This window comes from Mandrillus leucophaeus, unplaced genomic scaffold, assembly GCF_000951045.1.
Source record: "Mandrillus leucophaeus isolate KB7577 unplaced genomic scaffold, Mleu.le_1.0 Scaffold1025, whole genome shotgun sequence".
Lineage (NCBI taxonomy): Eukaryota > Metazoa > Chordata > Mammalia > Primates > Cercopithecidae > Mandrillus > Mandrillus leucophaeus.
In genome coordinates, this window is record NW_012098377.1 from 39224 (window position 1) to 105911 (window position 66688).

General features: G+C 38.4%; 1 protein-coding gene across 1 annotated transcript; it reads right to left on the reverse strand.

Annotated features, from left to right (window-relative positions):
- Positions 1–1247: 1247 nt before the first annotated feature.
- ZDHHC13 (zinc finger, DHHC-type containing 13) lies at positions 1248–54391 on the reverse strand. Its single transcript, XM_011977281.1, has 17 exons — positions 54241–54391; positions 35290–35435; positions 31801–31923; positions 30430–30507; positions 28771–28915; positions 27309–27373; positions 25807–25969; positions 25443–25568; positions 22219–22352; positions 19103–19203; positions 14172–14296; positions 13243–13305; positions 12460–12553; positions 11258–11341; positions 7047–7192; positions 4468–4565; positions 1248–1844 (listed from the first exon to the last, which is right to left on the reverse strand). The coding sequence occupies exons 1-17, from the start codon at positions 54265–54267 to the stop codon at positions 1706–1708; spliced, it is 1857 nt and encodes a 618-aa protein (XP_011832671.1). The 5' UTR covers positions 54268–54391; the 3' UTR covers positions 1248–1705.
- Between the last annotated feature and the right edge of the window lie 12297 nt (positions 54392–66688).

A 66688-nucleotide genomic window follows, 5' to 3' on the forward strand; every position in this document is an offset into this window, starting at 1 on the left:
ACATTTAATTCACATAATGACATTTCAAATTATGTATTATTATCTACATAATCCAAATGAGGAAACTGAAGCTCTAGAGATTTATGTCATTTGCCCAAAGGGATTAAAAGTAACTTATGCAGTAATTAGCAGGTCAAAGATTCAAACCCAGGGTCCCTAGAATCTGGTCTCTTTACCACTACAACTGCATACCGATTAAACAGTGATTCTCAAACTTAAAAAAATAACTTTTCACAATGTAGAGAATGGAGAATGTAAGGTTCCTTAAGTAAATGATTCTCAAACAGTATTGTGCACATGTAAGAATCATTAGGATTCCAGCACTCTCTCCCCAGAGACTGATGTGAAAAGTCTGAGATGGAGAAACTGAATTTTAAACTGTGAGCCCCAGACACCCACCCTGGCCCTGTGACTCTGATCTAAAGTCTCTGGACCATTTGGATCACAATACTAACTTGGTAGGAGCTGGTGAGAGAAGGGAGAAAGAATATACCTTGAAAAAGCTCTTCTGTACCCCAACTGAGCAGCACATTCTTCAAACACAATTCTGATAGCTTCCTCTCTTGCTTAAAACCCTGAAATTAGTTCAACAAATTCTAATATTTTTTGAACAAATACTATGTGTCACGCAATATTCTAGGTGATTGGGACTGTAGAGTGGCAGCCCCATTTAGTATCTCTGTGACCCTGGAGAAGATAAAAACTTCTTTGGCTTTAGTTTCCTTATCTGCATCTCTTATCTCTGGTAGAAGAAAGAATGGATCTTTGAAATGAAAGGCCAACATGATTAGAGTACAACGTGATCCACTGACAATGCTAAACAAAACAGGATCATATGCTTCAAGGCTTTGTCGGGCACAATGAGAATTTCTGCTTTTACCCCAAGAGCAACAGGAACTCAAGGGAGGTTGTTCAGCAGGAAGGTGGCATGCCCAGGGATGTATAAATACTATACTAGAGTTACTATACTAGAGTTAAAGTTGAATTAGCATTTCCTGTAGAACAAGGGAAATTAGTAATTATAGTCATACCAGTCTAATATTTTGAGGTTACTAAGTTGTAATTAAAATTTAAGACTTTCTATGTTCTATTTTCTAAGTAAGATGAAAAATCAAATTAAATCTTGCTTACTGGTATTAATCATAATCTCAACTTATTCCTGGAATTGTGAACTAATTTCTTTGTGTCCTATGTACATCTTAATTTAAGACTCTAGAAGTGTTAAGTGTCAGAAACCAAGTCTCAACTACAAAAAAAATTTTTTTTTATTAAGTGTGAAAGCAAAACAGGTACATCTATTTAAATATTTTTTACATATTTATAGATACAACAAAGACAAATAACTTAGCAAAAATTACAAGTTTAAAGAATAGTACTATTTTGAAACAGCCAATATAGCATCTGAAAATACTCCATTTTATCCATAATCAGTGAGTATTATTTCCAAAAAAAGTAACTTGCGTTTTCTTGTGAAAAATGTTTTTTTTTTTAGATGTCTGCCAAGATTTATCAGAAAAGTCCATCTTTCTAAATCTAAAAAATTGTAGTGCCTTTATTGAGAACTTTTTTTACCCAATGGCTTTAAAAAACCACCAGTGTTTTCCTTTGGATTTAGGTGAACTCTAAATCTTTACATTACTTTCAAACTATAGGGCATCAACATAAACAAAAACAAATCAGATTGAGAGTTTTGGGTTGCTTTTCTTCATACTGAGCGAAGAACCTTCTCCCTGGATGGGTGAAAGACCATGGTGTACTGCGATGTCCAATCTACCACACAGGGCTTCACCAAGCCAAAGCAGCCACACTGAAAGAAATCTGCCAGGTTCTGCATGAATCCAAGGCTGCCAAGAAAAAAAAAAGAGAATATGTCTTACTATATTTCCTGTGTAGCTTGACAAACATTCATGGAGAATCTATAAGGTACAATGTCCTTTGAACATGTTGCAGAAATCCAGGGGTAAATCAGATAGTTCCTGGGCTTCTGGGACCTTAAAACTGAAACCTATTTCTGGACCTGAATCTGTATTTTGAGATTCCTGGCTTCTGCTCAGTAACTTAATTGGGCTTTTCGTCATCACTTCATTTTGGATTCCCCACTTAATGGACTGGCCACTGACATCAATAAGTTTCTTTCTTTCTATTCCTACTTCCCTAATTCAGACCCTGATTACCTCAAAGGCCACATAGGCCAGAACAACTTAATCAACAAGATGGGATTTTCCCTAAACTTTGTAAGTAACTCTCTAAATGAATTCTCTGTCTCAATTCCTTTTAATTCATCTTGCATATTGCAGACTGTTGTCCTCCAAAAACCCTGATATAGTCATAGCACCTCACTTCCCAATCAAAACCCTTTAAAGACACTCCTCTGCCTAGAGGCTCAAAAAACATTCCTCCTCTTTGTATTCAAGGCTCTATACAGTGTATCCCTCAAGTTCTAGCTCCCTGTGCACTCTGGTTCTGTTTTTCCCACGATCATAGCTGTGTGGGCCTGGAACGCACACTGCTCTACACTTAGCTCAGGAACCCCCTTATCCTTTCAAGTCCTACCAGCTCTCAAGGCCCAGGCCAACGTCCACATTTCCACTGGAGCTTTCCTGACTACACTGTCTTAGGCATCATTTTTTCTCCTTTAAATTTCGGAAGTACTACTATCTATTCCAGTTATGAGAAATGCTCATTTTTACGCATATGTTCTATCTTTTAAGTGCCCAACCCAATCCCTTACACACATCATAACACACCTGTCCATGGGGATGACTGCGTTTAGAAGATTGTGTTCTGCATGGGGATGATGGTATTGCTGCCACTAAAGGACCAACACTACTCAGAGGGCAACTTCCTGGGAAAAGGGCTATGTGGAGTTGATGGGGTGGCAGTGAGGACACATGCTAGAAATGTATAGGGCCTGCCTCAAAAGCTAGTTAGTGTCCCCTTCCCCTTGGTTTCAGTTTCAGTTACCTGTGGTCAACAGCAGCCCAAAAATATTAAAATGAAAAATTCCAGAAATAAACAATTAATAAGCTTTAAATTGCCTCCCGTTCTGAGGAGCATGATGAAATCTCACGCCATCCAGCTCTGTCCGCCTGGAACATAAATCATCCCTTTGTCTGGTGTTTCCACTCTGTCTACACTACCTGCCTGTTGGGTTATCAGACTTAAATAACATGGTATATACAGAGTTCAGTACTATCTGCAGTTTCAGGCATCCATTGGGGTTCTTGGAACATATCCCTCGTGGAGAAAGGGTGACTACTGTATGGAGTAAAAGTAACTTAGGGGAGGAAAACAAGTAAAATCTTTGGTTTGGGCAGGACTCAGTTTTCCGTTGAGTTCCTCTAGTTGATGCTGCCATCACTCAGCAAACGTGCTCTAGAGCTCTCATGTGTCCCTCTATTCAGACTCTTCTCTAGGGCTTGGAATGCCCTTCCTGCCTCCCAACTCCATTGTGCCCTGCCCCACATCTCTCAAGGCTCAGCTTCAAATTCCAACTCTACCACGGCTTCCATAGTTTAGTGGAGTAAATGTTTATTCCTCTGGTTAAGCTACAAAGAAAGGGACTTTATTATCACTGTCAATGTGAAACTATCGTCACAAGTTTACACTCCTCTCCACTCCCCACTGCTTGAGCCATCTCTTCCCAATTAAGTCAATTTCTCTCCTCTCCTAAATACACATTGTAGTCATATTCCAGTCTCTGATCCCCTTGTCTAACAGCCTAACAGTTTCATCTTGTACCAAGAGCATGCTTTAAAATAGACTGCTCATGAGATATGCAGCGAACGTTCAAATCCCCAGAGGGCTCTGGGTCACCTCTGCAGCACTCCCAGTTTCCAAGACCCTGCCATAAGTGGCAGGGAGATAAGCTTCAAAGTCTGATCTTTCATATCATAAGACGAAGGTCTTTCTACACATACTCTCATTTTCAACTGAAAACGTGTTTCATACAACCAAATGCTCCAGGGGGAACAAATCCAAACCTGAAAAATTGGCTTCTCCCTGGTACAAGTCGGCACATTCAACATAGGGCTAGAAGAATTACTGGTGATAGAAAGCCAGGCTGAAAATCCTGGCAAAGCACACAAGCAAACACTTTCTACAGAGCACCTTGTGGCTGGCTCCCTCAGCCATACACTTAATTATCTCACATCGACTCCACGCCAGCAACAAACAACCTCGTGACCATGTGGCTTGACTGGAGAGATTCCCCACTTTGGCAAAACTTCAAAGTCACTTACTATTTGTGCTGTGTCCAGTAAACTAACTCTCAAATTCTTACCACCTTGGGGCTCACGACTTTACCACTCACCCCATCACTAAATCTTCTCTAAGAAAAGGGGGATCAACTGTACTAGAAGGCAAGTTAGAGAACAGCAACAAGGCCATGGGCAGTGGCACCAGCTTAGGAAACCAGTGACTAGGGATCTTCCACAGGACTCAGTGTCCAAAACAGGTCTCATTTACTTGTATGGTGTCTTCCTGAGGGACAACGTCTGTTTCATATGCTTGCTCTGCTTCAGCAGGCTGATTCTCTCATGGGAGGTCAGGCCCAGAAAGGCAATCTGAAAAAGAAGGGTGGAAGGTACATGAAAAATCCCACATCGTAGCTCCATCACTCTTAGCAGTACATCACAGGACACTGGCAAACATTCAGTAGTCCCCTAAAGACAATATCCCCCAGCTTTCTAATCAACGATCATGGTGATGCAGAGATGCAGCAGCCTTAAACTATACTCTCCCACATAAATCTAGTAGCTGGGCATTTTGTAATTGTTTAATTGTCTAATTTTTATTAACCTTCAAGAAAGAACTATACATTGACTTAGAGTTGTGAAATAATTGCTATATTAATTCAAGCTATGGCATATGGTAATGTTTAATTTTCAGCACATTCAGTGTGCAACTTTTAGATAAAACAATATAAGATCGGTATTAGTGCAATTATCTCAACTTGTGTGTTCTCTTTAGTATCTCCTTGAAAAGGGTCAAAGAAAAAGTTAATTAGAAGTAAAGAACATTTAATTCCAAAAACGTGGGGAAGACTGAGAATTAAGGAAACTTAAAAATTCTTAAATCATGAAAAACCGTAACTATTCAGAGTCATCTCATTTAAACCTCAAGTTCCTTATCTGTAAAACAGCTCATCATACCACCCTCATCATATTTTTTAAGGATTTGAGATAATCTATTTAAAATACCTAACGCGGCAGGGTGTGGTGGCTCATGCCTGTAATCCCAGTGCTTTGGGAGGCCGAGGCGGGTGGATCATGAGGTCAGGAGTTCGAGAGCAGCCTGGCCAATGTGGTGAAACCCCATCTCTACTAAAAACACAAAAATTAGCCGGGCGTAGTGGCGGGCACCTGTAATCCCAGCAACTTGGGAGGCTGAGGCAGGAGAATCACTTGAAATGGGAAGGCGGAGGTTGCAGTGAGCGGAGATCCTGCCACTGCACTCCAGCATGGGCAAAAGAGTAAAACTCTGTCTCAATAAATAAATAAATAAATAAATAAATAAATAAATAAGTAAATAAAATCAAATACCTAATGCAGAGGATTAGAGAGATGAAGTAACTGATTCAAGGCCACACAGCTTAGAGTGGGAGAGCTGGTACTGACTCCTTGGTCAGTGTGAGAATAAAGCCCATGCTCCTAACCAACACCTAAACACTTAGCTTGACTTGCTACAGTCAAAGCCACGACTACCCGGAGCACTCAGGAAACAAACGTTTTCAAAGAACTGGATTGTTTTGTTCATTAAGAAAACAGCTTTGTTCTGAATTCTTCCTTTTGAAATTATCTGAAACTTTGAATCCATTTTTTGCCTTATTGACCTTTTTCTAAAAAATTAAGGATATTATCACCTCATATACTTGTACTTATTCTAAGATTCCAGAAAAAAAGAAAGATAATTAGAAATGATGTCTCAAAGCATTATAAATACTAGGTATTACAAATGATAATATTATCACAGATGCTAGTATCTATTCTTGCTGCCGGAGTCTATTGATGTCAGAGTGATAGGAGATTGAGAGGAATGTTCAGAAACCTCAGTTTAGTCAATACTATTAATTCAATTTCATCCCTAAACATTTTTTTTTCTTTTTTCTCTTTTCTTTCTTCTCTTTTATTTCTTTCTTTTTCCCTCCCTCCCTTCCTTCTCTTCTTGTTATTATTATCATCATTATTATTTTGAAATTGATTACTTTCCCATAAAAGTGGAATACACTTTGCTTTGGTTGAGTAATGCTCTAATTTTTTGAGGTCTTACAGTAATTGATTCAGACTGATGACCACCTGCTTCCCATTCCACGTGGGCAGGACACAGCAATCATGAGAAATAGGTTAGGCTCATAGGGGTTGGAAGGCAGCAGGGAAGGGACTAAAGCTTTGGAGAAAGCTGAAAGTGACTACTGCCCTGGAGCTTGAACTTTCTAATGGCCATGGCCTTCTCTGAAAATGTAATTACTATGACCATCGGTTAGTGATGTATTTTTCATTTCTTTCCACTCTCATCCATTTAAACACTGCATAGTAATAAAGGTAACAAACAGGGTTGGAAAAACTGAGGGAAAACAATCTTCTCACGTTTGCATGACGGTTTACAGCTTATACTATGCTTACACACAACATATAATTTAACTGTACAATGGAAAAAGCCCTCGAATGGGACTGTCAGAAGACCCAAGTTTCCAGTTCTGATTTTGCCACACACTGGGTGACCTTGAGCAATTCAATTTACCTTTCTATACTTCTATCTATAAAATAAAGAGGTCAGATTAGGTAACTCCTAGGTTAAACTCCAATAATTTATTATGCTAACCTTTAAACCATTTTGTGGTTTAATGTAGTAGATAGGCATTATTGTCCTCATTTTACAGACAAAATACCTGAAATTCAAGTGTGGTTAAATGACATGGCTAGACCCACAGAGTCAGTGACAGAGGTAAAAACAGAATGTACATCTTCTGATTTTAAATTCAAGTCTATCTCACTACAAGTTTTGGAAATTTTACTCAAAGCCATTATAAGAAGAGAAATAAATACCTGAAAGAGTTGATTTAATAATAAAAATGTTGACCATGAGAAATGGAAAGTTGCTAGCATCAAGATATATAAAACCCAAGGGGAACAGGCCACAATCTGATTGAGGTAAGTCCCAGTGAGCTGAGATCTGGCCACTGCACTCCAGCCTGGGTGACAGAGCAAGAATTCACCAAAAAAAAAAAAAAAAAAAAAAACAGGCAATAAACTAGTTATCAGTCTCCAAGAAGATAAAATCACTGCAGTTCTGTGTAGGGAGAAGAGAAAGTATGGCACAGATCATGATTCAATTTTAAGGTTTCATTTTCCACATGACAGCTCAAAAACTAAAGATGACAAAACGGTGGCTTAATGTTAATTGAGGCTACGATAACACTGTATAAGTAGTTGACAGTGAAGGAATAACAAAAAGGGTACAAAAAATCTTTACTAAAATCTGCATTCAGCATAAGATACACTATCTTGAAGTTAACAATTTGTTCAGAACATTCCCTACCGTATTCATGTTTATAGCAACTATGGGTCTATTACAGGACTGAATATAAACTCTTATTAAGGGTTCAGATGAACCGGCCATTGCTGCGGGCACAAGATATCCCGTAAGCACCTAGATGTCATCAGAATACAATCTAATAGCATGCAGGGAGCTAGGCATGGGTATACTTCTGCACTGACACCATAACTAAATCTGCAGAGGAAGAAAGGCCAGATGAAGAGACTCACAAGACAGACACTCCTGGGAAAAGAATATAGAGCAAAACTCAGATTGTCACAGCTCAGTTTCTCCCCAGGTGTGCCAGTTAAAGAACTTTACTATGACCTTTCACATTAACCTCCTAACCCATGTAGCTAGGAGCAGCAGTAAGGAGAAATACACACAGGAAGCAGCAGAAACAAGGGAACAGATCTTCAAGGTTATGTAAATTCAATGACTTTTACAGGCACCCTGGCCATGCATAAAGGGTGAATTATTTTTTAAAGAGAATTCTGTCGATTTGCACCTCGAGGTTTCATAAATGCCTCTGACAATTTGATAAATAGTTTTGGACATTTTTCCAATGCTGCTCTGAAGACCTCCAGGGACAGGAAGAAAATGAGTCCATGACTTTCCTGTCAACTGTACATTTAAATCCTAAAAATCTACTTCTTTTTTGGTCTACTTTTTTTTTTTCTCTTTAAGTCTCTGATTCCCAACCATCTTTCATGAATATATGCCAGAAGCATTCTAAGAGCAATCATCACAGAGTAGCAATCAAGGTACAAGTTAAGGCAAATTACACTCTCTCTAGAGCGTCTCATTAGGATAGCAAAGAAAGATGCATCTCATGCACCTGATATCACAAAAAAGAATATAATTTCCAACAGTAGGTGGAGAAAACAGCTGTTGAGTGGGAAAGAATGTCTATTTTCTTTCAGTTTATGGGTTTCTACTGCTCCCTTCTGGGAATTCTTTTGATAACACAGCATGATCTCACACTGAAGTTTTCAGAATACTGGTTTTCAGATTTAATATCAAAGATATGACAGCAAGTTGTCATATACATTATCTTATGCAATGTAACACTTTAATTTGTGCTAATACATTCTTATCAGCTGGCCAATGGCTAATGGTAGGGAACTCATATCATTCCAAGTCAATCATTTTCATCTTTAGATGGCTCTGATAGTTACAGAGTTCTTCCTGATGGTAATCTACAATATTTCTTTCTGTAACTTGTAGAAGAGGACACTTTTGGAGTCACTTACTGTCCACCTTGTAAACAGACCTTACAAAAGATGAAATGGATGGAGGCTGTACAGAAGTAGCAGCTATTGGATCACATGAGAAGGAGAGTATAGAGCAGGGCTCTAGCAATACAGCATTAATGGTAAACAAGGGAGGTGGGATAACAGTGAGGCCTCATTAGAGAAATGGAGCACAAGTTCATGTTTTGTCTGTGAAATAATAATAAATGACACAATACCCTCATTCAGTGTAAAGAAATATTGCTGGAATATAAATGGAATAAAGGTAACAAAATACACTCAGTTAGTTTATACAGTTGTAAGTGAATATAAGGTGGGACTGTTCTTATGAAACAAAATGTAGTATGAAAATTGGTTCACAGCCAGAGAAAAAAGACAAAGAGGAGGGAAGAATCAATATGTGTAATAAAAAACTAACTTGGAAAGATTGAATGTGATGAAAAATCGCTTCTGTCCTTATCAATACAGTCTTATGCTGGTCATAGATGCCAAACAAAGGTGACTATTTTTAGTGAAGAGAGAGAAGAGAGGAGAGGCAGGAGAGGTGTAAACTCTGGCTCCTCTCCCATAGGATTCAGTCCAAGAGACAAGTTGGTCCATGTGCCAACTTACAAAGGTTTTCCAGGAATATGCTTTACTGTCAGGCTTTGAAAGGAAGCTTTCTCAATAGAAACAAGCACTGTCAAAAACTCTTTTATTTTTTACACCATAAGACATAATCTAAGAAGTTTTAAAAATCGAATGCTGGCCAGGTGCAGTACTTCATGTTTGTAATCCCGGCACTTTGGGAAGCTGAGGCAGGAGAAGCACTTGAGGCGTGGAGCTTGAGACCAGCCTGGACAACATGGTGAAGATGCCATCTCCACAAAAAATTTAAAAATTAACTGGACATGGTGACAGGCACCTGTAGTCCTAGCTATTTGGGAGGCCAGGGTAGGAGGATCATCACTTGAGCACAAAAAGTTAAGGCTGCAGTGAGCCATGATTGTGCCGCTGCATTCCAGTCTGGGCAACAGAGTGAGACCCTGTCTCAAAAAATATGTAAATAAATAAGCAAAAAACAAACAAATAAAATTAAAATTAATTAAAATAAAAACAGAATGCTCAGGGTTACTGGTGGCCTTTGGCAAGAACTGAGCTCAGAGATCACAGCCTTCTACTAGACCTATTTAACATGGTGACAGTTATATTTAGCTACAAAAGCATTGCCTACTGATCAAAGACACCCAAGGCGTCAGGTAGGAAAGGGTCTGACAAGGTAACTGAAGCCCTCCATGCCTATGGCAAGGCAAAAATTAACTCATTACACATAGATACTAGTTAATAATCTCTAAAAATGAAACCCCAAACAAAACAAAATTTGTAATACTTGATATTTCCAGGGAGGGAAACTGGGAGGCTGGGGGGGCAAGTGTACAAAGAATTGCCTTTCGAAAACTAACAAAAATTTTAAACTAAAGAGAGACAGAGACACAGAAGAGAGAAAGAGAGGAAAAAAGTGTATGTGTACTGGGCTTAGGATGCTTAGGGGAAAAAAACATTCTTAATGTCTTTCGGAATTACCCCAGACTTCAGCTCAAGCAACAAACCAGTACTCTACTGGTAGAGTCTAAGATTTGACCAAGAACATAACAGGAGGGTGGATGGAAACAGATTAGAAGTGAAGCCTCTGTGTTTAGAGCCCAATTCTCCCAAAGCCTTCAAAACAAATAAATAATAAACAGTTAAAGTCCAAATAAATAAACTACAAACACCATAGGTTTTTCCAGTTAGGTAACCTATTTCCAAGGTCTGAAAAATGTAATCATGCAATTCTTAAGAGATAGCCAAAATTCTTCTTGCTTCAATTTAAACCCTGTCCTTCTTAGTCAACCACCTCAGAACAGCTGGCTGTCATTCTCTATGTGAGACCCTATATACTCTTTTAAACTGCTACTGAAAGCTTTTTTCATTCCTCAGGGCCACAGAATAAGTGATCTAATGTTTTCTTTCAAGTTACTATTTCCAACCTTTTAACTGTTAGTATTCCCATCAGTTCTCAGTTTCAACTTGATACTTACCAAATGGCATGTGCTTTCAGAGGTTTCTTCCTTAACGACTGGACAACTATCCCCCAACCTCTCTACCACTGACTTTTTTAAAACATTTTTTAATTTACTTATCACCTCCTACTTTCTACTTCAGCAACTGACTTTCCCTCTTCACTGGGGAGCAAATCTGTATTTGCCTTAAATGAATTTCTATTTTTGACCACTTCTCAAATTTATCACATTTTTTTCCTAAAGTACTGAGAACTAACCTCATCTTGTATTTCTTGCAGCTGAGGGAGTCTTAGAGGCATTTGCTTTGTTCTTATTCGGGGTATGGTTTATAGTCACCCAGCCAGAATGTGATATACAACGGTTTACAAGGAAAAGTAGAAATGGGTGTAGGTGTATGTGCTTGTTGTAAGAAAAATTTACACTTACAGATGAAAGATCCATATATAATCCAGCCACATACCATGGAAAGGAAAAACAAGAAGAATATGTAATAGTGATGATTGCCAAAACCTAAAGAAAAAAGAAAAAAAAATACTTAATATTTTCGTTTCTTCTGATTTTCAACATAAGACCTCCTTAACCACTTTCCTGTCAAAAGTCTTCACCAAAGTAAAACAGAAATAAAGCTGTTGCTTTGCTTTTAAGTACCATTAAATCAAACCACACATTTCTGATATGTCACAGTCAACTGTCTATGTTAACTGAACTATTATTTATTAATTACTTACTTAAAAGAAGATACTTTTTTGGAATAGAATAAAGTTAACTAAGCAAACACTGCTCTAGGCTGGCCTATCCTATGATGGAAGGAAGAGAAGCAGGCAGGAATTTAAACAAATCATACAGTCTCTTTCTTCCTTCCATGTAACATGTTTGTAAAAGTAAAACTTCTGGAATAGAATACAGTTAACTAAGCAAACACTGCTCTAGGCTGTCCTATCCTGTGATGGAAGGAAGGGAACCAGGCAGGATTTTGGACTAATCATACCCTGCATCTTTCCTCCTCCCATGTAACACGTTGAATATCAAGGATTGACTTAATCGGGGGAACACAGAAAACGAATATGAGGAGCAGCAATAAATTTACACGTTGCTACTGGACATGCGAAGACTGGCAACCCACAATCTGAGAAACTTCTACAGAAGGGAAGCGGGAAGGGCCAGGCAACTAAGTCTTCTCTTGCACAAGCTGCCTTCTCAATGCTGGAGATGGGAGCGTTTCAGTGCTAATGACACAAATGCTCCTCAGCTACTACATCATGGTCTGACCTTCTCCTGAAGCAGCAAAACCCGGCAGAAGGAATAACACCCACTGGAATCAGGAGACCTAGGTTTACATATTACTAGTTGTGTCACTGTAAGTTAAGTGTTTTAACTTCTATGATCTAGCATTTTTACAGGTAATATGGAGATAATACCTTTTCCGTCTACTTCACAGGCCTGTGGCTACCAAACAGAATGATGCATGTGCAAATACTATATTACCTGTAGCATAATAATGATGTATGGGCTCATTGCTATTGGAATATTGAAAATGGAGCCCTAGGATGCCCTTCCACTTTTTCTGCGAGTCATAACTAAACATATGCTTAACTTCAAAGTAGTAATTGAAAAATTAAATCTCTCACCTATGCACCGTCCAGTCCACAGGCAGTGCTGATCATATCGAGCCACACAGGAGTTGCATACATGGCAATGGAGTGACCTTAATGGCTTCCTTATCTAAGTGGGCAATCAAGATAGGCCTAAGCAAAAACCAGTGTCTCAAAGTGGTAACAAATCACAAGCAAAATTTTAACTTGAGGTCACAAAGGCATTGGCACAAATCCTAAACAGACCATCAATTCACACAGAGGCTGTGGAATGCCTTATTAGTATTTACTTCCATATGTCTACTTTGATTAGGACATCACTCAGTGGGATCTGAATTCCAGAGCCTGTTCACACTGGCTAAGTGGAAATGAGGCAGTACCACAGAGCAAAATAAGCACAGAACTAAGAGAAGGAAACCCAAGTTCCATTTTTAGCAGCACCAATAATTTGGAAGAATTTACTTCCTCCCTTGATTCCTCAATTGCAAAATGAGAGGTTTCACTAAGTGGTTGCTAAGGTCATTATGAGCCTCTGATTTGAAGTTAGTTCTAATATATGCTTCATGACAGAGAAAAGCAAATAAAACACACAATGGATAATCCACAGAGAGATGTAACCAGAGACAACTTCAAGAGATTATAAACATCATTCTTCCATATGTTCAAGACAGAAAGCTGTTCAGACAGGAATGTAAAATTAGAAATGGGTAAAAACAAAGGTGTATAAATATACCATGAAGATCTGACAAATGCTTACATGAGCAACATTACCAAGAATTTGCTCTCACTATGGAAAAAAATTATAAAGAAAAAACTCACAAGACATGATGTACAAAATGTTCTGAAGTCCAGACAGCCAGTTTCTGCAAGGGTGATGATATTCTGAAAGACATGAAGTTTGACCTATTATCACTTTTTATTGGAAAATGTATTATGCACAGTTATATACCATTCTCACAGCTCTTGCTCCAAGCTGAAGTAGTTAGAAAAGCAATTTGGAATACTTGCCACCAAATCATTCTGTGCTTGAAATGAGGTGACTCTTCAAGGTTGCATTTTCAACCAACAGCTAATAAATTAGGATGCGTAAAAATTATACCACCCCATCACTCCCGCCTATCACCTCATCTCTGTGAATGGCAATCATCTCACAGTTATGATCTGCTAGAGAAAAATAAATATGCACATATACACACACATTAAAAAAGAAAAACCCACCAGTATACATCAAAAGTGAAAGTTACAAGCACCAAGGGCTGGGTCTTTCAGGAACACGGGCTTTAGGTAACAGACAACATTCTCCAACTTCTAAACATTCATGAGCAACGGAAAACATGCCATGTGATCTGAGAACTTCACATTTGAGGAAGAGAAGGGGCGTTTCCTCAGCCAATAAGCAGAAGGACTCTCCCTAGTCACTGACTAGTTACTCTTCATTTATTAAGTGGGGAAATGTAAGCTAAATGACCATTATGAAAATGTTATTACAAGGAAGCAGGAGATCATATTCCTAAAAGGAATCACATCTGAAAAAGTCTTGGTGGGGTATTACTTTAACAGAAAATAAAAATACGTGTTAAAACTTTCATATACATAAACGAAAAAACTGTTTAAGAGTGGAAATCTAATTTTTGCTATATCACCCCACATGTCATGCAGCCATAACAAAAAGCAACACATCTGCATACATGACTTTCTAAAGTTTACAAACCCTCCTATTAAAAATATCAGTAACAAAGAAATCTCACCACTTTCTTTTCTTCTTCAGAAGCCTTAGTGAAGCCTGGATCAGTTGCCCAAGTCTTATAGAAAAAGTACAGAAAGGCTACTATGCTGAAAATGAAGCTGAAATAGAAAGGGGCTCCTGCTAAATGTTAAAGCCAAGTTAAGGAATATACCAAACTTCCTTTAAAAATAATATAATTATCATGTAAGCAAATTTCATCATTGGCGCCTAAGAACTTCACCTTCCTTATGTACACATGCCCCCGCCCCTAAACCTCTTCCCATCCTATGTTCTAATCCTACTGGAATTTGTTCCTACTTGGCTAATAATTAATGCTTCCTTATTAGTTGAAGCTCACATTAAATACTGATAGGAATAGTTGCAACTTATGAGGAACATTCTGAAAAGTGACAAACACTTAAGACCAAATAAATTTATCTCTAATGGTGTAATTGTGGCTCTCCTGTGAGCATCTGGAAAAATATTCTTTGATCATTTTAGCAAAATCATTCAAAGAAACAACCCTCTTGATTCAGAGATTCCAAATAAAAGTATTTCCCTATATATTAGATACATGTTTGCAGAAGTTTCCCACTGAAAGTTTAGTAACAAATCCTTTTATTAGGCTGAGTTAATTTAGAGACAAACTGTTCTCCTTGTGAAATGACTGAAAGTCACATATTATGGATAAATTATGATAAAAGCGTTTCATGGATAAATGTTATCTGCATTGAAATGTTTTTAAGGTGATACAAATTATCTGTATAATAAGTAAAATTTTGCTCCAAGGAATGACAAATGAACATGCAGCAATAAATCAGTAAGACCAGAAATAAACCAACCGTCCTTGCCCAATTGAAATAATTATTGACAAAGTAACTGTCTCCACCTTCCAAGGTTCTGCCGTGCTATCCTGTGCCAAACTTCAATGTGGAAAAAGTGACCACAAAATACTCTAAACCCTTTCTATTCAAAGTGTTGTCCAAAGACCTGCAGACACAACTTCACCCGGGAGCCTGTTAGAAAAGTAGAACTTCAGGACCCACCCTAGACCTACAGAACCAGACTCTGGGTTTTAATCCCCAGGGGCTTCAACATGCACATTAAACTTTAAGAAGCCCTGCTCTAACCCACAAAGACAGCACAACCACATCCGGTTAAAACAGGCAGGAATAAATCTTGTTGGCTTAATTTATCACAGTTCATCTGCAGGTGGGCCTAGCTTTAAGAAAGAGTTGAGTCCAGGGAAGTTGTGTAAAATTCAATTTTAACATTTACTTAGAATGAATTAATAAAATCATTCAAAGAAACAACCCTGTTGATTCAGAGATTCCAAATAAAAGTATTTCCCTATACATTAGGTACATGTTTGCAGAAAGACACTATTAAAGGTACATAGGGTAAGATCCTTTGTTAAAGAATCACATCACAATTTTTTAATGAAATCCTGATTGACACATATGACTCAAAAATATATACATTCAGTTCTCAAAAATACCTTCAGTTTCATAATGCAATGATTCTGCATGCTGAGCTGACTGACTTTTTGGCTCCTATTTTGGTTAACTTACAAAACAAATGGCAGGGGAATCACCGTATCCCCACTCTCCAAGTGAAGTGAATTGCACCCTATCACCTCACATAAAAGCCGAAGACATTCCTTGCTTCGATGCCCTTGTCAGTGTGGTTCACTGACCTAAAATGTCCCCTACTTCCTCTCATTTTCTTCTAAAACCACACTTTTAGGGTGTCCAAGTCCTAACTGCCATTAAAACCTAACTTATATTTTCCCTCCTTCCTTGGAATCTTTTCTGATTCCCTAGAGAGAATGATTCTCTCCCTTCCCTGAATTTAAGAATGCTTTTGTGGCACTCAGACCTTGGACTATAGTTTACGGACACATCAGCCTTCCTAGTAAGCTGATAACACTTTTACAGTTAAGCCTCTCAAAACGGAGCTAAAATTTGCCTTTCTCTAACTTCAACCAACTGATTTTCATTCATTAGATCCTTTAGATCTGTACTCTAGCTGTCTTTTAGATCTAATCTACATAAGCTTATCCTCTCATTTGTTCAATACATTTTTGTTGAGTGCCCATTCCTCATAGTGCATTGGCTTCCAAATGATAGACTTCCAAACACTTGAAACTGGAAGACAGTGATCATACTTCCAAGATAAATAGCAACACTGTCCTTATTTAACAGTTTCCTGGTCATGTTCCTCTCTGTTCATGCTCCCGTTTATCATTCTCTCTTTTAAAAGGATATAATTCAAAACAGAGCAAACACCAGTGCAGAGAACAGAGAAGCTGCTGTTGTCTTTTGCTTGGACACTCAAATCCTTGTAATACTATGTGAGAATATACTCGCTTTCTTGACAGCGGCATCACTAGCCACACTGAGCATTTAGTCAAAGCTCCTGGTTCCTTTGCACTTGACCAGAAGCTATGTCATAGCTCACCATAACATGCACTTGTACAGCTGATTTTCTGAAACTCAGTATGGGACTTTACATGTATTTATCCCTCTTAAACTTAACACAGTTACAGCCAATATCACAAACGTAATATTCAGAGATCCACCATTTATCTCCTGATTTGAATTTTACCTTCAAATTCATCAATCAGGTCCTATTTTATTGTACTCAATCCCCCCTCATAAAAGCCAAAGACATTACTTGCTGAACTTATAAAAGGTACCAAAAGAAACTGATCATCTTAGAAGCCAACCTAGAATTGCCCTTGAAATTAGTTTCAACATGCAGCCTTCCATCTAGATTTTATTCATAAGAATAACTAATAACAAAATATTAGGTATATTTATAGAACACCAATTTTGCCATGGGGACTCTGGTGAGCACTTTATAGTAATCCTTGCAGCCACACCATGAGTTTGTTTCTGTTATCTCCAATTTACAGAAAAATTAAGGCTTGGTGAAATTATGTACCTTGCCCCAACGGTACATAACTAGTCTGAAAAATAGCTAAAACTCAAAATCCTTTTGTCTTATTCCATAGTGCCCCAGAACATCTTCCCCTAATAGGCCAGTATCTGTGGAAGCAGATGCCCTTATTCAATCCAGATGGCAGCCTGAGACAAAGCTAGTTTAAACCCAGGGCAGCATCTCAGTTCATCCACAAGGCAGTTCCAAGATTTAAAATTTAGTGTGAACAACATTGTTCTGATGGTGAAGTATGCCACCTACTGACTTACATGCCCTCACAAGTAGCAGGTTCATATGGTTGCCTAGAACAAATGGCTTTAGGTTGTACAAGCAAATAAAATAGTCCAACTTGTTGATTCCAACATCTTAAGATTCTGTCTAGCTATGGAAATCAGTTCTCTTTTGTTAATTTTGATTCTACAAATTTGAAATAATTCAATAGAAAAAGCTTTGTGCAAAATCTGACATGTTTCTCAAATTTCAAAAATTTATCACAAAACACATTTTTAAAACTGTTTTATTCCACTGCCATATGGATTGGTAAATAAAAATATCAGCTGTCTTTCCTTCCTCTGTATCATGTCAATTACCCTAGAATTTATGAGCCTTGGGTCTTCTGCAAGTGATTTTGTTGTATTCTGTGCTGTTATCTGATGCACTCATGACTACTTATAATATCATGTATTTTTCTATCGTAATAATAATATCATCCAAGCCTTCAGTAAGTGGTGGTAATAAGGCTAGTGCTTAAAAAACTGCCACCAAATCAGTAATTATGAGACAAACAAGAGATAATAAAATCTGAAAAAAGCCAAATGACCATGCCATTCATTTAAAGAAATCTGAAAAATACTAGAGATAATGCTCAAAAATCAAAAGGAGAATTAAAGCAAAAATATGCTATAATGGATGTAGACATATGTACTTTGAGAACTCACATGGCCAACTCATTTCACATTTATTCCTATGGAAAAAATATTCTTGAATTCAGTTTATGCATGCCTCCCATAAACACTCTGTTCTTTCTTTTTGGAAATGCTAGAGAAGTAACGTGGAAGTTTGAAGGAATATACTAAAAGGTATATTTCCATCTACAACATTCCTTCTTCTCCTACTCCATAAGCAAAGCAAGGCTATCAGAGCTTCCTTGGAAGGGAAGAAGGGAGTCCGGCAAGAGGTGGGAAGATTGAAAATGCCTTCCACCTACCTGAAGTCATAAATGGTTAGAGCCCAAGTAACCCCTCTCCCCATTTCTAGGTGACAGGACTTGGCCAACACTAAGAGAACAATAAACCCCTAAGTTGGACTTGGTCCTAGGCCCTGATCCTCAAGTAATAAACCTATTTCCTGAATGAGTTTTTTTTGTTTGTTTTTGTTTTAATCTCAGGCTGCTATTCATTAGTGGGTCATGAAAGAATTAAATGGGCCGTGATTAAAATTTTTTACAAAGGAAATGGGATGAAATAACACCATAGGGTAAAAAGTACATCAGGAGTACAGTCTTTGTTTTACATATATGTTGAGTGGCAAAGTAAATTTATTTTCACTGTGGATTGAGAATCATTGCCTTAGATAATACCACTAACCCTTACCATTACTGAGGAAGCCATATTCTCCCCAATATCCCTTTCATGCAGTCCATCTTGGTACTCAGAAAATGTATTAAAATTAACTGTAACTGCTGACCAAGTTATGAGAAACATCTGACCTTGAAGGAATCTCAAGACAATCCAACAAATTATGGTACAAGTAAAACAATAATACATTCTACTGTTCCCCTCCTATGAGTAATAAATACTAGATACTTACCATTTCCATAATGTACTCTGAGACTACTTTTCAAATTAAGTAGATTTTCAACATTAAACATCTTCATCTAGAACCATTAAATGAATGCAAATATAAGTTGCATTCCCTGGGCCTTTTCTAGTACCTAAATTCCTAACAGTGACATTACTCTTTTTTAAAGGCAAAATGAGATATGCATCAAAATTGATGCTTAAAGGATATCAGGAAAAAATAAGATGAACCAAGTCATAAATATCCAAAAAATGGAACTTAGCAGAAAGGCTGTTGGTAAGTATATAAGGTTCTTATACCCAACCAAGAACCTAAAAGAAAAAAGATAAATATAAGGTATTAGTATGACTTGTATTAATTTTAGTTCTAAATTTCCCTACATAATAATGGTAGTGATAATAATATCAGCAGCAAAAGTAATAGCTTTCACGTACTGAGTGCTTACTATGTGTCACTTTCCATGTGGTAACAGAGTTATGCAACATTATCCCCCCATTTTACACATGAGAAAACTAAAGCACGATGACTCTCAAGAAGTGTATGTTCTAGTTCTTCTAACCAACTCATACAATATTTAATCTACAGCAATTTAAAATATATTTTCAATGAATCTTTTGTATTTCTATTGAGACATATACTTTTATTTCTTTTTTGGCATATATTTTTAAATACACTATAATGCAAAAATTTATATAGAGATTCACCTTTACATTTAACAAGCTTTCTTCCAGAGACTAGAATGATATTTGTGAAGCATACAGATGCACACAATCTTAAGCACATTCATCCTATAATCAGCTTAAGAAGTAGACACTTCATATAAAAAGATACACAAAGGCTAAAAATGATACTGGCATTCAGAATATTAACAATCTCACTTGGGTCACAGGCAACTTGAGGTCCACATATAATTTACCCAAAATACTGCAGTTTCAAAAGAAAATGTCTTTTACACTAAGTACTCACTACAGACATCTTATGCATGAATATAGTTTACCTGAATATATTTTAAAATTTATTCCAGGAAAAAACAATGGTTAACAATAGGTATGAAGGGTTAAAAAAAATTAGCTACCAGGATCATAACCAGAATTATGATAAGTTCATATTTGAGAAGAACTAAAGAGTCCAAACTTTAGATGCTCAACATGCTGCCAAAATAGGCCAAATTAAGCCCTTGCAACCTCCAGGGTGTGGTCTGTTGGAGATCTTACAGCAAAAAATGTATTTGACCAATTACATAATACAATGAACTATTAATTTACAAGAGTCTCTACCACTGTGTGTCCATTCCTGACAGGTGTCAGGTTAACAGCCTGGATCAATAAGCAACTGCCCTATAATAATAATAGTTTACAGTTGCTTTCCTCTATGAAATTGGGACCCTATGGAGGAATATGAGAGATAAAGGATGTATGAATAAAGTTGTCATATACATTTGACTCACATTTGAATTGTGCCCATTTTTATAATGTAGGCTTCAACTACAATAAACGAATAACCAAACACAATCTCAAATGTTCCTATTCTAGGCGAGTAGATATTACCAGCCCTTGCTTCCTCTCTGAAAAAGGAGTGATGACTCTGATCGTTGGTGATTTGGCTTAAAATTTATTTAGAGCATGAGTTAATCCAATTAGTGGAAAGTGAATAAATATCTCTAAGTTACAAGTTGTCTGAATAGCAGACAATTTTAGGCATTTTGCTATGTTTCAGAAATTTGAGTTTTCACATTACATTTATATTCTAATTCATTTCCAGACTATTGTCCCGCTCTTGGGTGATACAGTAGTAAGATTCCTCTAATACTTCATTTGCTCTTATGACAAAAGCAGGACACGCTTATGCCAGAGAATGTTGGCAATCAACAGAAAGACAGAGGAATACTCATAATCATAACATGCAAAGAGCAACCCTATATTTCCTTTCAGATCCTTTTCTATGGATCAACATCATTACATTTTTCTTTCATTCAGTGAATGAAAATGCTTAACAGCAGAGACAAGTTTCCTGCTTTTATGGGCTTTACATTGCAGGGAAGTGATTAAGTGCTAGAAGAAAATAAAACAGGGATGCAGCAGCGTCAGTCGGGAACGGCCTCACTAAGCAGGTGACAGCTGAACTGAGAGGCCTGAATGACATATCCAGCTATGAAAAGATAAGGTGTCAGAATACTTCAGACAAAGACCCAAGCAAGGGCCAAGGCCCCAGGTGGGAATGAGCCTGATGTGTGAGAAAGAATGTACAGTGCAGTGAGGAGAAGGGGAAGAGAGGAAGTTGCTGGGGAGGGAATAAATCACATAATATCCCATAGGCAAGGAGTGTGGATTTTGTTCTGAGTACAAGAAAAAGTTACTAGAGGGCTTTAAGCAGGGAGAAAAGAAAGAACTTACCTGCTTTTTAAAAGACTCCCTTGATTGCTAAGTGGGGGTAAACTCTAGGGGGATAAGAAGTCAGGAGACCTGTGAGGAGACTTGGTCTAGGATGCGAGTTGTGGAGATGGAGAGAGGCAGGCAGGGAACACGTGATAATGGGTTGGACATGGGAGGTGAGGAGAGGATGACAGTAATCCAAGCATGACACCCATATTCATTTGAGGAACTGGATGTCATTTTATTGAGAAAGGAAAGAGAGAAGAAGAGATGGCGGGGGGGTGATATGATTATTGAGTACTATGTGTCAGCTATAGCTCTATGCATTTATATGTGTTAACCATGAGGCAGGCATTATCACGACAGTTAACCCTCATTTTATAGCAACTTGTTCAACGTCAGACTGTCATGTGGTAAAGCTTGACTTGAATTCAAGCAGTCTGACTCTTAACCATTAACTATATATAATCATGTATAAATATTGTCCTAAAAATAAAACCATACCGTATTTACTATTTTATAACCTCCCAAAATTTAATTCAACTAAAAATGACTGACAGCAAAAATAACTAGCTTAAAATAAATTTAGAAAAAGGAAACAAAATTTCTGAAAAATGAGCAAAAATGCTTCAAGACGATTACAAAATCTTGAATAATTATGAAATGATTACAAACATCTCCCATCATTCACCAAAAATAACAATTAAAATGTGACCCAGGATATTTATTTTCCACCAACTGTCAAGTCAACCAAGTTACTGGGTTGAGCAATTTGCTTTCAGCCAAATCATATGCTACCAAAGCTCTTTCCTCCCGTCCACCCTCAGGATGCTGTTATATGGTGAATAATAATTATAGCATGATAAAAATCTGTGACTCCAGCTAACCAACAACAGAAATAAGAAATAAAATCAGAAACACAATAACTAGCCTTGCAAAAATTAACATACACACCTTGGAAACAAAGATGTCAGAAAAAACAATGTTACTAGAAGACATCCTTTTAAAAGCCAAGAATCTGAATTGAAGTCCAATATGTATCCAACAGCCCACATGGTAATCACAGAAAGCATCAGCAGCAGGAAGAGCTATTAAAAGATTCAGAATTTTAGAACTTTATGGATTTCACCTCTTAAGTATCTAATAATAGTGTAATATGAGAACTACTTCCAAAGTATAGAATAACAATTAATACAACAACAGAACTAACACAAAATTCTCCTCCAAAATTGCTGATTGATAAATCTGAGGTTTGAGAGATAGTACATCTTAGAAACAATCTTTTTTTTTTCTTTTCCTAAGATGAAGTTTTACTCTTGTTGCCCGGGCTGGAGCGCAATGGTGTGATCATGGCTCACTGCAACTCCCCGGTTCAAGCAATTCTCCTGCCTCAGCCTCCCGAGTATCTGGGATTACAGGAACCCATCACCATGCCTGGCTAATTTTTGTATATTTATTAGAGATGGGGTTTCACCATGTTGACCAGGCTGGTCTTGAACTTCTGACCTCAGGAGATCCACCACCTCAGCCTCCCAAAGTGGGAAACAGTCTTTTAAAAGCCCTACATTTTATAAAATGTTGCTTAAACATATTTTGTTTTGCTTTTCTTCTCTAGAAGAAATGGTGGTCTTTTAGAAAACTGTTAATGAAAGCTAAGATTTTTCAAAATAACTTCTTGCAAACAGTATTCTATATTGGAAAGCATAAAGCAAGTTCAAGGGACTACAAAGAAATTAATACACAAGATTCAATGAGGGAACTATAAGAACTCCAACCTGGGTACTGCATCATGCCCTAATGGAGAAGGTCAGATGCAATAGGTCTGCAGAAAAGATGAGCTATGTTTGGAGAATGTAGAATTTTAAATGCCTATGGACATCTAGGAGACATCCAGCAGGCAGTCAAAAGTAGGTTTAGCATTCTGGAAGACTTGAAATTTATCAGTACATAGGTGGTAAAGCCATGAGTGAATAACATCCCAAAGACTGTGTGCAGGTAGAAAGGGGGCAGAATCTTAGCCAAAACAAACACTTAAAGGGAAAAAAGCAAAGTCGCCAAAAATAACCAAGAACAACCGACCAGAAAGGCAGGATCAGAATCGGCAGAAAGAAAGGTTTCAGGGAATCCAGGGAAGGGAGTTTCGAGAAGGGGGATGTTCTCAGTGTCAAATGTCACATGGAGATCAAAGATTAAAATATGTCCTCGTGATGCTACTAATTCAGGTTTATTTTGGCAAAGTTAAAAGAATGAACCTTCTATGAAACAACAGTCTGACTGAATTGAAGCTGGGCCTCGTGTTTGTGCAATGCAGTCTTTAATGACAAGATATGAGAACCTTGAAAGCAAGCAGGGCTTCCTTCTTTCTTCTTCCATTTTCACTTCTCTAAGTCATATCTAGGAGTGGATAATTTCAAATGACATTAAATCTTTAAAATGTTTCCAATTCCAATTGGCATGATGACACAAAATGGGCTAGTTTAGATTTTTTTAAATGTAAATTTAGAATCTCCTAGCAACATAATCTCAGAACAGAGATAAGAATTAAATATGGATCTCAAAATTCTAAATCCTAGATATAACACTCTTACAGACAAGTTGCACTATTCATTCAACAAATACTTGAGGGCATATTATATACAAGGTACTATTCTAGGCACTTGGGACACATCAATGAATTTAAGATCTTTTTCTCACTTAAATTCTAGCTGGGGAAGACAGACAGATAAATATGCTAAGTCAATTTTATAGTATATAAAAACCTGGATGACAAAGGGCCTTAGAGGCCATCATAAAGACTTTGCTTTTACTCTGGGAGAAATGAGGAGACATCATAGGAATGTGAGCTGATAAGTGACATGACTTGACTTACATTTTAGATTCATCTGCTGAACCAACATGGCACTGGTAGAGTGGTAAGAAGGGGTCAGATTCTGGATATAAACTGAAGGCTGAACTGGTCAACACATCTTTCTAATGGACTGCATATGTGGTATGACAAAAAAAAAAAAAGGTGAAGACAGAGGAATGCCGGAGTTACCAGCTACTGAGATGGGGAAGGCTTGGTTTAGTCAGGGGAAGGGTGGGGAGGGTATCAGAAGATGCCTACTGGACATCAAAGTGGATGAATCAAGTAGGTAATTTGATATATGAGTATGGAAAGGTCTAGACTAGAGAGACAAATATGGGAGTTATCAACATATAGATGACATTTAGGGAATGAATAAATAGCAAAGAAGTTCAATAACAAAATCCTGGGGCACCCTACCAACAAGAGATGGGGAAGAAGTGGAGGAGCTGGCAAAGGATACTGAGGAGTAACCAATATTTCTTCCTCTCCCCACTCTACATGCCTAATGCAAAAGCAGTATAGCATTCATGATGATCCTCTACATAAGAATATGGTATCTCCTAATTTAGAATCACTATGAAAGTATAATTACTAATTATTATTAATAAGATGATGGTATCATATTTGAAAACACTAGAGACAGTGGAATCAATCCAATATCCCATTTTAACAATTTAAATAGTATTCACTTCTATGACTTAGATTTTGTTATTCATGAGAATAAGCTGAAGTTTCTAACATTTTCCATTATTCAGTTCATTTTAAAGTTTAGAGGAACACCACTCAGAACTGCTAAGCTAAAAAAATGAATAAAATTTGGGTTTAATCTCTCAAAATTCCAGCGTTTTCTTTTATGAAGTGACATCATATGCCTAAAGTTTGCAACACTATCATTTTTAAAGTCCTCATGATTCTAAGGCAACATTGTAACTGTTATTATTTTCTTTTTGAGAAATAAAAATTTAGTAAGGAATAAGCTGTTCCTACAAGCTTCTATAAAACTCTTTGCAACATGGTGTTTTTCCCATTGTGTCTCTAAAAATCAAAACCTTTTGCATTTCAATACACTCATTAAATAAATGTGGAAGTACGTAATACTATTCATAAGGTAACACGCAGTTTTAGAGCATCTAGTTTAGGACCAACAATAAACAGCCAATGAAAGTGCCAAATTTCCAACTTTGGGCAACAGGATGCAGGGGAAAGATATAGTCAGCAGATACAATGCAGCAAAAAGCCAACTCTCTGGTTTCTTCTGATGCCTAAATAAACAAAAGCAAATGAACAAAAAAGTCATCTATCCCACAGAAAAGACCCCAAATGAAAATACCTCGCATTTCTGCAGCCACCTCCAAAGTCTGAACTTTTGGTTGGTTCTCATTTTGGCTTCCGTTTTTAGCATATGAATAATGAGCTGATTTTTGTTTTGTAGAGCCATATCAAGAGGTGTTTCTCCCTTAAAAAAGAGTGGGGTAAAAAGTTTAAAAATATTTTTAATATATTATGAGTGCTAAACTTTTTTTAAACTTACCAGAATCATAGACTCAACACACTATTCCAAGGATAGCCAGCTATTATCATTTATATCTATCTTGGGGTAACTGAAAACAAATATATAGCTCATCTTTATGTGAATTTATCAGTCTTCTAACTCAAGATATAATAAACTAAGGGAGATAAATACCTGGCCATACCTTAACATTCTGGATATCCAGGCTAGAACCAGCTTCCAAAAGCTTATCAACTGCATTAACATTTCCTGCTGCAACTGCCCAGTGAAGTGGAGTGTTTTGGTGTATTTTATCAACCACATTGAGAGAAGGATTAAACTTTAAAAGAAATCCAGTTGGTTCTGGCCTGTCTCAAAATAATAAAATACCAAGAGGCATTAACAGACATGATGACTTAAGGAGTAAATGCAAATTATGAATCCTTTAAGATAATGCCATCAATTAACTATTCAGTTAAGTATTCAGAACTGAGAAACTTCTTTGTACTGACTTATATTCTAGGTACTAATAGGAGATTCCAAAAAAAAAAGACATCTATTAAATGACATGCTATATAGACAATTTTAACAATGCAGTGAAATAACTGCTTCTGTTTTTCAAACTTTTCCTTTCATATTGTTCTATTTGCTAACACTTGTCTCTGAATTATAGATTTAACTTTAGCCAATATTAAATGCTATGCTATTTATTCAATTAAAGACTAAATGTATGTTTTAGTTGAGGAGCTAACTTCACACTATCAAATCAACTGTTAAATAAAGCAGGTAAAAATTATGTCCTATAATATTTGTGAATCTTAGAAAGTTATGGACTAAAAGACAGAATTCAGTAAAATATTTTTACTTTACCAATACCTTTCCTTCCTTCATGACCACTGAAGAGATTATTTTAATAAAACAATATTCTACTTTATTTATTCCATCAACATCTTTATAGAGATTATACCTGACTTCAGATTTACCAGCAAAGGCAAAATGCTTTTTAATAAAATTCTACCTCCAATCCTACCATGAACAAAAAGGAAATAGCATTAGAACTAACATGGTTCCTAGAAGAGAAGTCCTAAGTACAAGCAAAATCAGAGATTCAATACAACATAGAAACAAACTGCTAAAGTGAGAACTGTCACAAGTATTTGCTTAAATACCAGAAGTTGAATTATACAGTGTCATTAATCATGTGTTTATAGAAATAAATACACAGAAAAACTTAAATATGTAAGTGCTTAATCTGAACACACAAAAAGACTCTTTTCAGTTATATTTTCAAAGCAGACAAGACTGATGTCAGAGAATCTCAAAATTTAATATTTTCCAGAAAGCAGACTTATCAGATTTTAAATTACGAGAACATTTAAAATTATAGCCATTTTTCTTAAAGGCAGAGGAAGAAATACAAGTCATGTTAACAAGTATATGTCAAGGTATATCTACTTGTTAGGTAAGGAAATTTTTTTCTTATTAGTAGCTTTCAAACTTTTTGCCAAAGCTATCAGAAAAGAGAAAATGTATTTCAATGCTGCTTTTCTAACTATCTTAAAAGTCGATTATCACAGTCTCAGTGTGGAAAATACTATTTTCTTCAATGTACTATCATCTCACATAGACAGAGATACTCAAAATTACACATACAGAAAAGAAATAGTTGGAACCAGAATCAGATTGAGGTGATTAAATTAAACTCACCCAATTACTTTGTGAGCTGATAACATGAGAGGTGTCTGGCCATTTACAGCTGTCATATTCACACTCTATTCAAAAAGAAGACAATTAGCATAACTGTAAATACATTCAAAAGTCTATTTGTTCTCGTAATAGAAATATCTCTTTAATACATTCAGTACCACCATTATTTCTACATGAAGGGTTCAAATATCATTTGATAAAAAGAATGCTCTGCTCTACTTCCATAGGGTAAAAATCCATGGATTTCTACAAAATATTTTTAAAAAGAAAATCTGAATATATAATGTAAAGTGTTACATGATGTGAACACAGACAGCTAAGGGAAAGAGTAAAATGTTCATAGCTACCATTAAATACAAGAGATGGTAGAGGCCTTCAAAGTCACCTAGTTGAGACCTTAGTTGACACATTAATTCACATTATCAATTCTTATACAAAGTCATTCAGTATCTACTCAAACAATTCCAGTAAATAGTGAACTCCCTATCTTCTGAGGCAAACTTTTCTTTCTGGACTTAACATACTAAGTTTTAAACAGTGAAAATTTCCTTTCTGTTTTCTGGAATACAGAAAAAAAAAAAAGGAAATCGTATTTCCATGAGGATATAATCCTTTTAATAAGACAAGTCTCGGTTTAAGGTATACAACAATGGTTTCAGCTAAGTCAAAGAAAAAGAGTTTCAGCTTCTGAAGATTCTTATGGGCCTTGGAGGACTAGGACTTGGGAAGGGGCCCAAAGAGAAGCAGACAGGACTCTTCTTCATATATTTATATTTTTCCAACAATGAAACCTAGGAGGTTATAATTCTACTTCAATCAGCTAAGTCTGAGAGAAAGTGCTTATTTAAAGGGAGTACAGCCATTCTAACAGCATTTGTGCAAACACGTTTTCATGCCTTTTACAGGAAAGTCTGCTAATACATAAACTACTTTGCTACCGGAAAACATATTCCAGGCAAGTATAATTGACATTTAAACTGACAATAACCTATAATTTAACCTGTGCCTCTCAAGGCAAGTCAATTTTCATGGAATTACTTTAGAAAACAATAAGAAACATGCATTCAAATTGGCCTCCCATTTGGGCTCAAATAATGAAAGCAAATGATGGGTTAATTTAGTGATTTGACTACCATTTTTATATTCAACTAGAAGAAAAATACAGGCTTTGAAGTCATGTTTTTGAAAAACTCTGCAAATTACTGGGTTCATAAGAAAAACTATTACCAGCTTACAAGTTTCAGAAACATCTATTATGCGTTACTGAGCTAAATGACCTGTCCTTTTCCCTCCCACGAAGCTGGAAAGCAGTATGCAATAGCTAAATGTACCCAGGCTAATATCTGAATATCTGGATATCCATTAACCTCCACCTTAAAAATGAGAAGAGACTACTACTAATAATTTCCCCAACCTTTTCAGATGATAAAAGCTGGAGTGTAAGACACATTTGAGAATATACCTGTCCCTTTGAGATGAGATATGCTATAATAGGCATGTGTTGAAACAATACTGCCAGGTGGATGCTGCTGAATCCCTCTCCATCAATGAGAGTGGGGTCTGCACCATGCTGGAGTAATAATATGACCATAGGTAAATGTCCTTGTCTGCAAATAGAAGACAAAAAGCCATTCTGTAGCATGCAGAAAAAGCAAAAAGTCAGGGAGAAGCTGATATTCCTAAGACATGAGGGATTTTGGTTACATATAAAAAATACTTTCTAACAGTAAGACAGTAAGATTTTTGAAACAATGGTGATTGTCCAAACATTTTTTACTTAGATTAGATGCTGCAAACTTAGAACTATATGAATAATCATTCTTGGGTTTTGTTTTTTTTTGAGACGGAGTCTCACTCTGTCACCCAGGCTGGAGTGCAGTGGCAAGATCTCGGCTCACTGCAACATCTGCCGCCCAGGTCCAAACGGTTCTCCTGCCTCAACTTCCCAAGTAGCTGGGACTACAGGCGCATGCCACCACGCTGGCTAATTTTTTGTATTTTTAGTAGAGATGGGGTTTCACCGTGTGAGCCAGGATTGTCTTGATCTCCTGACCTCATGATCTGCCTGCCTCAGCCTCCCGAACTGCTGGGATTACAGGCGTGAGCCACTGTGCCCAGCCTGGATAATCATTCTTGAGTGCAAGTGATAAACTTGATAACTTCCCAATCTACCTTAAACCTTATATTACCAAATGTAAATAATAATTTTTTATGACATGCTAACGATGAAGATTCTAAGACCACTTAGACATCCCTGTCATTTTAAAAATCAAAAAATCATAAGCCAGATATACAGAAATATAATATTCATAAACTGTGGGTTTACTGTGATAATATTAAGAACTATATATTCATATGCTTTTCTTAAGCTTGACTCTGGTTCATTTTTCATGTAAAGTACTGTACCTCAGTAGCTTAAGGGGCATGAATTAACCCTAGAGCTTCAAAACTCTTGGCTATGGAGAAAAGATTCAACTCCTTGACTTACATGAACAATTTTTCACTTCAGTTTCAGATTCCTGTCAACCCCACCAACCACCGAGAGTGGAGTTTAAATTAAAAAAAGAAACTGGTAAGTATTCAAGACTTATTAACTTCAGTTTCAGATGACCAATATACAACAGAGAAAAGAGGAGAGTGACCACACAACATAAATGTTCTAAGTTGATCTACTCGAAATTTCTTGTTAATCCTGCAACAACTTTTAAAAGAGGTGACTCATTTGGCCCTGAGACATACAGAAATACTTTACATTTCAGAGGAAACTGACTGTGAAATAAAATCGTAGGTTTCTGAATAGACATCTATCATAAGCCTGAACTGATTGAGTCTGCAGTTCACTGAACTACTACTTTTATTTATGTTATCAAGTATGAAAATTATTTATTCTAATTACAAAAAATAAACTATAATATACATATTTGAGTTGGATAATTATAATGGAGCTCTAAATTAAATATCAAAAACATTCTTTCTGCAAAACCTTTAAAACTGTAATTTATTTTTAAATAAAGGGAGCAAAAAAAAGAGACAGTCTTTCAAATTGTCTATAACTGATTTTCGATATGGTGACCACTAGTTACATGTGGCTATTTAATTTCAGCATTCAAAGAAACCTTACCGGATGGCCCAGTGAAGAGGAGTTGAATTTAAATCTCCACCCAACTGATCTACAACAGCACCTTTTGAAATATAAAACCTGTTAAAAGCAGACACAAATGAAAATAAGATTTGAAACTTAAGCTTCATATTGAAAAAGAAAATACTAATTTTTTCATAGTAAAAATATGTTGGAGAACAAATTATGATAGTAATATCCCTAAAACACCCAGATCTATAGAAATACGAAAGGTTCACATGGCAGAATCAGACAAATCCCTGATGAAACATTCTTAGGATGTAAGTAATTAGTCCTGCTGTAATTGGCATTCCATTATAACTTACATACCAAACACATCATAACTACTCTCTGCATAGTCTAACTACTGCAGCACTCTTGAAATTGTTTATATTCAAAAGGTTTAGGATCAGGCAGATATTCTTACTTGACTGGAAGGAGAAAGGTAAAATTATGTCACCTTCAACAGGTTAAAAGTAGAATTACTATGTGGGACTGAATTTTAAAAGTAAGTAGTAAAGAATTAATTTAAAATCCTTTTGGAAAAGTTAGACATTTTGAGTGTTTTGCCCTGCATTTGGGAGACAGAGATGAGAGGCACTGTATAAGGTGGACATATAAAGTAATGAGACTGATTTTCTTCTACGGTTTATAGCAATTAGTCTCATTACTTCAAAGTTGAGCTTCATACATCGTATTATCTAAATACCATGCCAGTTTATTTCCACAGAAGAGGAGTTTGCCTGTGAGTATTCATGTGTGTTAGAACATTTTAAACCTTAATAAATTTCTTAAACTTTAAAGATTTTAAATATCTAATCCTAAAACACAAAATATACACACATTCACATACAAATGTACATTTTACATGTTAAGCTGTTTGAAAGAAACAATGGGTAGGCATTACTGCTTTATGAAGGGGAAATATTTTATACAATCCAATACATGCCCACTTAAAAGTATATTCCATATTTAGTTTTTTAAAAAAGGTTATATTTCCTACCTATCTATTCTTCGTGGTGTTAACATGTAAAATATTTCAATGTTTCTTCTAAACTAGATGAGACTTCCCATTCTATTCTGAAAAAGTTTATTATGCTTTTCCTTTTTAAAAAAGTATTCACTTTTACTTCCTAAACTTTATGATTGGTCCCCTTGGCTTTATCTCTAATTTTCCTTTTTGGATCAACCAGGCATGGTCTCTAAGGTCCTTTTCAACTTTATAATAACCAACATGTGTGGCAGGAAAAGTTTCAGGTGTTCTCTCACACGAGGATTACACATGATTCAATACTCGTACTTAAAGAAAAAGATAAATGAAGGAGAGGTCTAAAATTATAAATTCACAATTAACACACATATATCCCATCTTACTTTACAAGATCCAGTCTGTTGTTAATAGCAGCCCAATGAAGAAGTGACACATTTTCTTTATCTGGTTGCCTGACATCATATCCTGCTTCTACCAACTCTTTACATCGTTCAAAAATCCCGTATCTCAAATAAGAAAAAAAAGCATAATTGATACCATTAAAATCATTTCAAATATCAAAATTTCTTCATTTTACTGTATCTTTTCATTATCCAAACTGCCTTTCAGTCAATAGAGAAATATAATAATTAACAAAGACATGCACAGAGAGGACACAGTATAAAGCCAAACAGCAAAAGAAAACCTGGTTTACTTACTGATCAGATTAATCTTTTTGGAGTTGAACTTGATTTCCATAAGTAAACTTTAAACTTACATTGCCTCCCTTCAATAAGTTTCATCTGATCTCCACTGTGTGCCAGAAACACCTCCTGCCGATTCCTGACAATAATCTTACCGCTGAATCAAACCAAGCCTATGCAATAATCTCACAACAAAGGATACAGACTAAAAGTAAACTTGGAATGGGATAAATTCAACAACAAAATATGGAAAGAATATAGGTATAGCAGAGGAACAAATGATTAGCCCTTCCTGAAGGAGATGAAACTAAGCTATATTTTATAGGCTGACAAAAGGCATTTCAGGCAGAGGAAGAAGCATGTACAAAAATCAGAAATGTGAAACTACATGGATGTTCAGAGAAATAAAAGCAGTGTAACATTGCTAAAGTATAAAGCATGAGAGGGAATGGTGAGACATGAGGTTAGAAGCAATAGGCAAAGACCACATGGGCCTTCTGTGCTACACTATGAAGTTTAGACTTTATCTACAGTTCAATGGGAAACCAATAAAGGGTTTTAAAGAAGAAAGCACTCAGACTTTGAGTTTTAAGAAAGATCGCATTGGAGGCAATATGGAAGCTGCTTAGAGCAGGGTAAGGACAGAGAGTGAAATACCAGTTTAGAGGTTATTGCAATAAATACGGGTGACAGACAATGAGAGCCTAAAGTAAGAGAGAAGCAATAGGAATAGAAAAGGAATGACGGGCTTGGAAGATATTTAACTATTAGTTAATCAGTTAAATAGTATAGCATTGAAAAGAGGTATTTCGTAGACAAATTATTATAGCATTAAAAAGAGGTATTTCATAGAGAATAAAGAGATAAATCATTTATTAGCAATATTTCTTTTTTTTTTTTCTTTTTGAAATGGAGTCTTGCTTTTGCCCAGGCTGGAGTGCAGTGGCACTATCTCAGCTCACTGCAACCTCTGTCTCCTGGGTTGAAGCGATTCGCTTGCCTCATCCTCCCAGGTAGCTGGGATTATAGGCGTGTGCCATGACACGAGGCTAATTTTTGTATTTTTACTAGAAATGAGGTTTCACCATATTAGCGAGGCTGGTCTCGAACTCCTGACCTCAGGTAATCTGCCCACCTCGGCTTCCCAAAGTGCTGGGATTACAGGCGTGAGCTACCACACCTGGCTTATTAGCAATATTTCTATGAAGTCCCAACTGATCCTTTAGCACTTTCTTTAAAACTTATTTCTATTTAAAAGTACCTGAAAGTTTCAATAAGCTCGCAAGGATAAAAAATCAAACCAAATAGCAGAATTGTCTGTTTCTCACACTGTAAATCAGAACAATTTCTGCCTTACCAAACTATGCATGTGTGTGTGTGCGTGTGTGTGTCTTTTTGGCATTTTTAAAAGAGTAAATTTTAGAATGACACACATACATTTACAATCTCCATCTTTTTTTTTTTTTTGAGATGGAGTCTCGCTCTGTCGCCCAGGCTGGAGTGCAGTGGCTTGATCTCAGCTCACTGCAAGCTCCGCCTAGCGGGTTCATGCCATTCTCCTGCCTCAGCTTCCCGAGTAGCTGGGACTACAGGCGTCTGCCACCACGCCCAGCTAATTTTTTGTACTTTTAGTAGAGATGGGGTTTCACCATGTTAGTCAGGATGGGCTCCATCTCCTGACCTTGTGATCCACCCACCTCGGCCTCCCAAAGGGCTGGGATTACAGGTGTAAGTCACAGCACCCGGCCCACTCTCCATCTTTTAAATGTCAACTTTAACATTTTACTGGAAAAGAAATACTCCCTTTATTTGAGAAACATAATAAGAATATACATTCATAAAGATTTTGCTGGTTTAGAAAACACACACACACACATATACACACACACACACCCTAGCTCTCTATGCCCTTCCCAAATACTACCTACAGGTCTCCCCACAACCACCTGAGAAGGTCCAGGACCTGAAGAAAATTTTAGGAAAGACATAAAATGTGAGTTTTTACTGAGATTCCCTTTAAAAAGAGCCTAATTTCTGACATTTATCTTAAGAGTTTCATGGGCAACAGGGAAAGATTTAAATGTTTCCATCCTAATTAAAGCAAACATTTACCTTAAGAAACACTCATCATTGTATAAATAAAAGATAAACAATATCAAATAATATTCACCTAAAAGAGTGGTTCCCAAGTCCTCTAGAGTTCATATAAATTGGTAATTAGAATACTCAAATAATTGTCAATATATTTTTTAATTAACATAGACAATACATTAGCCTATATTAAGGCCAAATAGGCTAATTAATCTCCAAACATCTTTGTTCTGATAGAAATTATATCAAATTAGTACGGTAACATTAGTTCCCCTCAGGCTGATTAGATTGGCATGATTTATATTTGATGGGCAATCTGCTGGGCAGATTTATGTTTGATTACTACAAAAATGGATTACTATTTGATGCAGTCTGATGAACAAAATACTTCAAAATATGCTCAATGGCAAGAGGTGTGATAGATGTTAATAATCAACAAGATCCATGAAGGTGAAAATGTTGGGAATAATTGACTTAATGCAAATACCCACATATGGAGATTTTAAGGGGAAACTTTCAAAATGTACTTCCATATCCAGTGCAAGCAAAACAATACACTATGTGTTTCAAGTGGTCAGAGAACATATTTCCACTTACTGTCTTTCTTCTAGTTAATCCAGCACAAGCACATGGAAAGTACTCAAGAAATAAATGATTGTTTAAAACATCTATGAATGTGTAAGTCGGTATTTTTCATTCCATCGACCTATTCAGGTTGTAGTATATTTTAAAAGACTGAGATTTGTATTTTGAATAAAGAGTTTGGCTTAGTGTCATTTAAAATCATCCATTCATTCAAGGAACATTTATTAGGTATCTCATACAAGAAGGAACTGTGCAAAAGCACTGGAGCTACAAAGATGAAGACATGCTTTTGCTAAGAAGCTGTCCACAATCTAATGGAACGTCCTGGTACATAAACAGCTTAGGTATGCTTTACTAAGTACTGTGGTGTTGCTATGACAAATATACTTGGTGCTGGTGTTAACTACCATTACAAAGTAAGAGAGGTAAACATATGAAGAGCCATGAACTACACATACATTACTATGAATTCAAGAGAAAATGAGGATAAACCAAAGCATTTGGAAGACTTACTGAGTAGCTTTGACAATGTCACAGTTACTAGGGTCCTCTATGAGAGGAAGAGCTTCTCTTGCATTGGCAAGTTCTTTGTTTTCATGTGCACAGATGCCATATCGACCAAATCCTGGAGGGTGGGGGCCATGGCTGTGATTCCTGCACTGAAGAGTAAGAGTCATTTGACAATGCATGAGAGAATTAATGTCACACTCAATTACATAATGAAGCATTTGCTACTATCAACAATATCTATATTAATAAATTAAATTTTTTGAAGTTTTAGAAGTGTATCCTGAGAATGACTTGAACCCAGGTGGCGAAGGTTGCACCGAGCTGAGATCGCACCACTGCATTCCAGCCTGGGTGACAGAGTGAGACTCTGTCTCAAAAAATAAAGAAAAAAAAAAAGTGTATCCTAAGGAAGATTTTCTTTATCTTAATTCTGCTCAGTAGAAAAGATACTTACTATTACAAAAATCCAAATTACATATTTTGTTCATAAAACAAAGGTCATCTAAAAAGGCATAGATGGACCTTGTTACTTGTAGTGGGTAGAGGACCATTGCTACTGACTTGGTAAGAAGTTTGCCAGGCCTCTACTTCTTGGAGTTGTGGTGGACATACCCTAGGAATATCCCCCAACCCCCCAATTAATCAAGTTCTCATATAATCCCTTCCTCTTGAGCACAGGTAGAACTTGTGACTTGTTTCTAGGCAATGGAATATGGCAAAGGTGATGAGACAATTACTCCCATGATCATGTTATATAAGTCTCTGTCTTAGCCAACTGAAGCAAGAGATTCTTCTGCTGGCCTTGAAAAAGTAAGCTGCCATGATATGAGACGGCCACATGACAAGGAACTGTGGGCAGTCTTCAGGAGTGAAAGTAGTCCCGACAACCAGTAAGAAAATGAGACTTTGATCATACAACCGCAAGAAACTGAATTCTGCTAATAACCAATGAACTTGAAAGAGGAACCCAAGCTCAGCCTTGATGTCAACTGTGAGACCCTTAGCAGAGGATCCAGCTAAGCCATGCCTAGATTCCTGACAAACAGAAACTATGAGATAATAAATAGGTGTTACATGGTGGCCTGCTAGCTCAGTTGGTTAAAGCATAGTGCTAATAAGTAACCCACTAAATGCGTGGCAATTTGTTATACAGTAATGGGTAACAAATACAGAACTGACTGCAGAATTTGGTGAGGGTAAAAAGATTGATTGCCAAGATAGTCCCATTAGCTGAATCAACGAATGTTACATTCAGATCACCCATTAGAAGCAGCAGCAAATGGCAAGCTAAAAAATTTTCCTTAAACAATTATCTCAGATTTGTCATTCAAACTAATTTGAGTGTTTCTAATTTCAAACACGGAGCTTACACCTTGGCAGAAAACCAATACAGGATTCGCTAATATTGGAAAAAAAAAAAAAAAAAAAGCCCACAAAAATCTAAGATCAATTATGTGTTCTGTGGATTATGAATGCATTTTATTTCTCCTTTCCATTACTATGGACTTCTGGGTTCACTATCACCTCTAGGGCAGATGGGTAGATGATCAATTAAGGTGAGCAATTTTGACACTTGTTGACAACTTTGCTAAAATATTTGGTGGATGAGCAGGCAGGCGGAGGGAGTTAAAATCTTTAGCACAAATGATGCTCACTAAATCACTTTAATACCCCCAAACAAAGACTTAGTTTTACTTGAGAGAAGGACTCCTTCAGCTAAAGATGTGGGATGCTCAAAGTTTCTGTTTCCTAAAAGCACAACTATATCAAATGTACACATTATTTACATATATTCTAAATACATTTTTAAAAGACTCTACAGTGTGACCCTAATCACAGTTATATCTCTGACTACTCATTTATATAATAATCAATCTTCTAATCTCATAGGCTACTCAGATTTCCAAGTAGAAACAGATTCATGTGAAAGGAATCAACTTTAATAAAACACATTATATTGCATTCTCTAAAGAAATGACACCTTAAAGAGAAACCTCCCTGAATTAGTACTTTTTTAAAAAATGTATTTATTTATTGGGACGGGGGTCTTCCTCTGTTGCCCACGCTAGAGTGCAGCAGTGTGATCATCGCTCACTGCAGCCTTGAATTCCAGGGCTCAGGCAATCCTCCTGCCTCAGCCTCCTAAGTAGCTGAGACTACAGGCGCATGTCACCATACCCAGCTAATATTTTGTTTCCTTTTTATTTTTTATTATACTTTAAGTTCTGGGATATATGTGCAGAACGTGCAGGTTTGTTACATAGGTATACATGTGCTATGGTGGTTTGCTGCACCCATCAACCTGTTATCTACATTACGTATTCCTCCTAATGCTATCCCTCCCCTTGCCCCCCACCCCTAACAGGCCTCAGTGTGTAATGTTCCCCTCCCTGTGTCCATACATTCTCACTGTTCAACTCCTACTTATGAGTGAGAACACGCAGTGTTTGGTTTTCTGTTCCTGTGTTACTTTGCTGAGAATGATGGTTTCCGGCTTCATCCGTGTCCCTGCAAAAGAAATAAACTCATTCTTTTTTATGGCTGCATAGTATTCCATGGTGAATATGTGCCACATTTTCTTTATCCAGTCTATCATTGATGGGCATTTGGGTTGGTTCCAAGTCTTTGCTATTGTGAATGGTGCTGCAATAAACATACATGTGCATGTGTTTTTATAGCAGAATGTTTTATAATCCTTTGGTATAACCAGCTAATTTTTCAGTTTTTATTTTTGTAGAGACAAGGTCTTACTATGTTGCCCAGACTGGTCTTGAACTCCTGACCTCAAGTGATCCTCTTGCCTCTGCTTCCCAAAGTGCTGGGATTACAGGTGTAAGCCACCAAACCTGACCTGAATTAGTGCTTAATAAGCAAATTTAGTTACCTATCTGCAATTTTTAAAAAGTTGATTTTTAAATAAATGTATCAGAAATCATATCTTCAAAATAGTCTCCTCAGGAGATTATTAGTTATTCCAATGGCATTACCTTGAAATGTTTTCAGAATTCCCTTTCTGAAACCGTCCTCAGAGCCATATAAAACAGACTCATATTTTTATACTCCAAATATCTGAAAATATTATGATTTATTATATAGAGTGAAGTATATAAAACATATATGTATATATATATATGGACTTCTTCTTTTGTAAAGAGTAAAGAATAAATATAAAATGAACTTCCATGAAACCACTACCTAAGTCAAGATATAGAACTGGGCCAGCACTTTAGAAGACTGCCTGGACACATGCTATGCTCCACCACATACCCACACTAAAAGAACAGTTTCCTGACTTCAGTTATAATCACTTTTTGCTTTTCTTTATAGTTTTATCTCTAATGTATGCAACTCTAAAAAGTACAGTTCAGCTTTACATTTTTTTAATCTTTGTACAAATGGAATCTATCATATGTATTCTCTATCATTTGTTTTCATTAACATTAGACTTACAAGCCTCATCCATGTTGTTATGAAAGCTACAACAGGTTCATTTTCATTGCTGTAGAACATGCCAATACAGTAACATACTACAATTAATTTATCTATTTTACTATGGCTGGATATTTGGATTGTTCCCAGTTTGGGGCTATTATAAAAAAATACATTGCTATGCACATTCTTGTACATGTCTCTAGGTATATATATATACATGTAAACAATTCTGAAAAGCATATATCTAGAAGTGGAACTGTTGGCTTTGAAGATATGCTTAACTCATCTTCAAAATGGTTGTAACAGTTAAACTTTCCCCTGCGGGGTATGACTTCTGTTGCTCTACAATCATTAAAGAAACCTAGAAAAGTGAACAAAATATATGAAGTAAACTCTATTCAGACATTGGACAATGAGAACAGTAAGACTGTGATTGCCAAGATATGAGGAAAAAGAAAAAAAACACAAGGTGAGCCCCATCATCCCAGCAATTTTGCAATCATGTGCACTGAGAGGAAAACACTTTGTTTTAGAGCCCAGAAGCCTTGCTAAATTGAGGAGACAGAAATTTGAGATCAGAGAGGCTGAGATAGCTGGCAGTTGTGGGCACATTCCAAGGGGCTCCAAAAAATCTGTATAGGAGGCCCATTGAGTCTTTGCAGAGTACTAGGACAAGCAATGTATAGAGGGAAACTTGACAAGTATAGGCAAAAAATGACTGGAGATTTGTAAACTGAACAATTACTGGAGTTTATACGTAGCAGGAAGATGTTCAAATTCTGATCAGCCAAAGCGGAGAGTCTTTGATGACCCCTTGGGTTATTCAGTGGAGATATCAGAGGGCCACACCTTAGAAGTAGTGCTGAAGTGTATCTGGAATAAAGGCTACCCCAGAACCACTCTAGAGAAGCCTAAAATCAGACTTCAAAGGACTCAAATTGAGCAACATTAACTTTACTGCCTGCCAAACAATATTCAATAGTCTTTAAAGAAAGGCATCAAATACCAGATACTCATCAACATGCATTCACAAAGTCCACTATCAAATCAAAACTCACTAAACATGCCAAGAAGCAAGAAAAATGTGATCCATAGCCCCAGCCAGAAGAAAACCAGACCTTGAAACTATAAAGATGACAAAATTAGCTGAAAAAGACATTAAAACAGCTAATATAAGTATGTATAAGTATTTAAAGGAAAACATTAACAAAATGAGCAAAGAAATTGAAGATATGACAAAAGATCTGATTAGAATATCTGCGGATAAAAATCAACCTCCTTGTAATCCCAGCACTTTGGGAGGCCAAGGTGGGCAGATCACTTGAGGTCAGGAGTTCAAGACCAGCCTGACCAATATGGTGAAACCCCATCTCTATTAAAAATACAAAAATTAGCCGGGCATGGTGGCACATGCCTGTAATCCCAGATATTCAGGAGACTGAGGCAGGAGAATCACTTGAATCTGGGAGGCAGTTGCAGTGAGCCACCATCACGCCACTGCACTTTAGCCTGGCACCAGAGTGAGACTCTATCTCAAAAGAGAGAGAAAAAAAATCAATCTCTAAAATACAAATTACACCAGATGAGATTAACAGCAGATTAAACAGTATAGAAGAAAAGGCCATTTAAACTGAAGAAACAACAATGAAACTATCCAAAATGCAGCACAGAGAGAAGGTGACTGAAGATGTATAACTGGAGTTCCAGAAAAGGAAAAAAGTTTTTTTTTTAATATTTGAAGAAGTAATAGTCAAAAATCTTCCAAATTTGGTGAAAATTATAAACTCACAGTAACTAGAAGTTTGCTGGATCCCAAGTAGGATAAGCCCTGAAATCCTACACCAAGACATATCATGATCAAATCACTAAAAACCAGTAATAAAGAGATCTTAAAATCAGTCTGGACATTTTGAGAGGCCAAGGCAGGCAGTTCACAAGGTAAGGAGTTCGAGACCAGCCTGGCCAATATGGTGAAACCCCATCTCTACTAAAAATACAAAAAACTAGCTGGGCGAGGTGGTGGGCGCCTGTAGTCCCAGCTACTCCAGAGGCTGAGGCGGGAGAATGGCGTGAACCCGGGAGGCGGAGCTTGCAGTGAGCCGAGATCGCGCCACTGCACTTCAGCCTGGGCGACAGAGCGAGACTCTAAAAAAAAAAAAAATCAGCCGGTCATGGTGGCGCGCACCTGCGGTCCCAGCTACCCGGGAGGCTGAGGTAGAAGAATCACTGAGCCCAGGAGGCTGAGGTTGCAGTGAGCCGATATCGCACCACTGTACTCCAGCCCGGGCGACAGAGCGAGATTCCCTTTCAAAAAAAAAAAAAGTCTGGAAGAAACAGACATATATGTTCAAAGAGCCAAAGATAAGAATACACTCAGACTTCTCATCAGACATAAGGCAAGCCAGAAAGCAAAAGCACAACAGTTTAAAGAGCTTAGTATGCAGCCTAAGCAGTGTTTACAGGGAATTTGTGGCTTTAAATGCTTACATTAGGAAAAAAAAAAAAAAAAAATGAGCCTACAGTAAGTTATCTAAGCTTTCATGTTAATAATCTAGAGAAAGAAAATTATACTCAAAGTGGATACAACGAGAAGAATATAAAAATAGAAGGAATTTGTGAAACTATAAAACAGAGAAACAATACAGAAAATCATTGAAGCCAAAATCTGGTTCTCTAGAAAGAATAAGTCAATAAAAGTGAGAAACCTTTGATCAGATTGATCAAGAAAAATGAAAAAGTATCAATGACAAATACCAGGTTTAAAAAACAGACATCACTACAAGAGCCTGCAAATTTTGAAAGGATAAAAAGGGAATATTTTGAACAACTTTATGTCAATAAATTAGCAACTTAAGTGAAATATACAAACACCTTAAAAGACACACATTATCAAAATGGATCTTAAAAGTAATAAATAACATAGTATCTATTAAATAAATTTGATTCATAATGAAAACCTTTCTCATAAAAAAATTCCAGGCCCATATAACTTAACTGGTTAACCTTATCAAATATCTAGGGAAAAAATAATACTCCGTCAGAAAACAGAAGAGAGAATGCTTCCCAGCTCATTTTACGAGGTAGAATCACTCCATACCAAAACCAACAAAGACATTACAAGTAAAGAAAACTATAGGCCCAGTATCCCTTATGAACATAGATACAAAAATCCTAAACAAAATATTAGTAAGGTGAATCCAGTAATATATAAAAAAGACTACACATCACAACCTAGCTTAAACATTTCAAAATAAATCAATGCAACCTACCATATTAATGAATAAGGTGAATATTCATATTAACAGAATAAAATATATATTCAAATATATACAACAGTAAAAAATATATATTCATCATAGAATAAAGCATTTAACAAAATTCTTTATATGAAAATTCTTTATGCAAAGCATATGACAAAATTTGTAAAATCTTTCAATACAAGGGAAAGAAGGGAACCTCCTCAATCTGATAAAGAACATTTACAAGAAATCTACAGCTACCATCACATTTAATGGTACAAGACCATTTTTACTCCAAGACTGGAAACAAAGCAAAGATGCTCATTATCACCACTTCTAATTAACACTGTACTAAAGTACCAGATAGCATAATAAAGTAGGAAAAATAATAAAAATGCATACAGATTAGAAAAGAAGTAAATCCATTTTTACTTGCAAAAACATGATCATATGCATAGAAAATCCTAAGGCATCTTTAAAAAAAAGTTTACACTAGCATCAAAAAGGTAAAATACTTTAAATGCTTTTATACTGTATCCTGCATTTTTTGGTGTGTTCAGTGGAAGGGTCACATCAAATATAGCCATGCTTTCATTAACAATGAGGATATATTCTGAGAAACAAATATTTAGGCCATTTCATTCTTGTGCAAATATCACAATGTGTATTTACAAAGACCTAGGCAGTATAGCCTATTACACACTTAGGCTATATGGTATAAACTACTGCTCTGATCAACATCGTATGTGTGGTCTGGCATTGATCGAAACATTATGGGATGTACAACTGTACGTAGAAAATTGCTATAAATGAAAACTGACTTATTATTTTATAACCTCATCTGGCTTTTTACCATCAATAAAGTTACCTAGCTTTCACCTACCTTATCACCAAACCTATTTCTGTGAAGTTTTCAGTTTAAAAAGAAAATCATTCTCTAAGGATGAATACACAATTGAGAATAAAAAACTGAAGATATTTGAAATAATATGTCAAAGTCAATTCTCCAAGAGTTCCAAAAAGTTTTAAGAATGAAAGTTTCTTAAATTTCATTTTTAAAAGACAGTTTTTAAATTTCTTTTAGAAATTTTTAATTTTAAATAAAGTTTTTACAAGACAAGGATGCCTGCTCTCAGCACTTCTATTCAACACAGTATTCGCAGTCCTCTCCAGAACAATCAGGCAAGACAAAGAAATAAAGGGCATCCAAATAGGAAGACAGGAAGTCAAACTATCCCTGTTTGCAGATAACATGATTCTCTATCTAGAAAACCCTATAGTCTTGGCCCAAGAGCTCCTTCAGCTGATAAACAACTTCAGCAAAGTTTCAGGATACAAAATCAATGTACAAAAATCGCTAGCATTCCTATACAACAACTATCAAGCCTAGAGCCAAATCAGGAAGGCAATCCCATTCACAACTGCCACAACAAGAATAAAATACCTAGGAATACAGCTAATCAGGGAGGTGAAAGACCTCCACAATGAGAATTACAAAGCACTGCTCAAATAAATCAGAGAAGACACAAACAAAGGACAAGACATCCCATGCTCCCGGATAGGAAGAATCAGTATCATGAAAATGGCCATACTGCCCAAAGCAATTTACAGATTTAATGTTATCCCTATCAAATTACCAAAGACATTCTTCACAGAACTAGGAAAAAACTATTTTAAAATTCATATGGAACCAAAAAACAGCCTGAATAGCCAAGGCAATCCTAAGCAAAAAGAACAAAGCTGGAGGAATTACATTACCTGACTTCAAACAATACTATAGCGCTATAGTAACCAAAACAGTTTGATACCGGTACAAAAACAGACACATAGACGAATGGAATAGAATAGGGGGCCCAGATACAAGGCTGTACACCTATGACCATCAGATCTTCAACAAAGTTGATAAAAACAAGCAATGGGGAAAAGACTCCTTATTCAATAAATGGTGCTGGGATTACTGGCTAGCCATATACAGAAAAATCGAAGCTGGACCCCTTCCTTACACCATATACAAAAATCAACTCAAGATGGATCAAAGATTTAAATGTAAAATCCAAAACTATAAAAAGCCTAGAAAAAAACCTATGACATACTATCCTGGATATAGGAATGGGCAAAGATTTCATAACAAAGATACCAAAAGCAATGGCAACAAAAGCAAAAATTGGTAAGTGGGATCTAATTAAACTAAAGAGTTTCTGCGCAGTAAAAGAAACTATCAACAGAGTAAACAGACATCCTATAAAATGGGAGACAATATTTGCAAACTATGCATCCGACAAAGGTCTAACATCCAGCATCTATAAGGAACTTAAATTTACAAGAGAAAAACAAACCCCATTAAAAAGTAGGTAAAGAACATGAACAGACACTTTCAAAAGAAGACATACATGCAGCCAATAAGCATATGAAAAAAAGCTTAATCACATCACTGATCATTAGAGAAATGCTAATCAAAACCACAATGAGATACCATTTCACACTAGTCAGAATGCTATTATTAAAAAGTCAAAAAAATAAGAGATGCTGGCAAGGTTACAGAGACAAAGGAATGCTTATACACTGTTGATGGGAGTGTAAATTAGTTCAACCATTGCGGAAAGCAGTATGGCGATTCCTCAAAAAGCTAAAAGCAGAACTACCATTCAACCCAGCAATTCCATTACTGGGTATATACCCAGAGGACTACAAATCATTCTACCATAAAGACACATGTATGTGAATGTTGACTGTAGCACTATTCACAATAGCAAAGACATGGAATCAACATAAATGCCCATCAATGACAAACTGGGTAAATAAAATGTAGTACATATAAACCATGGAATACTATGCAGCCATAAAAAAGAATGAGATCATGTCTTTTATAGGAATACAAATGGAGCTGGAGGCTATTATCCGTATGCAGGAACAGAAAACAAAATACTGCATGTTCTCACTGGGAGCTAAATGATGAGAACTCATGAACACAAAGAAGGGAACAGCAGGCTGGGCATGGTGGCTCATGTCTGTAATCTCAGCACTTTGGGAGGTCAAGGCAGGTAGATCACTTGAGGTAAGGAGTTCAAGAACAGCCTGGTCAACATGGTGAAACCCCATCTCTACTTTAAAAAAAAAAAAAAATTTAGCCAGGGTGGTGGTTTGTGCCTGCAGTCCCAGTTACTCGGGAGGCTGAAGGAGGAGAATCGCTTGAACATGGGAGGTGGAGGTTGCAGTGAGCCAAGATCACACCACTGCACTCCAGCTTGGGTGACAGAGCAAGACTCCATTGCAAAAAAAAAAAAAAAAAAAAAAAGAAGGAACAACAGACACTGGGGTATACTTGAGGGTGGAGGGTGGGAGGAGGGAGAAGAGCAGAAAAAATAACTACTGGGTACTAGGCTTAATACTTGTGTAATGAAATAATCTATACAACAAACCCCCATGACATAAGTTTGTGTATATAACAAACCTGCACATGTACCCCAAACCTAAAACAAAAGTTTTTAAAAGAAGTTTTAAAATTTCCAGTTTTAGTTAAATGAGTCCATAACCCCTCAAGGGGTTATTTTGAAGGGCACTGTTTTTAAAAAGTTAATTTACAGTAAAATTAACTTTGGTATACAGCTCTATGAATTTTAACATATGTATGGAGTCATGTAACCACCACTATCATCCTTTATAGTCACACCCTCCTGTAACCCCAACCAACTCTTGGCAATGATCTGTTGTCATTAATTCTGTCTTCCCCAGAATGTCATATAGTGAATTATACAGTACACAACCTTTTAGGAGGGGCTTCCTCCACTCAGCACAATGGTGCTGAGATTTACTCAAGTTGTTGCATGTTATCAATAATTCCTTCTTTTTTATTGTTGTGTGGTATCCCACTATATCGGTGCATCAGTTAATCTAGCCAAACAATCTGCGTGGGTTGTTTTCCAGCTTTTGGCAATCATAAATAGAGCTGCTAAAAATATTCATGGACAAACTTTTGTGAGAACATGCTTTCATTTCTCTGAGAGTAAGACTGCTTGCCCATATGTTAGGTATATTTAAATTTATGAGAAATTGCTAATCTATTTTCCAGACTGGCTATACCACCTTGCATTGCCACTAACAACTATGAGAGTTACAATTGTTCTGCATTCTCACCGGCACTTGGGATTGTCAGTCTAATAGATGCATAGGGGCATCTCATCATGGTCTTAATTTGTATATCCTTAACAGCTAATGAAGTTGAGCATCTTTTCAGGTGCTTATTTGCCATCTGTATATCTTCTCTGGTGAAGTGTCTGTTCAAGTCTTTTGTCCATTTTTCAATTGAGCTGTTTGTTTTCTTACAGTTAAGTTTTGAGAGTTCTTTATATTATATATTCTAGATACAAGTCTTTTGTCAGATACGTGATTTGCAGATATTTTCTCCTGGTCTGTACCTTACCTTCCCATCTCTTAAAAGTCTGTTTCATAGAGCAGAAGTTCTAAATTTTAAAAAAGTCCAATTTATCAATTTGTTCTTTTATGGATTGTACTTTTGGTGTCACGTCTAAAAACTACTGTCTTGGGGTCACAATTCCTCTGTTCAGAGAAGAAAGTTCTCCCTCAGTGTTTCTGGTGCCTGTGCTGCCAGGAAATCCCTTTGCGGCTCCTTGAGCTTTAACTAGATAGCTTCTCATAGAGCACTCGCTGTCTGCACTGATGCTTACTTCCAGGGCTCAAGTCAAAGCTGGGGGCAAATCAGAGAGAAAAAAAGTAAATCAGCTACTGATTTGGTGGTTTTTGAATTCCGGTCTTTTTCTTCTTCAGTCCACCTGCTTTTCTGAATAGGTAAATTCTGATTTATCTGGTAAATAATCAATACCCCCGTACATACACACACACAGAATCACACACAGTTAAAAATAAACATGTAGGTAGTTAGATTGAAATGTAAATAAAAACATTACTTTAGGATGCTTTTCCTGATGTCATGGTAAGTATATTCAATTGGAAGAAGGCAAAGGGTTGAGGAAAAGAGTTGAACTATACTCAAAATTTCTAGAATTTCAGTAAGTAACAGGTGTAACAAAAAGTACAGCTAAGATTGACCAAAAAAATCAGTGTATTTTTATATAAAAAAATTTTTACTAGATTTTTAAACTATAGAATGATACAAATTAATTTTAAAGATCTAGCAATACAGAAGTGAATACGGGGTTAACAATCTGGACTATTTCCTCTCCAATACTGTACCACCAGAGATAACCAGTATAACAGTTGGGTGCATCTTCCCTCATTATGTATATATATTTTAACATATATAATATTGTGCTATATATACACATACACACACATTTTTAATCATTTCCTTCTTATACTTACTGAACAAATAGGATCACATTATATACATTATTCTTCAACTTGCTTTTCTCATGTAACAATATATCATGTACAGTCCTACAGTTCAGTAATATTTCACTATTGTTCCATTGTATATAGATATAGCATAATTCATTCAACCATTCCCCTTTGGTTAGAGACACAGGTTGATTTCAGCCTTTCACGTCTATACACCATCCAATCAATACCCTGGGCATTCTAATTCTATAGGATTGATTCCCCAAAGTAGGACTGTTGAGTCCAAAAAACGTGCATTTTAAACATAAATAGATTCTGACCAAATACTCTCCCCAATTCACAGTTCCAACAGCAATGTATATACATGTTCTTTCTCCCTACAAAACTTCCCAGAACCGAATATTATCAATCTTTTTACAACCTTGACAATCTGATGGCTAAAAATGGCATCCTATTTTTCATTTGTACTCCCCTAGTTGCTAATGAGTCTGAGTGTTGTTTGTTGTTGTTGTTGTTGTTAGGTATATTGGCTCTCCATATTTTCTCTTTTGTGGATTGCCTTTTCATAGTCTACTTATTTTTCTAATGAATTGTACATATCTGTTTCTCTTTGTAGGTTAGAAAGATTAACCCTTTTTTGTTTTGTTTTTGAGACGGGGTATTACCTGTCACCCTGGCTGGAGTGCAGTGGCACCATCAAAGCTCACTACAGCCCTATCTGCTGGGCTCAAGTGATCCTACCACCTGACCTACCCTCGCAGCTAGGACTATAGGCAAGCACCACCACACCCTGCTGATTTTTTTATTCTTCTGTAGACAGGTCTCGTTATGTTGCCCAGACTGGTCTTAAACTCCTGACCTCAAGTTATCCTTCCACCTTGGCCTCCCAAAGCACTGAGGTTACAGGCATGAGCCACCACACCCGACCCTGACCCTTTGTTTATACACAGCTTTTTCATCAGGGAAAATGGAGTCATTCTAGATACAAATTTGTTGCTTCTTATACTGTGTTAAGGCATTAAGGACATCAGCTTTATTTTTCACGTATAAAATTGAGGAGATTTACATGTTTTAATGTGAAGATTATCCACAATTAAGAGCATTTGTTTAGTAGGCAATTAATTACTGTGTATTTATGATGTAAAATTATGCTAAGGGCATAGAAGACATGGGTGTCTCTCCTCCAGGAATTTAAGTCTAATAAGGGAGATATGTCAGAGACAGAGTAAAATAATAATAGCAAGCAATATGTGATATATATGATTAAATGGCAATTATAAGAAACTAGAAAACAGGAGATATATTTTGTTCATGTCATCATTGTTTACCCAAATCCAGATCAAAGTAAAACCTAAAAATGACTATATTCAAAGCTTATGTTTGAAGTCAATCATCTACAAAGTGAGGAAGGTACACTGAAGGCCATATATGCAGTAACCCACTAGGTAATATGAGAAAAAGTTAAAGCTTCTATTATAATAACCTTTTATCTTTTTACTTAAAAAGGAAAAATAAAATTTACAAATTTGAGTTTTTAAAGCTTTACCAAATTTATTTTTTCTTTTTAGCACACCTCTGCTGGCAGGAAAGCTTTACTAATTTTTAACAATGGCAGTCTCATTTATTGGTATGCCAAGCAGGTCACTCCTTATACTCTGTTTACAAGGTAACCTGGGGGCAGGGAAAGCTTCCACAAACAGAGAGTTGACAGTAGGACCTTCAGCATTTTACAAAATACATTGGATTATTTTCAAATTATATTGTTAAAGTTTAACTAAATTACGTCTCCCAAAATGAGCAAGTAGCTTAAGCTGGTTTCTACAAAGAAGCCACGAATTGAGATAATAACAATAATAATAATAATAATAAGCACAAGCAAATAAGAAAATAGCAGATCAGGAACTCTTCATCAGACACATGAAGTATAAACAAAGACGATCTAATCCAATCTGACAAGTCAGTACCCCCTCGGAAAAAATTCGAAATTGTCAAAAGGCTAAATTGATGCAGATTTATAACCACTATCTTTAATTCAAATCTTGCCATGAGCATATACTGAGCTATTAGTTAATGAATATAATTTAGAAATACATTGTCAAATCTTACAATAACATGATCCATGACAACATGAAATTGGCAGCCGGCTCCTATCCCCATGTTCAAACAGAAGAGAGCTGAAATTTTTATTTTCTGTCAAGTTTTCTGTGAAGCAAGGTCAGGAACAGGAGGGCAAGGACATGGCAGAGAAGGAGACAGGCAACCTTCAGTCTCAAAAGATGGGGAAGAAGACACACTGAGTCTCTGCTTCCACAGTATACTCTCAGCCTAATCTCTCCTGATTGCACTGATGATACAGGCCAAATAACCAGATTCCTAGTACAGCCACATTGGCTGTATGATAGTGGCGAATCATCTACTCTATTTTTGGCTCATTTCTACATTTGCAAAAGGAAAGAGACAGATCAATACACCCATAAAGCTCCTTCTAAGTAGTCTCATGTTACATGGTCCTAAGCCAAGCTGTTACAAGAGTCATTATTGACTTGGGAACTGGTAAAGACTATACTGCATGAACACACTATATGGATAAAGAAGTTTAACTGCTACATGGCTGCCTACAATGTTAAGGTAACAAAACAGACTAAGCAAATTCTTACAATGCCAGCCAACTCCCAAGAGTTTTCATTAATTATTCATTCAGGGAAATATAAAGCACACCTATACAAATCACAGAAGTAGGTAATCGGGGATAAAAGATGAATAAGACACAATTTCTTCCATAATTCATTCATTCTAGACATTTACTGAATGCCTACTATGTGCTGGGCACTATTGTAGACACAGCGATATGGCAATGAACAACAGACAAGGTCCTTGGTTTTCAAGGAACTTATATTCTACTTAGGGATATACTCCCTTCCCCATTTTCAGAGCAGAGTAAAATACAGACTACTCCTCAGACCTTGAACTAAAGAATGGGTGGACTCCAAGTGGCAGCAAACAATCAAACAAGATCCTATCATGGCTGAGTAGCAGTGAAAATGCACTGCATCAGGAGCCCTGACACCTGGGCTCTGCTAACTTGCTATGAACCTTTGGAAAGTAAGTTATTATTTTTGAGTCTTGAATTCATGGGAAAAGTTAAAGGGCTAGACTAGATAAATGGTTCTCAAACCTTCCAAATGTCATGGACCTTTTTGAAAATGTTTCCAAAATTAAGGCCTCTCTACTTAAGAGAAATGCACAACTGCACATGTAAACTAACTTTTCAAGATGTTCACTAATTCCAAGATATTCACTAATGCCCTGAAGCTTATCCTATATGCCAGTTTAAGAATCTCTCAACTAGGTAATACTGAAAAGCCTTCCAGCTCCAAGTATTCTATGATTCCATTCCATTTTACTTCCTCTAGTCTTCCTAGGATTCCAGTCTACAACTGCCTCAAGATAGTAGAATAATGTTTTTTTTATTGTTGTTGTTTTAATTAAGATACACAGGGGAAAAAAAATTTAAAGAGGGAAAAAAGAGGGATGACAAGAAAGAGATATGTAGCTAGCTCACTGTCCTCCACAGAAGAGTGAAAAGTAGAACAAGATATTATGAAAATTATCTAACAGACATATGAATACATTTGTGGTAATTTTTACAACATAGCCTCAAAATTATTTGCTACTTCTCCATCAAGAGGTAAAGGTCTATGTCCCTTCCTCTTGACTCTGAGCTCTGTGACTACCTCACTAATAATATATTTTGAAGTGATGTTGTTCCAGTTTGCAGGCCCACGCCTTAGAAACTGGCAGTTTCTTCTTCCTGGCTCTTCCATTAGATGGTCACTAATGGAACTCAGCCACTATACTGTGCACAGGCACAGGCCACGTGTAGGTGTCTCTACTGGAACTTAACTGCCAGATGTAAGTGAAGACTCGTAGATACCAGCACCGGCTCTCAAGTCATCTCCAGCTTATGAGTCTTTGCAGCTGAGGCTCCAGACATGGTGGAACAGAAACAAACCAACCCTGCTGCAGTCTGTTCAAGTCCCTGACACACAGAGTCCATGAGCATAAAAAAGGCTGTTTCATACCACTATGTTTTGGGGTGGTTTCTTACACAATAGATAACTATAGCATCTTTAAGTTCTGAGGGATCGTGTAATACTTCTCACACAGAGATGTCACAAATGCGATTATTTTTCTAAATTATATACAAGAATTGTTAAAGTTACAGTGGGCATTAATTTAAGCCAAAATCAAGATCCAGAAAACCACACTCAAACTCCAGTGACAGTCATTATCCTGCCAGATTATCAAATAAAAAGAGAGTGAGAGAGAAGGAGCGACTGAGAGAGAAATATGTGACAGTCATTAAAAGTTCTCATGTCATTAAAGTTCTCATTAACAGAAGTTCCAGAGTTTAGTTTCCAAGTTCATTCATTGACAAGTATTTACAGGTACTCACCAGTGCTGGGCATTGTTCCAGATGCCAGGCACACAACAGTGAACATAACAGATAAAAATCACTGTCCTTATAGCACTAACATTCAGTGGAGGAGAAAGAAACAATAAACAAGACCAATAAGTACATTAAATGGTGTTAAATGCTGAGAAGAAATCTAAAGCAAGGAAGGAGGCCAGGGAGCGTTGCTGGTAGTGCTGATGATGGAAAAAGTTTGCAATTTTAAATACGCGGGTCACAGAACGCCACACAGAGGTGTCACTTGTGTCAAGACTTTAAAGAGGTAGGGGAATAAGCCAAGTGGGCACACAAGGAAACAGCATTCCAGGCAGAGCAAATAGTAAGTACAAAAGACTCTGAGGCTGGTGTGGCTGGGGATGACGGGGCAAGCATGAAAGTAGTAAAAGATGAGGTCAGGCCGGGCGTGGTGGCTCACGCCTGTAATCCCAGCACTTTGGGAGGCTGAGGCAGGCGGATCATGAGGTCAGGAGATCGAGACCATCCTGGCCAACATGGTGAAACCCCGTTTCACTATACAAAATATTAGTAGGGCGTGGTGGTCCGCGCCTATAGTCCCAGCTACTCAGGAGGCTGAGGCAGGGAAATCTCTTGAACCCGGGATGCGGAGATTGCAGCAAGCCGAGATCGTGCCACTGCACTCCAGCCTGGTGACAGAGACTGTCTTAAAAAAAAAAAAAAAAGATGAGGTCAGAAAGGAAACTGGAGACCTGATCCTATAGGCAAATCCTGGCAAAAATCCAACAGCACTGATCTTGGAATCAAAAGAACCAAATTCAATGAGAACAGTAATGTTTTTGTCTGTTTTGTTCACTAATTTATCACAGCACCTAAAACGGTGCCAGGCAGACATTCAAAACACATTTGCTGAATGAATGACTGAAGTCTTGGCTCTATCACTTAGCAGCTATTTGACTTGTAGCAAGTGATTCAAGTTTTCTGAGCTTTAAAATCCAGTTCTCATCTTTAAAATCAGAATAATCATTTCTCCCCACCTCAAAGGATTATAGTGAGGATCAAAAATGGGGAAGTATTTTGCAAACTGCAAAGCAGTATATATAGGTAAGCTCTTCACATTATTGAAAAAGGTAACAAGAGCAATTACTATTAACAACAACAATGATGTCTCTACCTTTCCCTACTAAATTCAACCACCGAATCATTCTCTCTCTATAGGCCACGGAACTGGGACAAGGCTAATCTTCCCTTCAGCACGAGAGAGGAACTTTAAGCACTTGAAGGCTTTTGTAAATAAGTGGCAGTAATTAAGACATAATAGTTACTTCTACCAACTTTTCTTTGAGGCTCTCTGAGAAAAAGAATGAGGCGCTGTTTCCATGTGAAGATTCAACACCCTTTGGTAAAATCCAGTCTGCCTGAGAACTATTTATTTTCCTGTCAAAATGCAAGAACAACCAATAAGAACACCTTGACATCTCCCCGGACATCTTGTCCCTCACTTAAACCTATACAAGACCTTGCTGAAAGAAGGGAAAGGGAGAGCATGAGGAACACTCTCGGGACTGAAAAATGTTTTTACAGATCAACTAATCCAAGCATCCCAAACTGAGAATCTACCGCCTAACTCGTTCCAACTGAAGAGAGCTTCAGTGTTCTCATCTGTACATGGGGATAATATCTTAAGCATGCTTCAATTCTGGAATAAAATAATGCATATGAAAGCATCTGGCACGGGTTATGCACTCACTAAAACTGGCTGAATCTGGAAATTCTACATTTATTCAATAAATATTAAGTGAACGTCTACAATATACCAGTCAGTACTCTAGGCACTAGGAAAAGGCCATAAGCAAAAAGCACAAAAATCTCGTTCTCTTGGAGCCAACATCTACCTCCTGTAACTTCCCCGATTGGCCCGCTTCACTTCTTTGGAACTCCGTCTGGCTTTTATACAACACCTCCTCCACGGAATATTGTCCTTTGAGATTTTGCAGATCCCTATGTGTATCTCCCCTCTCCACGCCCCTTTCCTCCATCCTAAACAAGCAGCCTTAATTCTTTCAAGGAGTAAGCAAGGATACGGAAACAGAAGCGAAAACTGGACTCGGTGGGGTGGAGGCGGGTGCCAAGGCGCCAGGGCTGAAAAAGAAATCAACAGAACCGCTCCGACTTCAGGGTCCGAATCAGGTGTGTAACCTGACACCTCTCCCGGGAAGGGCCATCCTCCCCTCCCCAGGCCCACAGATGTCCCCGCTAGGCTCCGGGTACCGGCCCCAGGGGGCGCCCTGGCCAGGGATGGAGGCTGGAGGGGCCGGCTCGGGCCCTCACCCGTCAGTCCTTGCCTTTCCTTCCCAGTCACCTCAGAGAGAATTTCCAGCATCATTCTTGGTGTTTCCAGGCTCCCGCTTCCCAGACGCAGGCCCCGCCGCTTCCGAAACCCCCTCACCGAGCGGCCTCTCACCCACACCGTCCTTTCCTTCACAGCTGCAGTCGCTCTCCTGGCCCCCAGGACAGCCACCGCCCGGTCGCACTCACCTGCGAGCCCAGCCCCGGCCCCTCCATCTCCCCAGGAACCCACAGCGGCTGAGGTTACTAGGCAAGTAGCGACTGCCGCCAGCCCGCCAGCCCGCCAGCCCGCCTTGGGCTGCCTCTTCTCCCACTTCCTGCTGGCGCCCTCACCTCCGCCGCTGCGGTCCCCGCTCGTGCCCTGAGCCGTCAATCGGTCCCGGAGAACCAATCCCAGCGCCCCATCGGCTAGGGGCGGGACTTTCTCACCTCCAGGGAAACCCGCTGTGAATGGTTCGCCAGAGATTCCACCACGAGCCCGCGAGTGCCTGTCGCTCCCCCAGCCCCAGCCCAGGACCAAGCGCCCCAGCCCCAGGTGCCATGGTCCCCAGATGTGCACCCGGGGTCAGGATCAGACTGTTATTCCAACGTCAACCACCATCTATTGAGAGCAAATCTGGACTTGGCTACTTAACTGCTAGATGACCTTGTAAAAGTCTCTTATTTTACCTCAGTTTTCTCATCTATGAAATGAGGAAAATAAGGGTACCTACTTCATGGAATTATCAGGAGGATTAAATGAGAAAACGCATGTAAAGCCTCTCAGCCAGTGCGTCACATATAAAAAGGAATCAATAGATGTTAGCTATTTAAATGTTTTCTATTCCATTTGTGTGATCTTGGGCAAGTCACCTCTACCGGCTGGGGTTCTGTTTCCTCACATGAAACAAAAAATGAGTTCTACGGCGCAGGCTGGACGGGGAGTGGGCGAAAGCCTCCCACTTGAAGCGCACCTCCCCCCGACCTCCACGACCCTTTGTGGAGGGCACTGGAGGAGCTGGCATTTTTAAGCTCTGTCCAGCTTGAAGGTCTATGAAGCAAGCATTAGGGATAACTGGGGCGCTCCAATGGGGCAGTGGGGGCTCTCCTACCTCAGCCCCGAGTAAACACTGGGGTTTTTCTAGCCCAGCACTGAACACAGTTCTTTGTAATGGTTCCTTAGATGTGTCTGTTGCCAAGTAGAACCAGATTAAGACTTCTGGAAGCTAATTTGAAAACGATCTGAAAACATTATGACTTCCTTATTTTATAAAAATAATACTCAATCATAAAATAAATATCTAGAAGTCCAACAAAGTGCTGAGTTTTCTCATGAAAAATGTTGCTATGATACAATAAAATCGTAGATGTGTTACTGTTGATTTAGTGTCTGTGTCCTTCGGGTACATCAGCCCTGGCTTGCCCCCAAAAGCCCAAGCTCTTTGAGGACAGGAACCATGTCAGATCCATCTCTGAACTCCCAGTGTCTAACACAGCACTGGGACGTGGAAAATGCTCAGCACAATTTTAATGAATGATGGATGGATGTACAGGTGTGTCATTAATACACGGACAAATGGAGTGACAAGTAGAAGTGCAAGCAACTTCCACCGAAAGCCAGAGGAAAAAGCAATTAATTCCAACAGGTTAGGATGAGGCATTGGGTGAGGATTCACAGAAGAAAGAATGTTTGGGTTTGGTCATCTTTCTTAACTAATAAGAGCTTTCTTTATTCATCACTTACAATCTGTTGTCACTGTGCTAGTGTTTCCATACATTATGTCTCATCCACGAGATGGGCGTTATTTTCCCCAACTCCTGGGAGGGGAAACTGAGGTTCAGGCTGATTCCATAAACCCCTAGTCACTCAGCAAGTAAAGTAGTAAAGAATGTATTCAAACCCAGGTTTCTTACTGCAAGCATTTTGGCTGAAGTAGTTTGTTTCTTTCATTTTCAAAGACTGATTTAAAAGATGTTGTAGAACTTGAGGGAAGCTTAAAATCTGTTTCAGTGCCTCTGCACTGATATCCTAACACATTGGAAGATTTTGGAGCAACTAAATCCCAACACCCCACTCTTTAGCCAGGCTTCTGGTTTCCCTCCGCTCATGTTTTATGCTTCCAGTGAACTATTTCACATCAAGCATATCCATGTCTAATGGCTATATGAAACCAAACCCAGTGATAGCCTCTAACTGCCAGCAATAGCTCTCATCTTTGAAGACACCTTTGCTGGTAGACATACCCCACTAGAATAGTATGATGGGAGAAGAAGCAGGCTCCTGGAGCCTACTGCCTGAGCCGGAATCTCAGCTCCAGCACTTAGTATCTGCATGCCCTTCGGCAGGTTACGAAGTTTTCCTCCTTCAGTTTCCTTCTTTAGGTTTCCTCATCTGTAACAATGAGATAATAACAGTACAGTACTTACTTCATGGTGCTGTCAAGAGAATTAAATGAGCTAATGTATGTGAAGTACCTAGAGGAGGGTCTGTACATACTAGGCACAATATCTATGTTAGCTATTCTCACCATTGCCATTGTCATCCTTGGGAGTGGGTGTTGGGGAGGGCACTGACAGTACCAGGTGGGTGCTGTCATGCCAAGGGCCAAGGATAGAGATTCAGCAGACCTGACTTCTAGTTCAAGATTTGCCATCACTTTCTGTGTGTATTAGTTTCCTAGCACTGCCATAACAAAGTACCACAGACTGAGTGGCTTAAACAAATTTGTTCCACAGTTCTGGAGACTAAAAGCCTGAGATGAAGGTGTTGACAGGGTTGGTTTTCTCTGAGGCCTCTCTCCTTGGCTTGTAGATGGCCATCTTCCCCTGTGTCTTCACATGGTCTCCTTCTTTGTGTGTAGCCATATCTTCACTTCCTCTTTTTATAAGGACACCAGTTATACTGGATAAGCGGGCACCCTGATGACCCATTTTAACATTGTTACCTCTTTGAAGACTATTTCCAAATAAAGTTACATTCTGAGGTACTGGGGGTTAAGACTTCAACATACAAATTTAAGGGGGACAAAATTCAGCTCATTACACTGTGCGACCCTGGGCAAATCACTTTCCCTCTCTAATGACAATTTATTTGTTTGTAAAATAGGGATGAGAACAGAGGCTGGAAGCACTAAACTCTACAGTTCCTCTCAGCTCTGATGATGTCATTTCCCAGCTGAGACTAAACTTTACCTTTCCAGTTCCCCCAGCACTTTTAAGTCTCTTTTAGGTGACACTATTTCCCTCATTCTACAAACATGGATTGAGTTCCTTCTATGGACCAGGCACTGTTCAGCACTGGGGATTCAGTATTGAGCAAGACAGAAAAAACTGTTTCGTGGCTTCCTGGGGTTTACTCTAGTGTGTAGCAGTAAGAGACAGACTTTCATCAAATGGGCTCACAAATATTTACTTTTTATAGTCAGCCTTGCAGTTCTTAAGTAGATCTTGTTTCCTCCACTTGGCCACCTCTTTCCTTCACTCAGCCTCCACTTGGCTGCTGGTGCACATCCATTTGTCCTCATTATGTTTTGCACAAGGTCTGGCACATGGTAAAGGCTAAAAAGACGCATTTTTGAAATAAATGAAGAAACAAATGAGTCCAATTGAAATAAATGGTTTATAAGATGACATTAAAGGCAGCTCAACTCCATAAATCACTCTAAGATGTGCTGATTTCACAATGTTTAACCACTATTGGATTTAAAAAATTCCATATTAAGGTTTACTAATCCTCACTGTCAAAATAGGAGCATCAGCTGACTTTGTTCTGACTAAACTTTTGATTCTGGCCTCGCTTCTTCCATACGCCTGGAAAGGACAGGGGTGGTTTTTGAACCAGGGACTTGTGGTTGTAATAATTTTGATGGCGGCAACAAAACAACCCTTTGGAATGTCCCAAAACCCCACACATCTGTCAGCAGAGGGCTTCTCACAAACACCAGGTATGAAATCCTGATGCTCTGCGGTACCAAGCCAGAAGGGATGGGTGGTGTGAGTGCTTGCTGTCCTTTAGGTAGTGAATGTTTGTTGAGCTCTGAACATACACCAGGTCCAGGCTAAACATATGAGTAAAGTGGTGAACACCACAGCCTCTGCTCTTCTGGAATTCAGTCCAAGGGAGGCAAATACTGATAGAGATAAATAAATAGATAAAAAGAACTAGAGACAATGGCAAGTGCTAAAAAGGAATAGTGCCAAGAATATAATACAGGAACCCACTTTAGCCTGGGGAGATAAGTGGGGTAGAGAGTCCTCTTCAGAAAGTCATAAAACCAGCTCAAAAGGACTTTCCCAACTTCATTCACCTATAGAGAAACTGAGGCTTAGGGAGGGAAAATGACTTGAACAATGCGCTTTCCAAAGGAGTGGTGAATATAGGGCTGGGACAACTCTTCTGACCCCCTGTGGCTCTCTTGCCAGCCTTTGGGCAGCCTAAGCTTTCTAACTGTAACCCAACTCACAGATGCTCTGGGCTGGGGATTGGGAGATGGACAGGGATTACTTAGGAGTCTTGCTCAATCTCTTGTCTTCTACTCATGAAAAAGCTTCAACAATGAAAAATTAAAAACTCATTTTATATACAGATCACCAAGCTCTAGTCATGAGATATTTTAAGAACCACAGTTACTATCTGGGTTAGGAGCCCATGGTGTGCATTTTATTTTTTACTTGCCAGATTAATATGGTGGGGTTTGTGTGTGTGTGTCTGTGTGTCTATGTGTGTGTCTGTGTGTGCGTGTGTGTGTGCAAGAGAGGTGTAGAGAGGGAGAAGGTGAAGCAGGAAGTATTCCTACTACTTTCAGTAGTTACTATTTTGAGTCTTAGTCATCTCCTTGCAGTGATACATTTAAATATCAATGGAGATTTTTTATGGCTATGTCCAAACTGTGACAGCAACACTCAGAATTGGGTAATAAATCTACCTTGACTCTGATACAGATGTGGCAAGACTCCCTTCTCCACCTTCTATATCCTACTATCATAGTTGTGTATTTATTGATTTATATACCCATCTCCCCATAGTCTCTGTGCTCATAGCAGATACTTAAGTATCACTTCCCCAGGAAGGCCTTCCTGGACTCCTAGACCAGGTTAGGATGCCCTGTTAGGTGCCCCATAGCACTTTGAAGTGCTGCTGTCACAGCACCTGTGGAACATTATTACTTCATTCAGGTTGAGAACATTTATCTTCTCTGCATACCATAAGCCATGAGCACAGAACCTAGGCCTGTCTCAGACACAGATGCATTGCCAGTGAATAGCACGGTACATGGCGCATGGGAGCTGCTCAATATTCAGTTGTTGAATGAGTAAACAACCATATATCATTCATTTGTATTTGCATTTCTAGCACCTAGCACAGTTCCTAACACAAGCTAAGTGCTCAAAAATGTTGACTTGCATTTAAGAATCTCATTTCTGTCTCTATACAGTTTGCAAAACACTTTTGCTTCCACTGAGATTGAGATTTGTAACAGCCTTGTGAAGTAGTCAGAACAGGGATTAGCATCCCACTTTGTAGACATGGCTCAGGAAGTTTAAGCAATTGGTTGAGAGTATCAGGCTAGAGAATATTGAAGAACTGAAGCCAAAAACATTCAATGACAAGGGCAGTGATGTTTCCTTGTCAATATCATCCCTGAAAAAAATTAAGTTCAGAGCCCAGGGACTAGCCACAGATTCAGGGCCTTTCAAAACTTCATATAGCTACTTTTTCAAATATATTTTCAAATACGCCCACTTGGGGGAATCAAGGTGGGTCAAAGGTTTTGGAGGTTCACTGTCTGCATCCTCCCAGTAAGAGACTGTACCTCCTCCCAGGAAGAGACTATACCACTTTGAGCTTCCATGTTCTCATCTATAAAATGGGAATAGTAATAGCACCCACTTCATAGAGGATTCAATAAAAGGGTTAAACAAAAAAATATATATATATGATGTGCAGTACAGTAAGTGCTCTACAATGTTGGCTGTTATAAAGGCAATTGAGAAAAACTGAAATCATAGGGAAGACTTGGCCGTAGCATTGATCCTTATGACCAATTTAATCCAGAGCCTAGCTCTGGAATATTCATGACTTTACAGGAAATACAATGACAAAGGATCCATTCACCAAAATTTATTTATCGTTTCAACAGGTGACATTAAATAATTGTTCTCCTTCCATCACCAGCCTACTCTACACACTAAATTATTTGTGCTCGTGAGAAAAGCTGCATTCACCTCAGCTCTGCTTTCATGGGAGAATGAGCGCTGGTTTAATCTCTTGTTGGCTGCTGCTCTAATTATAGTGATACAGTGGTGTCCACGGGCTGGCCAGCCGTGTTGCAAGTTGTTCAAGATACAGAAGGTGGCACCACCTGAGGCCAAATGGTTACCTTCATCTCAGTTTCTATATAAAACAATTTTGCATTGTGCTTTGTATAGATCATGAAATATGGCAAAATCAGGATTTCCCAAGCTGAAGGCGCTGGGATCATTCCCAGGGCTACTGAGTTGCTGATGTATCTGACTTCTGGACATGTGGATTGTTGTAAGCAAGGGCAATAGGCATGATGGCAGGAGAGGCAGAGCACCGAATAAAATGATAGATTGGAATTCTGCGGGAAGAGTAGGAGGAGGAGAAACGGATGTTACCCCTTGTGCAAAACATCCCTTTATCCCCAGGGCTGTGGTGACCGATATCCTCTACACCTCTGGCATGGTGCTTGTCTTGCTATATTGTAACTGCCTGTTTACTCCTCTGCCTCTGCCTGCAGCTTGTTTGTGAGTTAAGGATTCTTTCTGTTCATCATTGCATCCCCAGAGCCTAGTACAGAACATACACAGGTAGGTACTTTATAAATACTTGCTGGGTAAGGGGTAAAAATTATCAGAAAACTCATTCTTAGGACACGGTTGGGTAGGAACAGGGAAGGAAGCACTAAATTTGAGGTGAATTGGGACATAGTGGTTCCTAATTTCAGTTAGTCATATGACTCATTTTCAAATTTCACATGTTCTGTCCCCACTCAGAATTGGTTCAGGAGTAGCATGGCCCAACAGTCACCCTTTCTGTGGGAAGCTGGGGGATCAAGGGTGGTGCTCATGGCACAGGCGCTAACACCAGTCATATCAGAAACTCAAGTGTCCTGAGGCTGTGGGGGCCACACTTGACCCCAACAGGAAGAGCTCTCAGGCTGGCGTGTCCCCAGGATGGGGCAGATTAGAAAGGAGTTTCAAGACACAGTGTCACTAGGGACCTGGCTCGAGGGCACCAGAGGCCAGGCCTCCAGATGTGATCAGAGCTGGGCCACATTACAGACCCACAGAAGGCCTATGGCAAGAACCCACCTTTCCCTGGCTCAGCTTTGTCCTCTACCAGCCTGATGGGAGGTCACACACGTGGAGGAAGAGCCGTGCGAGCAGAGAAAGGAGCACTGGGCCGGGCATCAGGAGGCCCAGCTTTCAAGTCTTTACACAGCATGACCAGCTGCCTGGCCTCTGACAAGACAGGGAACCTCTCTGAGTCTTGGTTTCCTCACCTGCAAAATGGAACTTGGGACACAGTAGCTCCTCATATACCACAGATGAGAAAGAAATGAGTCCTCAGTTCCAAGGCCAAGTTAGTTTGATCCCAATTCCAAACATCTATGGACACTTATAGCAGATTGTCCTATTGGACAGTTGAACTCCTGCTCAGGAAGAAAGGAACAGTTCCACATCTTTCCCTTACCACAAAGCCTGGGGTGATAGACCCATGGGCGAGGTAGAGGGAGACAGAATGAAATGCCTACAAGATACCTCTCAGAGCATGGGCACTCCGCCCTCTTGTCAGCCCTTCACGTCATGCCCCAGCCGGGTCCTTTCTTTCATGCAGCACTCCCACTGGCCAAGCTCTCCCAGGACAACCTCTAAGGAAGGAGGAAGGCTTTATCTCCCATTTCATATAACAGCCCAGCCTCAGAGCTGCACACAGGCCAAGGCCACATACGGCAAACAAGGTGGTGCTGTTAGGGCTTGATCCCACATGCCAAACACAAGCTCAGCTCCTGTTGTAATTCACTTAGAGTCTGAGGCAGAATATTAAAATCAGTAAAAATATTTTCAAACAAGCGGAGTCATCTTAATTGGATAAAAATGGAGTATTTTAAAAATGATAAACATGAAACTAAAAACTCTGGAAATGTCTGAGACAGATTAAAATGCTTAAAGATACATAAAAATGTACAAAATGTCCCTATGGTATATTCATATTATCAACATGTTTTGTTTTGTTTTGTTTTGTTTCCAATGTGTCTTTTGGCTTAACTTTTTTTTTTCTTTGCGACAGAGTCTCACTCTGTTGCCCAGGCTGGAGTGCAGTGGAGTGGTCTCAGCTCACTGCTGCCTTGACCTCCCGGGCTCAAGTGATCCTCCAGCCTCAGCCTCCTGAGTAACTGGGATTACAGGCACCATGTCTGGCTAATTTTTCAACGTTTTGTACAGACGGGATCTCACTATGTTGCCCAGGCTGGTCTCGAACTCCTAGGCTCAAGCAATCCTCCCACATCTGCCTCCCAAAGTGCTGGGATTACAGGCATGAGCCACTGTGACAGGGCTTAACTTTAAAAAAAAAAAAAATCAGTTTACCCTCTGGAATTGATTCAGAATCTTGAGTCAGACTTGCAAGGATTCTAACTTCAGGAAATGAGGTTAGCAGAAAACAAGGAGTAATTTCATAGTTGTAGGATCTTTAGAAATCCTCTACCCAATATGCTCCCTGAGTCAGAGTTCTCTCACTCTCCCACATCCCTTAAAAGCTGTTGTCACTATCTCCTTGAATATCCACAGTGGCGGGATACTCACTGTCTTCTATCATACTGGTTAAATTGAACAGAACTATTCCTTACTTTTTTTTTTTTTTTTTTTTGAGAAGGAGTCTTGCTCTGTCGTCCAGGCTGGAGTGCAGTGGCCGATCTCAGCTCACTGCAAGCTCTGCCTCCCAGGTTCATGCCATTCTCCTGCCTCAGCCTCCCCAGTAGCTGGGACTACAGGCACCTGCCACCACACCCGGCTAATTTTTTTTTGTATTTTTAGTAGAGATGGGGTTTCAGCGTGTTAGCCAGGATGGTCTGGATCTCCTGATCTCGTGATCCGCCCACCTTGGCCTCCCAAAGTGCTGGGATTACAGGAGTGAGCCACTGCGCCCGGCCAACTATCCCTCTTTTATGTTTATAGTCCGTCCTTTTTTCTTGGTTATGGCGCCACAAAAATTTCAGTGAATTCTCTCTTCTACATCACAGCCCGTTAGATACTTGAATGGATAACAGTACCCCTAAGTGTGTTGTCCCCCTGGTTAAACATCCCCAGCTCTTTCAACCATCCCTCAATTTGTGTGGAAACCAAGTGGAGGAAATGCTGCTGTTGTGGGAGCCAGACAGAGCTAGCTTTATATCCCAGCTCTTGCCAAGTAGCCTTGGCTTAGTCACACAATCTTTCTGCATTTCTACTACTATTTTGTAAGGTTGTTAAGAAGACTAAATGAGAGAATGCGTGTAAAGCATATGGTATGGTGTTAGCCTTAAGGTGGGTGTTTTATATATTAATAGGTGACAATATTGTTATGGGACCAGGGACAACTTATTTGCCATCACTTCAGAAGAATTCTACATTAAAAAAAAAAAAGGAATGAGGTTGAGATATCTGGGAATGAAAAGAAAGTTGAGGCTGGGGTGGCCTGGCTAAGGGAGCTTGACGAAGAGGGACTTGAAGTCAAAAAGAGAAGAGACAGATCATAGGAAGCCAAAGATTCTACATAGTGAGGATGAGGATGCCAACTTCATAGTGGTTGGCATTGTGAGGAACAAATTGTTTCATGTATGTGAAAGGACTTTGTAGAATAAATGCTCCCCCCTGCTCCCAGAACACCTGGTGCTTTACCACATTATATTAAGACAATTTTTTACTCTATTTCCCCCGAGACTAAAAGTTCATTGTGGTGGGAAAATTTCTTTTTTTGTCTGCCCATCTTCCACTGGGGAAATGCCTCTCCGTTACCCCAAGTAGTTTAGGTGGGACTGTCAATTTCAGTACCCTGCCTGCTATGAGCCATAAGGCTGAGTCCCTGAGCCAGGCCTGACCATTCAAGGTACACCATCATTTTGTCCAAGGGGATTGTAGGGGTGAGGTTGGGGAGAGCATGTGCCCAAAACAGGGCCAAAAAGAGTCCTTTCATATAATTTGATCTATTGATGCTGTAAAAGCCAAGTTTCTTTCTTTTGAACTATTTTGAATTCTAAGAATATAAACTTGGGGCTAAATTTTGCTTATTCAATAAGTATTTATTGAGGGCCTAAATATTAGCCAGGGTTCACAGGTTCCAGTCATAAGAACATATATCTCTCTAGATATTTTAAACAGAGGGAATTTAACATAAGAAAGTGCTTACACCGTGTTAGGAGGCCTGGGCTGGTGGATTGACCACAGGTGGCTGGCGCCAAGACCATGGTGGTCACTGTACATGTTGACTGGAGATCTGCTTAGGCTCTGAGGAAGTAGCTCCATTGGTGGGTGCTAGAAGTGCCCAAAACACCCGCTGTGCTCTGTGCCTGTCGGAAGGTTGCTAACAGAAGTCTGAAGCAGGAAAAAAGCCTCTTCTCTCTTCCTCTTGTCTTCCAGTTTCCCACCAGTGCCTTATTAGGCTTATAGAAGGCCTCACTGGTTTTCTACCTGAAAGACAGTTGCCAAGAGAATCCAGAGAATGTAATTCCAGTGTCCAAGCCTCCTTAAAACCCATAGCAGAACAAAGCAGTGGAAATGAAATTTGAGAGTAATCAGGCAAAAGACAGCCCCCTGTGCAATGTGCTAGGTCTCATTCTAGGGACTGGAGGAATAGTAGTAAGCAAGACAGACAAAAATCCACTCTCCAACAGCTTGCTTCTAGAGGGAATGAGAAGTAATACAAAAGCAAGCCCATAGGCAAGCAAGGTACAAACCAGGATACCAAGCACTATTTGTCTCAGTGCAGACTCCCTAGAAGCTGAGCACCAGATGAGGATTATTATGCAAACGCCTTATTAAAGAAGTGCTCTTAGGAACACCTGCTAGGAAGTGAGGGAATGTGATGGTTAATTTTATGTCACGTTGGCTAGATTATGGTGACCAGCTGCTTGGTCAAACACTAGTTGAGATTTAGTCAACATTTAAAACCAATTGACTTAAAGTGAAGCAGATACTTTATATGGTATGGATGGGCCTTATCCAATCAGTCGACAGCTTTAACAGCAAACGCTGAAGTTTCCCAGAGAGAAATGAATTCTGCCTTCAGAGGGCACCATAGAAATTCCAGCCTTCATATTCAAGACTGCAACATCAACTCTTACCTGAATATTCGGCCTCCAGCCCACTGACTTACCCTATGGCTTTCAGACTTGCCAGTCCTGACAATTGCATGAACCAATTTCTGAAAATACATCTGTTGTCTTTCACGTTGGTTCTGTTTCTCTGTAAAATCGTGACTAATACAGGGAAGGGAGAACAACCAACCAAAGCAAGGATATGATTTCAGGCCAAATCTAGTCTCAGCCTGATGCCACTGGAAGCTCTGGAGTGTCAGCTGAACCACAGAGTTTGCCAGTTCTTGAGGCAAAGGAGGTGAGCTTCATACATCTGTACCAGTCAGTCCCTGGGACAGGTTATACACATACTTTGACTATCGGGAATTTCTTTTTTTCTGTTTTTTCAAGGCTACGGTATTTTAATTCCAGGGGGTCAGAGATACTCCTGGAAAGAATAACAGGAATAAAGTATGATTTCTTCATCATCCATTGACAAATTAGAAGGAATTTCTTTAATTAGAAAACTGGCTTTGGGTCTTGAGAGTTTTAGGGCTTGGCTTACGGAATTGGCGGTGTGGATTTAGTTTCCAGGTTGGTTAACTCATCATGTGACCTTAAAAAAAAAGTGCCCACCTTCTTTGAACTTTACCTCTTGGGTATACCAGAGAGCTAGCCAGGGTAGTAACTAGTTCTACTCAATCCAGTTCTCCCACTTACACCCCCACATCCCTGCCCTGGTAAATTAAGACTTCATCTGGAAGCTTCCCTGATCTCTCCAAGAAGTCATAACTTCCTTCTCTGTTCCCCCTTCAGGTTCTGCATGCTCCTTTATTACATTATTGCATTTTTCTGTAATGAACTCTTCACCTTGTAGGTGGCCAACCATCACAGTTTTCCTGAAACAGGGGACACCAAACTTTCTAGGGTTTTTTGTTGTTGTTGTTGTTTGTTTGTTTGTTTGTTTTGAGACAGAGTCTCACTCTGGCGCCCAGGCTGGAGTGCAGTGGCATAATCTCCACCTCCCGGATTCAAGCAATTCTCATGCCTCAGCCTCCCAAGTAGCTGGGATTACAGGCACACGCCACCATGCTTAGCTAATTTTTGGCATTTTTAGTAGAGATGGGGTTTCTCCATGTTGGCCAGGCTGGTCTCAAACTCCTGGGCTCAGACAACCCACCCATCTCAACTTCCCAAAGTGCTAGGATTACAGGCGTGAGCTGCTGCACCTGGCCGGGACACTGGAATTTCAATGCTAAAACCGAAGCGAGATAGTCACCCTTATTTTCTTTGTCCCTCAATGAGAGGTGGAAATATGAGATCCTGTTCTGCTCAATCTGATGTTTGTTCTTGCACAGTTC

Bases quoted from the DNA above. Each gene is read 5' to 3' on its own strand.
- ZDHHC13 (XM_011977281.1), bottom strand. From the start codon at position 54,267: ATGGAGGGGCCGGGGCTGGGCTCGCAG. The intron at 31,924-35,289 runs GTAAGTCTTCCA...TTCTTATTTGAG, and splicing joins GACATTGTCAAAGCTACTCA to ATACGGGATTTTTGAACGAT. The intron at 1,845-4,467 runs GTAAATGAGACC...TTTTCTTGGCAG, and splicing joins CTCAGGAAGACACCATACAA to CCTTGGATTCATGCAGAACC.